This window comes from Salmo salar, chromosome 15 (assembly GCF_965601325.2).
Source record: "Salmo salar chromosome 15, fSalSal1, whole genome shotgun sequence".
Lineage (NCBI taxonomy): Eukaryota > Metazoa > Chordata > Actinopteri > Salmoniformes > Salmonidae > Salmo > Salmo salar.
In genome coordinates, this window is record NC_138305.1 from 75847501 (window position 1) to 75901511 (window position 54011).

The 54011-nt window shown below is 45.1% G+C and overlaps 1 protein-coding gene and 1 long non-coding RNA gene across 3 annotated transcripts; both read right to left on the reverse strand.

Moving 5' to 3' along the window:
- Positions 1 to 30719: 30719 nt before the first annotated feature.
- On the reverse strand, positions 30720 to 36075 carry LOC123727133 (uncharacterized). 2 transcript variants are annotated; one of them, XM_045695247.2, is made up of 5 exons: positions 35969 to 36075; positions 34966 to 35103; positions 33829 to 33966; positions 33076 to 33212; positions 30720 to 31040 (listed from the first exon to the last, which is right to left on the reverse strand). In XM_045695247.2, exons 1-5 carry the CDS (start codon positions 36048 to 36050, stop codon positions 31038 to 31040), a joined length of 498 nt encoding a protein of 165 aa, XP_045551203.2. In that variant the 5' UTR covers positions 36051 to 36075; the 3' UTR covers positions 30720 to 31037. The 2 variants fall into 2 exon arrangements, with proteins under 2 accessions (XP_045551203.2, XP_082818188.1); XM_082962062.1 differs by having other exon boundaries at positions 34966 to 35142.
- Positions 36076 to 44244: 8169 nt separating this feature from the next.
- LOC145860906 (uncharacterized) lies at positions 44245 to 51707 on the reverse strand. The gene is made up of 3 exons (XR_014380666.1): positions 51571 to 51707; positions 50816 to 50952; positions 44245 to 44525 (listed from the first exon to the last, which is right to left on the reverse strand). It is a non-coding gene; the product is annotated as an uncharacterized LOC145860906 (long non-coding RNA).
- Between the last annotated feature and the right edge of the window lie 2304 nt (positions 51708 to 54011).

Consider the following 54011-nt stretch of genomic DNA (forward strand, 5'->3'; position numbering starts at 1 on the left):
TGCTGGGAGGAGAGCACATAAGCAAGCTCCATTCAGATGTGAAGATGACTGATAATGCAGGAACAGCAGGACCTCTTGCTGAGCTCATTGGCCCCTAAGTGCTCCTTCGCTGAATGTGTCCCTTATCTTGCCCTGACAGCACTAATAGAATATGCATAGCTCTATTAACATACAAGATAATGGCCCCCTTGAGGGGAGTGGGGGGCAGTGACATAAAACTTTAAGTAGAAATCAAAACATGGGGAAAGAAAAGAGGATAAAGGAGGAGTGTTGTCAGCCAGTGCAAACAGGGCCAGGGGCCTTGGTCTTGCACGCCCTTATATGCTCCAGGTGTCTGTGCAAGCACACACCACCAACCCTTCCACACACACACGGTCATGCACACAGTATGGAAACACATTATGTGCACACACACACACACTGCACACCCATCATCATCTTCCATACCCCAAAGGCATGAGAGAAAATGAAAGGGGATAGGATGCAGTAAATGCCATCGTGTCCCTCGAAAGGAGTGGGAATAACATTGTCTTTACGACAACAGAAACGCATTTGCAGACATTGTAAATGATTGTCTCGAGCAGAATGGCATGCGGTAGAAATGATGAGGAAGGTTGTAGAGGATTTGAATTCGTCACGTGTTCTATTTGTTCTGGCTTTTCTGTACAATACTGTAAATTCCTCTGAAGGTGCATCACTTGGGCTGAGGCACTAGATCAACTACTGAGCAGCAAGGTAAAAATATGCTTCACTTTTCAGTGTCATATACAGCTAAAGGAAGATTGGTCAACTTCAGAGCTGGACAACTGGTCGCAGACTCCAGTTGCAATTTGTCAATATTGCCTGGGAGACAATTCCATGGCAGCCATGTTTTTGACATCTGATGCCGATGGTCTGAGATCAACAGAATTATTCTTGGTTGAAACTCCCAAACGGCTCAACTCTGTCTATTGTTCAGGGGCAGTCCAAACTGGCCAAATGAGGCTAATTGGGACTTTAAAGAGGATTGAAGTGGTAAAAATCTACCTCAGGCTGGCATAAACACACACACGCCAACTCCCTGGGCAGGCAGGAGAGGTACTGTGTGTGTCCAACAACAGAACAGCTCTCTGTATAAATCTGGAGGGTTGCACAAGCTTCATTTGACAGAGCGGTTTCGACCAGCCCTCTCGGCTTTGCTACATTTCCAAGCAAACCCAAATCAGATAAGTAACAGAAGGCCGTCCAGAAACGCACACAGCACATAAGAAAGCAATTTAAACCCAAACGACACACACAAAATAATACGAAGCGGAGCGAAAAACAAAAAAGGGGGGCGGCGAATGTCCAATTTAGTCACGTCCGAGAGCCCCGGACCGGGCCGATTACTCCGAGGTCGACGGACAGATTTAGCCCGCTGCATTTCCACTTATTAACTTTTATTAAAGATATGTTAACCTTGGGGACGAGCCTGAGGAAGCCGTGTCGGAGGAGGTTAAGAATTAACGCCTGGAGGGCCAATGGTTTAAGGATGAAATTGCTCCCTTAGTTTTCTTTCTTGTGTGTGTCTTTTATAAGCCAGCTATAATAAGTGTGCAAAACAAAATCAACACTAATAAGGCAATAATAATAATAATTGCATCCTCCATTATAATTATGGTGATTATGGAGACCTCCTTGATATGCATTTCTGTCGATATGAGCCATATGTGAACACAAGCAATTATGCTAATCATTCCACGGCCAAGCGTGTAACGCTAAAGTGGAATAAAGTTCAGCTGCCTGAATAGGAAATACCATTGACATATGGATGGGGCAAGCTGGACCATTGGAGTCGGGAGATACTAAAAAAGGAACCAATCATTTGTATAAGTCTTGGGAATGAGACGTTTTAGAGATGCTGACCATTGATTGACTGGATTAGCTCTTTAGCGCTGAAACTAAACATATTGATATCGCCTGCTGATGCGAGAAATTACTAATTCCCAATCACAAATATCTATACTGAACAAAAATATAAAAACGCAACATGTAAAGTGTTGGTCCCATGTTTCATGAGCTGAAATAAAAGATCCCAGAAAGGTTCCATATGCAGAAATAGCTTCATCTGACAGGCATATCAAGAAGCTGATTAAACAGCATGATGATTACACAGGTGCACCTTGTGCGGGGACAATAAAAAGGCCACCCTAAAATGTGCAGTTTTGTCACATGACAATGCCACAGATGTCTCAAGTTTTGAGGAAGCATGCAATTGGCATACTGACTGCAGGAATGTCCACCAGAGATGTTGCCAAATAATTTAATGTTAATTTCTCTACCATAAGCCGCCTCCAAAGTTGTTTTAGAGAATTTGCAGCACGTCCAACTGGCCTCACAACCGCAAACCACGTGTAACCACACCCGTCCAGGACCTTCACATCCAGCTTCTTCACCTGCAGGATCGCCTGAGACCAGCCACCAGGACAGCTGATGAAACTGTGGGTTTGCTCAACCGAACAATTTCTGCATAAACTGTCAGAAACCCTCTCAGGGAAACTCATCTGCGTGCTCGTTGTTCTCGCCAAGGTCTTGACCTGACTGCAGTTTGGCATCGTAACTGACTTCAGTGGGAAGATGCTCTCCATCGATGGCCACCGGCACACTGGAGAAGTGTGCTCTTCACGGATTAACCCCTGTTTCAACTGTACTGGGCAGACGGCAGATGGCGTCGTGTGGACAGAGTGCCCCATGGTCAACGTTGTGAACAGAGTGCACCATGGTGGCTGTGAGGTTACGTTATGGGCAGGTATAAGCTACGGACAATGAACACAGAATTGTATTGATGGCAATTTGAATGCACAGAGATTCCGTGACGAGATCTTGAGGCCCATTGTCGTGCCATTCATCCCCCACCATCACCTCATGTTTCAGCATGATAATGCACTGCCCCATGTCGCAAGGATCTGTACACAATTCCTGGAAGCGGAAATGTCCCAGTTATTTTATGGCCTGCATACTCACCAGACATGCCACCCATTGAGCATGTTCGGGATGCTCTGGATGAACTTATACGACAGTGTGTTCCAGTTCCCTCTAATATCCACTTCCACAACCATTGAAACGGAGGGAAACAACACTCTATGCAAAGGAGAGGTCGCGCTGCATGATGCAAATGGTGGTCACATCAGATACTGACTGGTTTTCTGATCCACACCGCTAACTTTTTTTTAAAGGTATCTGTGACCAACAGATGCATATCTGTATTCCCAGTCATGTGAGATCCATAGATTAGGGCCTAATGAATTAATTTCAATTGACTGATTTCCTTATATGAACTGTACCACAGTCAAATCTTTGAAATTGTTGCATGTTGCGTTTATAATTTGTGTTCAGTGTGATATTACAAGGCTGACACAAAAATCCGGTTTGGCACAACTTTTATGGGCTATTTTGGACCTTTAACAGCTCTGTGGTCTGACTCAAACAGACTAATAAAATATTGCCTGCATTGTAACCAAGGCAGACACTATTAAGAGCTATCAACTTCATCTCTAGCTGGGCGTCATTACTGCAAAAAAAAAGTAAACTGGTGGAGCAAAGGCTTGCTATTGAAATGTGGTTTATTTACTGTGTTTATTACATGGTGGCCAGTTTAACAGGCTGCCCCTGGACCATGTCTAGTCACGTACCAAATGGGATCGTTCCAGCACAGTCCAAGGCGCAGAATGACTAGGCTATAATTAAGCCATTAACAACTGCTCAAGATGGCTGAAATGACGAACTGCTTCGTGGATTTCAGCGATGATGACATAGAAGACACCGACCAGTAAAAAGTCCAGGTTTTGAACCTGAGCAATTGAGAGACTATTGAGTACCGCCTCCACAACATTAGCGTAAAATGGATTGGAATTGTATGGCTGCACTGTAAAAACGTCTCGAGGTTCCCTCTGGTCCATACACATGGTTTGGCAGGGTGACAAAACAAACTGGGCCCGGTACCAAACTCCAACGTCTATTTCATGGTGGCTTAGCACTTGCTCTTTCACCAGATTACAGTTGCAGTGCTTTAAGGGCCTTGTCCTTCATACTGACTTACCAAGTCAATGTCCAATCCGTTTGGCCAGATATCAATGGGTTAGAATATGAGAGAACGCGGGAATCAACGTCATTATCGTCACCGTGGAAGCAGGTGGCTCAGTCAGCCAGATACTTTTTTTATTTAACGCGACTGCAATTCATTTGGAAGGTGTGGCGTTAATGCAGAGAATGATCTGATGATTAGAACCATAAGTGTGACACGAGTGCGAGTTTGACTCTGGGAGCGTCGACTACGAAATGTGATATACATTGTGTGTGACTGTGCAAGTGTGTGTAGGCTTTCCTAGAGACCTGGGCTGCAGCTCGCTCACGCACACATGCACACTCAACACACACTAGGACCTGAGCCCAGGATTTCCTGGATTTCTCTCCGAGCCCCTCTCTCTCCCCCACACACTAGCACACGTACTCAGCACGGGGACAGGCAGAGGGATGAGGTGATACTCTGACTGGTCTATTTCCTGTACTGCACCACAGAGAAGAGTGGCCTCGCGCCAGTTTCTCACTGACAAGCACAGTATGTGTATAACCGGAATTTAAATCAACCCTGAGAAACTTACACTTGAGAAAAAAAAATCATTATCGAACAAAAGCATGTTGTTTCAGCAGCAAGTGGCAGTGGGATTGCGTGAATCCTTACTGTGGATTTAATGCGGTGTGGGATTGATTGAATTCGACCCCATGTCTGGCTCTCTTTTCTCCCCTACAATAAGGTGTCCAAGGGGGACTCTGTCCTAGTTCCCCGCCGTGGCTCACTTAACCATGAGATTGAGAGGAGGGGTGTACACAGAAGGAACCGTTGTTGATTACTCATTACTTAACCTGTAATGTGTTCGGCCCCTTTGTCTGCATGTCCTGCTCCCCCCCTCTCCCTTTTCTCCCCACTCTTCTAAATAAATGGAAAAATATTCACTGCCCTGGGCTACTGGTGAACTTCTCACTCTCTGCATCCAATTTGGAGCAGCACCCCGTGATGTAAGCAGACCGTCCAGAACCAAAAGGAAGAATGGGGGCCGGGAAAGACAGAAAGAAAGAGAGGGGAAAGGAGAGCGAGAGGGGAAAAGAGGTTTGGGTATGGAGGTGGAGAAAATGGTAACCTTGAGACCTCCAAGGTCACAGTTCTTAACCCCGGTATTTAAAATCCAATAACACTTTATGAATGTTTTAGTTAGGAGTCATTAATGCAGCCAAGCATCCGTTTCCAAAAGAATACAAAATGAGATGCTGTTCCCTGCTCCTTTCCTCCCACTCTCTCTCGCGCTCTGCCGCCAGGCATCCATTTCCTGGTGTGTTGCGAGAGCTGTGGCCCCCAGGACTCAGGGCCGCAGTGCTAAGCCTCATCAATCTCCACTGACCATCTGAACCGAGGCATATAGATGCAGAGGTGGTGGACACCACTCGGGCTCAAGTCTGGTCCTTCAAGCATTGCACTTATGATGAGCTCCTACTGACTTGAAGTTTAAAAAAAATCACAGGAACTGGTACGTTGTGCGTGCTCATCTTAACAGCCGTTCTGAAAATGTCAGAGGTCTGTCATTGCATTATGATTAATCAATGAACATGAATCAAGAAAAGCACAGCGACACAAACTGAAACTGTCAAGGTCAGCTGATCAATTCAGCCGTAGAAAAAATTCCCGCCGGGCTTGAGTGCCATAGGCAAAGGTCTACATACTGCACAACTCAAGAGTGGATTAACAGGTATGGTTTTCAGATTGGGCAGCTTCTCAAGCATGACTCAATACAAAACCCGACACAGTCCACGAGCTGCATTCTCTGTTGAATTGGCCGAAATGAATCCGCTACAATGCAGCAAGAAGAAGAGAGGGAGAGTGAAAGAGAGGGCCAATGCACTGCTTAAATAACAAAACAGGGTTTCATACTCTCCCATTTGACCAACGATGGGAGCCGGTCACCGGAGAGAAAGGGGCCACGGGTGGAATGGGAAATAGAGGAGTCGTGGCGGTGATGATGATGGAGTGACTGCAAATATGACTCAAAACAGGTCATTTTTGGAGATGGCGAGCTCAGTAAAGGCTGGCCTGTTAACTCGTGACCTTTTGAGCGTGACCCGTAGGGGCGGGGCTCCACCGTCGAGGACGGAGAGAGAGGGCTGTGCAGTGTCAGGTCCATTATGACCCGATAAAAACTCTTGCTGCTCTCTGGCGAGGGGCCATCCATCATCTGGGCGCCTCTAATCAGCATGTTTGTCACTGTAACTAAACAGTGGGCTGAGCCACGCCGCCACACTATTGGCTGTGACAGGGAGAAATAAATCTGCCGCTGGCCAATGGGCTGCGGGCAGCAGAGCGTGACAGGAAAGGTGACAGCCCTCTCCAGGTTCTTGACTAGCGGAGAGATTAGGGGAACTAGTGCAGACTTCGGGGCCAAGGAAGCATTTGAACAGTTTTACTGTTCTTCAGGCGGTAGTTGAGAGTAGAGCTAGGGCGGCCGCGGCGTGTAGGTGTGAAAGTGAGAACGCTTTGTCCCCCCCCCTGCACAAACAGGTTCATTTGTTCAGTTAAGAGTTAAGGGAACACATATGGGTTCTGTTCACTTTCCCACCGACATCTTACACTGACAATCCTCTCAGTGGACACAGGCCTCAGTTATGATTATCCATTTTTTTTATATTAAATAATACAGTTATAACTACGACTACAAATTATTCATTCCTTTTAAAAGAAGAGGATAAAAAAAAATCTTACTTCTATCTTAAGTTCTTACTAACATTTACAGTATTTCAAGTTCTCTCCATTATTCTTCAACTAAAATGTACTGTAACTCCAAGTCTTGTCCTAAAGAGAAAAGTCATTTGGGATAGAAATAAGCGTTGTATGGGGGATTGGGTCTGCTGGTTTGGTTCTTGGGCTTGGTGGTGTTTTGTTTGCTTAAATCTCTGTGGGCTGCCTGGAGGCCAGGCGGTGAACAGAAGCTCAGAGCTGGAGCTGTTTGACCACTTGGCTGGGGAGCTTTTTCCACACAGGCTTCGGCAGCAGCTGTAGGCCGAACGACGACAATATTTCTGCAGAGGCACTGTACATACACTCATATTCAGCGCCGAATACTCCCAGCACTTTCTCCTCTGCACAAGGAGAGAGAAAAAAAATCCCTGCTAAATTTCAGGAAATCTCAACTGGCACTGTTATTTTGAAGGTTTGATGACCTACATCATAACAGTGGACCTCCTCTCCTTTGGTCTTTGGCTGGGGGGGAGGCTCGACTGTCCTGGATCACTCCCAAGCAGTCCCTCTGCTTGCGGCCTTTCCTTTACAACCCAGAACAGTAACACACATCAGCCCTTTTCACAATCTGTCAAAGCCTTGTAGTTCTTAGCTTTTCAGCTCTGCTCCCCTACACACCACATGGAGAGGCAGAGGATGAATGCTAGAAGAGAAAAAACAAAACAAGGAAGAGCTGAGGAGAATCTAATTTGGAGTTTCAATAGGCTATAGATTACAATTAAAACATTTATTTCAATTGACTCAATTTTTTACTTCTGTTATGTTTATCTACTCGGAGAATTAAGTTGAGTTAAAAATGTTTAACTAGTTAGATTAGACAATTCAAAAACTTAAAATGCTAAGTCAGCGACGTAACAGTGTGGGTGTAAATGGTTTTCTGACTTCCCCTAACTGACAACAAATACCACATCTCTCCGGTGTTAACATACATCCTGTGCTAGTAAGAGTCTTGGAGACACTACACACAACGTACAGAGAACGGGCAGGACACATCCTTCACCTCTGCTCTATGTAAAAGCATACAAGACATGAGAGCACTCCAGCTGTCTTATCAGCGTGGCAACATGTTCACCGAGACGGGGGACGGGGGACCGGGGGACCAGGGGCACTTATGGTTTAAGACCACATACTCCAGACCTCCACAACCTCAAGTAGATAATGGTTTAATAAGAAGTCTGTTTTTTTTTATTTCAAACCCTGGTAGCAACCCTGGTAGCAACCCTGGTAGTAACCCTGGTAGCAACCCTGGTAGCAACCCTGGTAGTAACCCTGGTAGCAACCCTGGTAGGAACCCTGGTAGGAACCCTGGTAGCAACCCTGGTAGTAACCCTGGTAGCAACCCTGGTAGTAACCCTGGTAGCAACCCTGGTAGCAACCCTGGTAGTAACCCTGGTAGTAACCCTGGTAGTAACCCTGGTAGCAACCCTGGTAGCAACCTTGGTAGTAACCCTGGTAGTAACCCTGGTAGTAACCCTGGTAGCAACCCTGGTAGTAACCCTGGTAGTAACCCTGGTAGTAACCCTGGTAGTAACCCTGGTAGTAACCCTGCATCGTATTTCACACTCCGTGGGTCAGGGTGGAGGGGGAGAGGGATACATGCACTCATTTCTACAATGTAAAATGACACTATATCAAATCAAGCATTTCCATGTGTTGGCTGCTGCTGCACTGGGTTGTCCAACAGGCGAACAACAGTCACCGTTTGGGGCAAGGAGAGGGCATTCAGTGGGCTCTGGAGCCTCCTATTGAGACAAAAGGGTAAGTGCCTCAGTCCTGACTATCTGGAAGAGGGTACTGCATGGAGGTCTCAGGCAGGGTCAGAAATCTTTAAACAACAACTCCAGCAAGAGCTACATACATAGTATGACTAATTATTGTCTTGATCCAGAACATTGTATTACTGTATTACAGTCACCACTTGTGTACATTGTACATAAGTGGTGACTGTGGCTCTACAGGGCCAGCTAACCCCTCCCAGCCTCAACCCTCTGCTCTCACCAGCACTGGGGCGGCCACAGTTAATAAGGTATCTCAGCTAAGCTTCTGCAGACCCAGGGAGCAAGGGGGACTGTGGTGTGTGAGACCGACTAACTCTCTGCTGCTGAACTTTGACAGTTTAATGACTTCGACTTCACCATTATGCATGTGAATTCTTCACATAAATCTATAAGGGCACCGAGAGCTTGTCTGGGGGCCAGCTCTGATAATTGCACAGTGCACCGCAGTGTCAGGCTTTATGACATAAGAGGATGTTCCACTATACAACGGAGCCACATTTTGGTCTGCCGTCAGGGATTATCATTATTATAAAAAGGTCAAAAACGACCAAACTGCAGCCCTCGAAAGTTCAACAGCTTCTGAAAAACATCCCCAAAAACATTTTGAAAATCCCAATTTCTCCAAGATGGCACAGCACAGTAGAGAGTTCTGCAGTAATGCAAACAGCACTGCTTCCTCAGTCATCTAAAATAAATCAAATTAGCCACTCTCCCCCGCAGGATGGGTCAGTGGCTCAGGCAGTGGCCTTTACTGGAAGCTCCCCTTTGCCAAACGTGTCTTTACAGACATAAATTAGCCCGGGAGTTCTTGGCTAAAACATGTCAGGGCTAAACGAAGATTGAGCGATGAGGTCGAACAGGGGAGAATCGGGACCAGGGGGACTGGCGGGAGTGAAAACCTCTCGTTTAAATCCCAACCCCCTCCTCTGAACCCCCCCCCCCCCCCCCCCCCCCCAAAAAAAAAATGTAAGGGGAAAAACCTCCAGTACATGAGTTGGCCCCAGCTAGGAGTCAGGAAGTCCAGGAGACGCCTCTGCCTGCTCTAAGAGTGAAACCCAAAACCAGTGACATAGCCAATACATGTCATATTCTCCCAGTCATGAACAGTTTATTTTTCAAGGAGGAATTTCAACCTAAAACCTGCTCTTCATAATTATCCTGATTTGTTTGAAAAAACAAGGTGGATAGTCCTGGTCCAATCACCAACAAGAGAGCACTGTTGTCTGGGGAAAAAAAGATATATATACACACATACACACACACACAAAAAAACAAAAAAAAGTGTTCAGCAAGACTTCTTCACGTTCATAAAACAATGACGAAAAACATATCTAGTCCATCTTCGGCACCGAGCATGCCATAAAAGCAGACCCAGTCACATACAGTATATTCAGTCTTTGTGCCTAAGGGTGCTTGGAGAAGCTCCAGGTGCAGTTCTTTATCTAAAAAAAACAGTCATTGGAAAAGGCTTCAGTGAGTCCAAGTGCTCCCTGCTTTAGGCAGGTTTTTTTTTATAAAAGGAACAACAAGAAACTCTCCGTCTTAAAACTGGACAATCTCCCAGAGCTGTGTTGAAACAGATTGTAGGAAACATGTTTAAACTGGTACAACTGAAAGGTTTAAATTGTCTATAAAATCTGATTCCTCCCTTTATTTTGATTTTTTTTAAACACACAAGCAAAAGTGGCCTTTTTTCTGCCAAAGAATCACTGATACTTTGTCAAGCTGCCAATAATTACCTGCTTCGTATGGTGTAAATGGAATGCATAAGTAAGTAAAAGTAATTCCCAGACCAGCTTGATTCAAATTTTTCACATAGATTGTGGAGCCCATTGTAAACTCAATACCTAAAACAGTGCAACAGGGAGTAGGCCTACACCTACATATGGCTTTTCATTAAAAAAAAAAAATCCTTTTTTTTTGTTGCATAATCTTTTCGATTAATTAATTAGTGGAGCGGGTCAGCTGTTTGTTCACCAGCACCCGCTCGTAATTGCTAATATCACATCCACAACCGCCTGACTATATGGGATAAAGTGAAAATGAGGCCCGAACCAGACCCTAACCCGCTAATATAGAAAATGCACTGTTGTCAGAGACAACGAAAACAAATTGACAGGGGGTGGAGGATTTGTTTTGGCCTCATTTAGATATGTTTCTGTTGATCATTTCAGACATTTTGATAGGCTATTTGTTAGTCAACATGTCTATAAGGAAATAGAAAGCTGTGAAAACGACCCAACGTGTTTCCTGTAAAATGTCACCTTGGCTCGGATGCGTATTGCACGTGGTTGAAATACTATCAGCTTTTATGATGTTGATGAAGATAGCACCTCTACAGACGGTACCTAACTGCCATTTGTATTCTCTTAAGATGCTGGAAGAAAGCAATCATATTTCTCCACTACAGTTCCCGAGTAAAAAGGTAGCCTACAATTGGTGTATCATTTTACTGCAAGAAATGCTTCATTCTGCAGGAGTTAATATTAAGGCTATGTGAGACGTTATAGACCTACAGTCAGTGTCCAGATTTCAGTTTCCATTTAAGCTTTCTGAACAGTAGGCTACAGTTCCCTTGACGTGCCATAGGCCTATTTGAAGTCCCCGTCTTGTGACTGTTGAATTTGGATAGCATTCTCACCATCACACATAACATAGCCAGCACTGCTATAATCCTATTTTACCACTTCATGAACTCTTTCCCAAACATAACTTCTCTTTAATTTTCAACTCTACATTTCACAGCTTTTCTCTTATTGAATTAAAATCCGACATTGTTGTTTTTTCTTCTGTGGATCGACATTAACTTTTTCTGCCCGTTCCCAAAAGCATTTGGCGATTGGCTTGTAGGCTATTTGGCACGCGTACAGTTAGACCCTAAAGCTTAGGCTTACGCACTAATGCCAGATAGCCTAAAACAATGAAAGAAAAAACTCAATTAGACTATAGATATAAATTGCACTAGAATTATACATTTTTAAAGCTATCATTTTCTCTTTAGTCAACCCACCCGCCAACACCACACCCTTCATCCACACAATATTTAATGACCCTAAACCCGTCTGCCCCATAGATATAACCGGGAGGACTGCAGGTTATGAATAACCTGCACATCACTAGAATGAATGGTTAGGTTTTTTGTCCCCCCCATTTCTGTAATCCCCTAATAAAAAATACAAAAAACATATGGTCTAACAGTGCAGTGGGTCTGACAAGAGTTTTAAACCAGATCTCAATCTGGTGTTGGCCTATTTCAAGAACTAATGGAAATTGGAAAAGAAGGTAGTGGTATAGGGTCAAATTATGCAAAGGAGGGGGATTGAGGGTCACAGATTGAAATGATGCAATGCACTTAATCGTTGTCACTGCTGTTAGATGTAAAAATGCTTTAACTTTACAGTGAACCCTCACAGAAAGGCAATATTTCTACAGAAACATTCTTTACTTTGTTTATGTTAAATATTAAGTATAATTAGCCATTTTCTTCCATTATTATTTAAAAAAATTTACACTGCAAAAGCATTAAACCATAATATGTTATTTTTTAAAAAAGGTACAAAACTGTAACATTCAGTTTAGCCGTAATTGAGCAACCTCATCCCATGTTTAATTGTCTGAAGTGTGAAAGTAAACAACTATGTCCATATACAGTGCCTTAAGAAAATATTCCTACCCCTCAACTTACTCCACATTTTGTTGTGTTATAGCCTGAATTCAAAATAGATTAAATAGATGTATTTTCTCTCACCCATCTACACACACACCCATAATGACAAAGTGAAAACATGTTTTATGTTTTATGCAAATTTACCAGTGGCATGTATTCATAGATGCCAAGGGAAGTCAGACCCCCCCCCCCCCCCAGAAAAAAAACTACAATTATCTTTGTGTTTTATCATTTTCCTTCAAGTCGCAAGAGGCTGAATGTATCTCACCAGAGAAAGCATCCGAGCGAGCGAAACAGCGCTCCTCTTTCTCTGTATGTTTAGGTCATCTATCTGATGCTGTTTGGTCAAAAAGAGTATGACACTATTGACGCCCGTAGCATTGAATGCAAGGGAAGCCAGCGAGCACTCGGTTTCCTTTGATAAAAAAATAAAAAAATAATAGTTTAGCTCAATGCTGATTGGCTGAGTAAGCTCAACTGTGAATGGTCCTGGCGTACCAACAAAAAAAAAGACAAGGTTGGGTTTTGGCTTCACACCAATCACAAGTCAAATGTCATTTACAGAAAGAAACACACCGGTCTATATAAGGTCCCACAGTTGACAGTGCATGTCAGAGCAGAAACTATAGCATTAAGTCTGTAGATCTCTGAGAATTGTGATATCTGGGGAAGGGTATATAACAATTTCTTGAGTGTTGAAAGTTTCCAAGAGCACAGTGTTATCCATCATTGGGAAATGAAAAAAATATGGAACTACCCAGACTCGGCCTAGATCTGGCAGTCCGACCAAACTGAGCAACCGGGCAAGAAGGACCTTAGTCAGGGAGGTGACCAAGAACCCAATGACCACTGACAGAACTACAGAGTTTCTTGGCTGAGATGGGAGAACCTGCCAGAAGGACAACAGTCTCTAGAGTACTTCACCAATCTGGGCTTTATGGGAGAGTGGCCAGACACAGCCACTCCCAAGAAAAAGACACGACAGCACGCCTGGAGTTGGCAAAAAGGCATGTGAAACACAGAGCATAGGGCAAAAGATTCTGTGGTCTGATGAGACAAAAAAAGTACTCTTTGGCCTGAATGCAAAGCGCTATATCTGGAGAAAACCAGGCAAAGCTCATCACCCATCTAACACCATCCCTACTATGAAGCATGTGAAGCATGGAGGTCGCAGCATCATGCTATGGGGATGCTTTTCAAAGGCAGGGACTGGGAGACTGGTAAGGATAGAGTGAACAATGGATGGAGCCAAATGCTTGATGAGAACCTGTTTCAGAGTACAAACGACCTTAGACTGGGCCGGAGAGTTATGTTCCAAAAGGACAATGACCCTAAACATACATCCAAAGCAACACTGGAGTGACTTCAGAACAAGAATGTGGAAGTCCTTGAGTGGCCCAGACAAAGCCCAGACTTGAATCCCATTGAAAATCTGAGGAAAGACTTGAAGATTGCTGTTCACCGCCGCTCCCCATCCAACTTAACAGAGCTGCAAGGAAGAATGGGACAAAATCCCCCCAATCCAGATGTGCAAAGCTGATACAGACGTACCAAAGACAACTCAAAGCTGTAATCGCCACCAAAAGTGTTCTGCAAAAGTTGACTCAGGGGTGTGAATACTTATGTAAATGAGATATCATAATTTAATTCTCAATACATTTGGAAAAATGTCTAAAAACATGTTCTCACTTTGTCATTATTGTGTATTGTGTGTAGATGGTTGAGAAACAAATATAAAATGTAATACATTTGGAACAAGTCAAGGAGTATGAATACTTTCTGAAGGCACCATACAAATGCACAACAAAAAACAAAAAAATAAAAGGGGATTGTGCTTAAATTCTCAATTCATGGTACACACCAACTTGGTGATGCTTAGAGAAAAAAAACCTTTCTCCGTGTTTGCTCTGTGTGCAAAAACCCTGAGGTATTAGGGTGCACTAATCTTTAAAAGGTTAATTTATTCATAGAGATTTTGACAGAGATGTATGGCCAAGCCAACATCTCAGGCAGCTCTTCCCAGAGGGAGACGGCTGGTGCGAAGAACAGAAGGGGGAAAGGGAGGAGGGAGATGGGGAGTGGTAAGAGGGAGGGAGGGAGAGATGGAGTGCAAGAAAGAGAGAGAAAGTATAGGGAGTCAACATTCTATAAACACAAAGACATAATTACCTCATAGGGGTTGGCAATGACTCTGCCCTTTCACCCAGTGCACTTACAACACCATACTTCTTATTTTAGCTCGGGGAGAGTAGGGGGTGACTTGAACATACATACAGTAAATTACATTTGGTAAAGATAATTGTAGCGTAAAAATGCAAATACAGTGTCAATATGACAGATGTCAGTGTGTTGCAGAGTGTAATATCGTACATGCCTTTACTTTGATCTAACAACAAAAAAAACTGAGGGCCGAGCATGCCCCCATTCTCATCGACGGGGCTGTAGTGGAGCAGGTTGAGAGCTTCAAGTTCCTTGGTGTCCACATCACCAACAAACTATCATGGTCCAAACACACCAAGGCAGTCGTGAAGAGGGCACAACAAAGCCTATTCACCCTCAGGAGACTGAAAAGATTTGGCATGGGTCCTCAGATCCTCAAAAGGTTCTACAGCTGCACCATCGAGAGCATCCTGACTGGGTGCATCACCGCCTGGTATGGCAACTGCTCGGCCTCCGAACGCAAGGCACTATAGAGGGTAGTGTGTACGGCCAAGTACATCACTGGGGCCAAGCTTCCTGCCATCCAGGACCTCTATACCATGCGGTGTCAGAGGAAGGCCCTAAAAATTGTCAGACTCCAGACTATTTGCATTGTCCCCCTTTTTATGCAGCTGCTACTCTGTTTATTATCTATGCATAGTCACTTTAACCCTACCTGCATTTAACCTCAACTAACCTGTGCCCCCACACATTGACTATACCCCTTGTATATAGCCTTACTACTGTTATTTTACTACTGCTCTTTAATTCTTTTTTTACTTATCTATTTTTTACTTAGCACTTATATTTCTTAAAACTGCATTGTTGGATAAGGGCTTGTAAGTAAGCATTTCACTGTAAGGTCCAAACCTGTTGTATTCGGCGCATGTGACTAATCAAATTTGATGATAATATTCTGTTCAATGGCTCTTTCCAGGTGATGATAGATACCCATTGATTCTTGAAGAACGTAACTTATAAACATACATTTAAGTTATTTAGCAGACGTTCTTGTACAGAGCAGCTTACATTAAGGCAGTGCATTCACGGTTGTTTCACAACACAATCATTGCTTAATACATTAACTATTATGTAGTGCATAGACTGTCATATTTGTCCAAGTTTGAGAGTGGTTACATTTCCCCAGCCCCATCCCTCAGCTAACCAAACAAAGTGGCAGGGTCAGGCTGTTGAATTGACAGATTGTGCCTTTAATAACATGTCATCTACGTTTCAAAAAAATTGGTTTAGGGCAAATATGACCATTAAATATGGGCTTTTAAATAGCCAAACCCATATTTAGAGAATGGGCTTTTGTAAGTTTATGACCTTTAGAAAATGAGGTAATACACAAAATGCCTACCTGTGTCAGTTTATAAACTCGGGGTCCACTACAGGAATTAAGCCACATGCATACAATAACCCCACGGTTTAAGCTAAATGACGCTGAAAGCATAACAGTGACATTTCTCTATTTTTAATGGATAGGTTTTCTAAAAAATGTAAAAATAAAACAGCGAAGTCTAAACAATTAGGGCTTTTGCTTCGCTGACCAACAAGAACCTAAACACCGGAGGGGTCCGCGTAGTGGCATGTACAAAAGGTCCCCCGCTGGATATGTCGGGGCAGAATGAAGTGATTCTTTGTGAAGCTGGGTTTACGCCATCCGTAGGAGGGTTCCATACATATCAATCATCCATGTCAGACGCTATAACCGATGATCTGTTGCTGCGACTGACTCGCTTAGGTAACACATGATTTAATGTGTCCCATGTTTTTTTTCGTGTGTAAAAAAAAAAAAGGCCACGCATCACTTCCCATAGCCACATTCAACATTCAAATGTTTACCCAGGGCCTGCATTCTCTGGCTACGTTGTTCCAACTGCTTTGGTTTAAAGCAGGGTGGGGCCATCATCATACCCAATTCTTTTACTTTTTGAATGAATGACCCGTCTTGTACAACTACTACAGTAAATGGTTATGTTCCATTATGTTCCAGAAGTTAATGAGGAACGTAAACTATTGTGGTACAAACGTCAACGTAAAAGGTGTCTTCCGGCAGTCACCTAAAGTGTGAACATACGACAGATGTACAGGACATTCTGATCTTTTGGAGTCTCCCTAGCGCTAGAGGTAGAGATTGTACATTGGTCAGCTTGCCTGTAACATGCCTAAGTAACATTAGTGAAATGTTCCATTGCCTCCAACCCACGTTCGTTCTATTCTTGGTTTTCAGATTGAAAACGGCATCATAAGGCTGGCCTGGAAACTCAGCACAAATGTGAATGTGCCATCACTGATTATGTTGAAGTGGGCCATGTGAAGCCACACTGACACAAGCTAGTATCCATTAGTCCTAGCCTCCCCCTCCACCTGCTCCAAACGCATACAGAGCCTTTTATAAAGGCACGTTGTTTAAATGGATATGTTTTTGGCCTCACAACTTCCTTCCACTCACTTGCCATCAGTCTGGTGCGGCGGTTGTCGGGGGGGGGGGGGGGGGGGGGGGGGGGCGACATGCCCTCCCTCTTTCACCTCTCACTCCTCTCTCCAATCTTTGGCCAGGTTTCCCCTTCTCCAAAAACCTCCCTTGCCCTGGGCGCATCTAATTGAAAGCCATCTCTGGGCTGAGAGAGTTCCGTTTCTTCTTTAATCCTTCCACTGGGGGAGGCTCACATGGTCTCAATTACCACAGCACACTGGTTCTCCTCCGCAGTACCCTCTCCCTCTCTCCCCTCCTGCTCCAGCCTGCTCCTCTGCCAGCTAGCGCACCGGCCTGGGCCCTTTTTCAGCAGTTTATGTTATTAACCGCACGCTGCCTAGTTCCTGTCCGTCACGGGGGCCTGGAGATGTTATCGCCAGCGTATACAGTTACCTCCAAAATATTCCATAAATTAGATTGGGATTGGCAATTCGGAATATGGAAGTGGGGTTTGGGGGCAGCGGGTGTGGAGGGGGGCTGGTGTTGAGGAGGGAGGCTGCAGTGCGGTGTAAGTAATAGCAGGAGAGGATCTCTCGTGTTTAGGTTGGACGGAGAACCGGCTGGGAGGTATGTCACTGGCAAAATGAAGGAGAAACACACGGAGGGAGAAAGCGCTTAAGGGCTTTGGGACGAGAGGGAGAAGAGACCCAAATCCATTTTCTATTTGGATAGAGATTCCTTCTGGTGGGGATTTGAATATCTGGATTCCAAAGACGGAGCGGGCAGGGGTCGGACATCGGGATATATCAGCGGTGATAGCCGTGCATTCCCCTTGTAATGAAACAAGGCTGTGACTTTTCAACCCCCAGCCAACCCCTGTCAATCCCCAGAGCATGGCTAAAGGTCCTGAGCTGAGACAGGCATCTGAGATTGGATTAGTAGGAACCTGTGAGGTCTCCAAACAATGGGCTCTCAGATGATCTGAACGACACAAACAGACTGACAGACAAAGACAATCCCAGCCTTAGTCAAAGCGTTTCAAAATGCACAGTGATAACCAAACATTCATTAGGGATGGAGAGTATTCTGTCAGACTAGATCACAGATAACACACACACACACCTACCTTTGACTGAATTTCAACTAGTCTGTTCCTAGACCTAGCCTCGTCCCATACTGTTTCACCTCATTTCTACCAGCATGTCACACGTGTAACCAGAGGGGGAAAAAAACACAAAAAATGTAAAAAATAAACTCTAGACCAGCTTCACTCCACACACAGAGATGGATACAAAGCTCTCCCTCGCCCTCAATTTGGCAAATCTGACCATAATTTTATCCTCCTAATTTAGATGACACAGATGCTATGCTACAGGACTGTTTTGCTAGCACAGACTGGAATATTTTTCCGGGATTCATCCAATGGCATTGAGGAGTATACCACCTCAGTCACCGGCTTCATCAATAAGTGCATTGACGACGTCGTCCCGACAGTGACCGTATGTACATATTGAAACCAGAAGCCATGGATGAGAGGAAACATCCGCACCGAGCTAAAGGCTAGAGCTGCCGCTTTCAAGGAGCAGGACACTAATCTGGAAGTTTATAAGAAATCCCGCTATGCCCTTAGACGAACCATCAAACAGGCAAAGTGTCAATACCGGACTAAGATTGAATCCTACTACAGCGGCTCTGACGCTCGTCGGATGTGGCAGGGCTTGCAATCTATTACGGAGCTGCGAGCTGCCCAGTGACGCGAGCCTACCAGACGGGCTAAATGGCCTTTTTTTTATTATTATTTAACCTTTATTTAACTATTCAAGTCAGTTAAGAACAAATTCTTATTTACAATGACGGCCTATCAAAAGGCAAAAGGCCTCCTGCGGGGACGAGGGCTGGGATAAACAAAAAAGAATAAAGGACAAAACACACATCATGACAAGAGACAACATAACACTATATAAAAGAGACCTAAGACAACAGCATAGCAAGGCAGCAGCAAATGATAACAGAGCACGGTAGCAACACAACATGACAACATGGTAGCAACACAACATGGCAGCAGCCAAACATGGTAGCACCAAACATGGTACAAACATAATTGGGCACAAACAATAGCACAAAGGGAAAGAAGCTGTAGACAACAATACATCACACAAAGCAGCCACAACTGTCAGTAATAGTGTCCATGATTGAGTCTTTGAATGAAGAGACTGAGATAAAACTGTCCAGTTTGAGTGTTTGTAGTGTTTGTGTGCTTTGGGGACCTTTAACAGACTTTTATGCTCACTTCGAGGCAAGCAATACTGAAGCATGCACGAGAGCACCAGCTGTTCCGGATGACTGTGTGATTACGCTCTCCATTGTCAATGTGAGCAAGATCTTTAAAACAGGTCAACATTCACAAAGCCACAGGGCCAGACGGATTACCAGGACGTGTACTCAAAGCATGCGCAGACCAAATGGCAAGTGTCTTTACTGACATTTTCAACCTCTCCCTGACCGAGTCTGTAATACCTACATGTTTCAAACAGACCACCATAGTCCCTGTGCCCATGAAGGTAACCTGCCTAAATGATTACCGCCCCATAGCACTCACGTCAGTAGCCATGAAGTGCTTTGAAAGGCTGGTTATGGCTCTCATCAACACCATCATGCCGAAAACCCTAGACCCACTCCAATTCGCATACTGCCCCATCAGATCCACAGATGACACACTTTCCCACCTGGACAAAAGGAACACCTATGTGAGAATGCTATTCATTGACTACAGCCCAGCGTTCAACACCATAGTATGCACAAAGCTCATCACTAAGCTAAGGACCCTGGGACTAAACACCTCCCTCTGCAACTGGATCCTGGACTTCCTGTCGGGCCGCCTCCAGGTGGTTATGGGTAGGCAACAACACATCTGCCACACTGATCCTCAACACTGGGGCCCCTCAGGGGTGCGTGCTTAGTCCCCTCCTGTAATCCCTGTTCACCCACAACTGCATGGCCAAGCACGACTCCAACACCATCATTAAGTTTGCTGACAACAGTGGTAGGCCTTATCACCGACAGCGATGAGACAGCCTATAGGGAGGTCAGACTGCCAGGACAACAACCTCTCCCTCAATGTGAGCATGACAAAGGAGCTGATCATGGACTATAGGAAAAGGAGGGCTGAACAGGCCCCCATTAACATAGACGGGGCTGAAGTGGAGTGGGTTGAGAGTTTCAAGTTCCTTGGTGTCTAAATGTACATCATTTAGCAGACGCTCTTATCCAGAGCGTCTACATCACTAACAAACTGTTATGGTCCAAACACACCAAGACAGTTGTGAAGAGGGCACGACAACACAAAAAGATTTGTCATGGGTCCCCAGATCCTCAAAAAGTTATACAGCTGCACCATTCAGAGCATCCTGACCGGTTGCATCACCGCCTGGTATGGCAACTGCTCGGCATCTGACCGTAAGGCTCTACAGAGTGTAGTACGTACGGCCCAGTACATTACTGGGGCCAAGTTTCCTGACATCCAGGACCTATATACTAGGCGGTGTCAGAGGAAGACTCCAGTCACGCAAGTCATAGACTGTTCTCTCTGTTACTGCATGGCAAGCGGTACTGGAGCGCCAAGTCTAGGACCCCCAAGCCATAAGACTGTTGAACAATTAATCAAATGGCCACCCGGACTATTTACATTGACAAACCCTCTCCCCTTTTTGTTTTTACACTGCTGCTAGTCACTGTTTATTATCTATGCATAGTCACTTTACAAATGACCTCGACTAACCTGTACCCCCCACACATTGACTCGGTACCCCCTGTAAATAGCCTAGTTATTGTTATGTAATTCTCCTGTTACTTTTTGATTATTATATATATATATATTTTTATTTAGTTTATTTAGTAAATATTTTCTTAACTATTTCTTGAACTGCATTGTTGGTTAAGGGCTTGTAAGTGAGCAGTTCACGGTAATACAACACCTGTTGTATTCGCGCATGTGACGAATACAATTTGATTGGATTTTTGAATTGGCTCATGCACATATAGTATAGGACTAGTGGACCTGCATGTACTTCCTAGATGGATATCAGTGATGAGGATATCACACAACTCAAGCCAACGTTTCCAAGAGTGTTTATTTGGAGGTTGATTCCAGTATCGGATTTTTCTAAACATGGACCAGACCTGTAGAACTATCGTTCAGATCACACAAGATAAAGAAATGTTTGCTGCACACACATCTACCGTACATATCAAGGTCATCTTCTGTCAAAACACTGCTGAACTCCATAACACAAGTTCAAATTAAACCTGAATTTTCATTGTCATTCCCAGACCCTAAAGGGTCACAGAATTGGTTTAGGGCTGGAATTAGATTGTTATCAAAGCTGGAGTACAGACACCTGCACTACTGCAAGTAGTCCCCAGGGATTGGTGCAGGTGTTAATTGGTGCGGGGGGGGCGGGGGGGCGGGGGGGGGGGGGGGGGGGTGGGGGGGGTCAACAATCCTGTAACTTTCCAGTATCCACAAGCAAATAATCGGACATCCAAACAAAAATACCTGTCGACACTCCCTCTCTCCCCATAACACTGTGTATACATGCACTGGAATACCTATCCTTGTCTTCCCTCCTCCTCGGAGGTGCACTGCCATGTCAAAGAAGAGGAAGCTCAGTGATTTCTGTCATCGTTATTTTGCAGGCAGGCCTGTTGGGGTGGAGGTGCCCTCTGAGAACAGATAGAGCTCAGAGAGCCTGTTTCACTGTGGAGAGAGAGAGGGGGAGGGAGGGAGGGAGAACGAGGAAATGAGAAACTGTTTAGTCCCCTGCTCAAGCGAAAGCAGGCAGGCAGGCAGCTCAACTAAGGTAAACACAAGTGGGCCGCAAAAAGGGGGTCAGGGGTTCAGCCGCCGCCCGGGGCCAGACTGATCTAAATTCTGTTACCTGCTTGACTGTAACTCCATGCATGACTAATGTGTCGCGCTGTCCCTTTAATTAGGGCTGACCTCCTGTAGAATCACTGGCGTTTTACAGCCGGGCATCTTGAGAACGGGGACCGCTTCGAATTTACCCAACACTTGGATTTAAGTTGTTCATCTGCGTATTGTGCATGTACCTAGCCAGGCAACCCTCTGTGAGGGGAATCATTGTAAAAAACCTTTATTTGACTGAGCGCATCATGGAACAGCAGCTAACCATTCGCTTTTAGGGATTTCTCAGCACGTCAGTTTTACGAGGAAAAAGAGCACAAGCAGAAATTGTGCTGGTTGTTAAGACAGCGGCCGTTAAGCACAAGCAGCAGCTCTGCTATTAATCCTAAATTCTGGTGACTTGGTAATGGCACAGGTTACGAGACAGGGAGAGAGGAGATCGGGATCACTCTTCAGGCCAAGACAGCCTACAACACCTAAGATGATATGACCCCTGAGAAACTTTGAGAGGAAGGGAGGAATAGCTGTACTAAATGAAGGACATTTAAAATGAACTTACATTAAGATTCTGATCAATAAATTCCAGTTTAATCTACAAACATCCAACATTATTGAATAGGTCAAATATTCAGGCCTCCATCAATTGCCTACATATACTTTATGTGAACAGTAAGAAGACAGAAAATAAAAGAGGTAGGAATTTAAAATCAGAACATTTGCATTTAGGCTAATTGCCTCTGACCTCAGATCTAAACAGGGGAAGTGAGCGGGAACAGAGGATGTCAAGCAGTGAGGTTCGTGCTTCAACAGAAACTGCAGGCTTGTTCCCAGAGGACAGGTGACTACCTCTACATAATATACCTTGCCCCGTTGATCCCAAGCATTTAGGAATTTTGTCTCGTCTCAAACCAGGCCATTTAAAACAGTTACAAGTGATGGGTGATGCCCTATATACACTTTTGTTGTGTTAACTTTGACTTTAAAAACGGCTAACTGATGCATGATCTTCTCTGCATTGGTCAAATCAATATGCCAGCTGACATTGACGATTTGCTTAAAAAGTAGTACATTGAAGCCAAATTATCTTGAACACTTCAATTCTTTCTGTTGGTCAAATGGACTGTTGTCGAATAGTATTTTGGTGAATTATAGGAAGTGTTTTGATTTGGCTTGAGCTGGGAAGTGCATCAGGGAATACAAAAGGTCACAAGGTCAAGACGTAATGTGGCATTGAGAGCGTCACTTGTAAATCGACACGATTTGATTTGCAACATTTGTCCAGACCAAGGGGCATGGCCTTGCTGTGTGTGCATGTAAAAAGTTTACATGCATCATTAAATTGGTTTCACTGGAAATAACATTATGTGTTCATGCAAAAGTCACGCATCTGCAGCACCAGAAACACTTGCAATGACGCTTAAAGCCTCAGAAAATATGACAGTCTAGGAAGTGTTCCATTCTGTTAATAATCCAAACTCATCGTGGTAAAAATGCCAGGCTTCTGTTCAAAATAATATATATTTTACAACGTCAAAACATTCAGCGTTAAACTACATATTCAACTGTGGTTCAAATGTGTTGAGCCAAATGTGCTTTTTGTCTGCACATCATTGATGGTGAGACAATCGGGTCTTCATTTTGGTTTCCTGATCCACATGAAATGCACAACGTCTAACAAGAATGTGGCACTGGAGTCAGAGAGCCCCACAGTCCCAGACAGGACAACAGCTCCCCTCTGCTCTGTGGAGCATACTGCAGGTGCCTGCCTGCCTGCCTGCCTGCCTGCCTGCCTGCCTGCCTGCCTGCCTGCCTGCCTGCCTGCCTGCCTGCCTGCCTGCCTGCCTGCCTGCCTGCCTCCCTGCCTGCCTGCCTCCCTGCCTGCCTGCGTCCTCCACTCTGGAACATGTGGTTTTGGTTACAGAATGTTTTACTGCTGAACAATGTGTCTGCCTTGGAGCTCGGCACACCGCATAAAGGGCACTTTGTCCCTGGTGCCCACACGGGAAGAAGTCCGCCCCCTCACACACACACTGGGCCATGATGACATCAGCAGCCCGTGCTGGCGAGGCCCACGACGATAAAGCCTTTTTCACCCGCCTATCAGAGTGAGTGTGTTAGTGCCGTGCCCCTCATATTCCCATAATTCCTCCCCTTTTTCCTTTGTCTGACTGACGTCTGTGTGCTGATGTGTCCATTTCCAGTGAGGTGATGTTAAGGGAAGTGTGTCTGCTGCTGCCCCTGCTGCACCAGGTCCTGCTTGTAAAAAGGACTGAGCACAAGCTACCAAACCCCTGCTCTATGACAGATGGATCATTGGATCAAAGTGAGAACAGCAGAATGCTGCAGAGAGCCAAGTGCTCCGGACTGAAACGAATAAAGATCAGACGTACTGAGCGGTAGGGTCGTATAAAAAAATAATGAAACAAGAACTAAAAAAAAATTGAATTACATAGGCGCATGTAAAAGCCAAATAAAACTACAAAGGGAATTACAAATTACCAAATTATAACAATGGGATCGTAACAGCCAATATACTGCGAGAAAAACGGCACAACTTCAAGAGACAAGTATTCAATGTGACGAGCAAAACATGACCAATGTGGTTCCATTCATTCAAAAAGGTGTAAAGTGAATGAGATGATGATGATGAGAGCAGGTGACTAGCACACCCAGGGGTGCAGGGGGCCAGGTGTGCAGGGGGCCAGGGGTGCAGGGGTGCAGGGGGCCAGGCCTGGCATGATGTCACTCCTGTCATGTTTCTCAGCACCTCTCCATGGCTCAAAAAGAATCATTCACATGCATTGACACAGCTGCTGTATGTAATGGCTAGTGATGCACGGGTTGACTCGTAACCCACAGTCCACCCGGTTATATCCGCGGGGAGGGCAGGTTTAGGGCCATGAAATATTGTGTGGATGAAGGGCGGGTGGGTGGCGGGCAGGTTGAATGCAGAGAAACATTTATGTATTTTTTTTTTAAAGGTAAAGTTATCATTCTAGTGCAATTTATATCTATAGTCTAATTGAGGTTTTTCTTTCATTATTTTAGGCTATCTGGCATTAGTGTGTAAGCCTAAGCTTTAGGGTCTAACAGCTGATTCAAATAATCAAAGCTGGGTGATTAGTTGATTATTTGAATCAGCTGTGTGGTGTTAGGGCGATAACCATAACGTGCCCCCCTTGAGGTCCCCAGGACCGAGTTTGGGGAAACCCTGGCCTAACTGTAGTCTACGCTCGCCAAATTGCCTACACGCCAATCGCCAAATGCTTTTGGGAACGGGCAGAAGAAGTTTACATTGATCCACGGAGGCAAAAAGGGCAACATCAGAGTTTAATTCAATAAGAGAAAAGCTGTGAAATGTAGAGTTGAAAATTAAAGAGAAGGGAGGGCAGGAAAAGTACTGTTTGGGAAAGATTTGGTGAAGTGGTAAAATAGGATTATACAGTGCCTTGCGAAAGTATTCGGCCCCCTTGAACTTTTCGACCTTTTGCCACATTTCAGGCTTCAAACATAAAGATATAAAACTGTAATTTTTTGTGAATAATCAACAACAAGTGGGACACAATTATGTAGTGGAACGAAATTTATTGGATATTTCAAACTTTTTTAACAAATAAAAAACTGAAAAATTGGCCGTGCAAAATTATTCAGCCCCTTTACTTTCAGTGCAGCAAACTCTCTCCAGAAGTTCAGTGAGGATCTCTGAATGATCCAATGTTGACCTAAATGACTAATGATGATAAATAGAATCCACCTGTGTGTAATCAAGTCTCCGTATAAATGCACCTGCTCTGTGATAGTCTCAGAGGTCCGTTTAAAGCGCAGAGAGCATCATGAAGAACAAGGAACACACCAGGCAGGTCCGAGATACTGTTGTGGAGAAGTTTAAAGGCGGATTTGGATACAAAAATATTTCCCAAGCTTTAAACATCTCAAGGAGCACTGTGCAAGCGATAATATTGAAATAAAAGGAGTATCAGACCACTGCAAATCTACGAAGACCCGGCCGTCCCTCTAAACTTTCAGCTCATACAAGGAGAAGACTGATCAGAGATGCAGCCAAGAGGCCCATGATCACTCTGGATGAACTGCAGAGATCTACAGCTGAGGTGGGAGACTCTGTCCATAGGACAACAATCAGTCGTATACTGCACAAATCTGGCCTTTATGGAAGAGTGGCAAGAAGAAAGCCATTTCTTAAAGATATCCATAAAAAGTCTCGTTTAAAGTTTGCCACTAGCCACCTGGGAGACACACCAAACATGTGGAAGAAGGTGCTCTGGTCAGATGAAACCAAAATCGAACTTTTTGGCAACAATGCAAAACGTTACAAAACGGCAACAACACAGCTCATCACCCTGAACACACCATCCCCACTGTCAAACATGATGGTGGCAGCATCATGGTTTGGGCCTGCTTTTCTTCAGCAGGGGCAGGGAAGATGGTTAAAATTGATGGGAAGATGGATGGAGCCAAATACAGGACCATTCTGGAAGAAAACCTGATGGAGTCTGCAAAAGACCTGAGACTGGGACGGAGATTTGTCTTCCAACAAGACAATGATCCAAAACATAAAGCAAAATCTACAATGGAATGGTTCACAAATAAACATATCCAGGTGTTAGAATGGCCAAGTCAAAGTCCAGACCTGAATCCAATCGAGAATCTGTGGAAAGAACTGAAAACTGCTGTTCACAAACGCTCTCCATCCAACCTCACTGAGCTCGAGCTGTTTTGCAAGGAGGAATGGGCAAAAATGTCAGTCTCTCGATGTGCAAAACTGATAGAGACATACCCCAAGCGACTTACAGCTGTAATCGCAGCAAAAGGTGGCGCTACAAAGTATTAACTTAAGGGGGCTGAATAATTTTGCACGCCCAATTTTTCAGTTTTTTATTTGTTAAAAAAGTTTGAAATATCCAATAAATTTCCTTTCACTTCATGATTGTGTCCCACTTGTTGTTGATTCTTCACAAAAAATTACAGTTTTATATCTTTATGTTTGAAGCCTGAAATGTGGCAAAAGGTCGAAAAGTTCAAGGGGGCCGAATACTTTCGCAAGGCACTGGTAGCTCAACTGGAAGGCTCGTGTCACTGGGCAGATCGCGGCTGTGCTTCCCTTTGTAGTCTGTAATAGTTTGTAGGCCCTGCCACATCTGACGAGCGTCGGAGTCGGTGTAGTACGATTTAATGTTAGTCCTGTATTGGCACTTTGCCTGTTTGATGGTTCGTCGGAGGGCATAGCGGGATTTCTTATAAGATCTCTGGCGCTCTAGGTCGACAGGTTCCCACTCCTTAGCAGAGGTGACCGGTCCGCTCCTGATCCCTGGGCTCGTCATCTTGGTTGCGGCTGGAGCCGTGCGTCAGGGAGGGGGTACTGTCACTTGTGCTCCCTCTCCGGCCTCTAGGTCACCAGGCTGCTCGTTATGGCGCACACCTGTCACCATTGTTATGGTCATCAGCACGTTATGACACTCACATGGACTCCATCACCTCCTTGATTACCTGCCCTATATATGTCACTCGCTTTGGTTCCTTCCTCAGGCGTCATTGTTTCTGTTTCAGTTTTGTCTGTGCGGTGTTTGTGTTTCTTGTTTTCTATTATGTTTCCTTTATTGATTAAATCACTCACTCCCTGAACTTGCTTCCCAACTCTCAGCGCACATCGTTACACAAATATTTATAAGACCGTTACATAAGATATGTAATATAGGTCTTTATAAACTCCTTTACTAATCATCAGTTAAGTCTTTTTGCGTGGTCTCATCTAAAGTGTGGGCTACTTATACTTAAATACTAAATACTTTCTAAACAATAAGCACACAGTATTCCAAAACGTTCACGCAGTTGTAATACTGTGATGTTTAACTTCAGACAACCTCTGTTGAGTAACATAATGTTTTTAGTCCACAAATGCTTTTCTTAATTACATAAATGCTTCAAAATTCCCAAAAAGTGACATTAGCAGATGAAGATTATCTCATAGAACAAAACGTATAAGATCTCCTAACCTGTCTTCACCACAAAACTTATTTTCCGCGTTTATCCAAAAACCCGACAAAACTCCATACATTTTCCCATAGGCTTTGTTCAAAGAACCATGGCGGAGTTAGTCCCTACAAGGAGACATCCTTACTATTGCTCTCTTTACATGTTAGCAATTGGGAGTGTCCAACCCTTGCAAATGTAACCTCAAAGCCCAATCCCCCCACCCCCCCTTCGCTAATTTCACCACCAGCAAACCATTAAAAAAGAATCTCACCCATCTACACACAATATCTCATAATGACAGTGAAAACATGATTTTAGAAATGTTTGCAAATTCATTGAAAGTGAAATACAGAAATATCTCATTTAATTTAAAAAAATATATATTTCACCTTTATTTAACCAGGCAGGCAAGTTGAGAAGAAGTTCTCATTTACAATTGCGACCTGGCCAAGATAAAGCAAAGCAGTTCGACACATACAATAACACAGAGTTAAACATGGAGTAAAACAAACATACAGTCAATAATACAGTAGAAAAATAAGTCTATATACAATGTGAGCAAATGAGGTGAGATAAGGGAGGTAAAGGCAAAAAAAGGCCATACAATATAGCAAGTAAAACACTGGAATGGTAGATTTGCAGTGGAAGAAAGTGCAAAGTAGAAATAGAAATAATGGGGTGCAAAGGAGCAAAATAAATAAATAAATAAATACAGTATGGGCTGAGGTAGTTGTTTGGGCTAAATTATAGATGGGCTATGTACAGGTGCAGTAATCTGTGAGCTGCTCTGACAGCTGGTGCTTAAAGCTAGTCATGGAGATAAGTGTTTCCATACATACAGGACCAGTCAAACGTTTGGACACACCTACTCATTCCATACATCAAAACTATGAAATAACACATATGGAATCATGTAGTAACCAAGAATGTGTTAAACAATTGAAAATATATTTTAAATTCTTCTTAGTAGCCACACTTTGCCTTGATGACAGCTTTGTACACTTTTGGCATTCTCTCAACCAGCTTCCCCTGGAATGCTTTTCCAGCAGTCTTGAAGGAGTTCCCCACATATGCTGAGCACTTGTTGGCCCTTCCTCCCCAATTAAGGTGCCACCAACCTCCTGTGCTAGACAGCCATTTTCAAAAGGGGTCTCTTTGCTGTTATACAGATTAAAACCATCCATTTCTGGTGGATTAACAATGGAATTCTGTTTAAAGTATCATTTTTAAATGAAGCCAAACACTATTTAAATGTTATCCTCCAGAAGAGGCAGAACATAGGCAGAACATAGGCTATATTACAGCAAATAATATGTCTAATCTCAAAAGTACTGATAGAGGAAAAAACATTTTCTTGTAGAGAATGTATAAGGAAGGTATCATGTTAATGAATGACAGTATAAACAACAAAGGTAAAATTATGTTACACAAGCAATTAATCATGGTGTAAGGATATGTATGCTCAATACAAAATTATAACCAGTTCATCGCAGCTCTGCTACAAAAATGAAATGGCTTAAAATGACCAATATAAATCGTAACATGTATCAGTTTCACTTATGGTCAAGAGGGTTGACAACTATACCGCGTTAAATTCAACATAGTTGGGAACAGATTTTCGATATCCCAATACCATGGCATCAGATTTATGAAGTAATATACAAAGTAACAATTGAAGCATCAATCCTTTCTTTTCAATTTAAACTATTAAATTCCCGCTACATAAAGAATGCTCAGTATATGGGGCATTGAACAGAATCAATAGAGTATCTATTTTGGTACTGTCCATCGGTGGCTTGTTTTTAGAGTCAGGTTCAGGAATGGTTGTTGCCATGGGTACCACTGGGCGCACATTTGGGGGTTTTGCCCTAGCACTACACTGCTGATTCAAATAACCAACTCATCATCAAGCTTTGATTATTTTCATCAGCTGTGTAGCACTAGAGCAAAAAACAAAACGTGCACCCAGGAGGAGCCCCAGGACCGAGTTTGGGAAACCATGCCCTATAGTACTGCCCAGGGACAAGGTTATTTAATGCAAAGTGTTGGATTGTGGGCATGCGCCTGCCACGGAGGAACATCCAAATCTTCCACTGTTTGATGTCAGAGTAGCTCCCCATTGTCCCAGGGAGCATTCGGACTACCTCCAAATCAGCTCGCATCTGACGCATCAGAGCTGTCCCCTTTGTGTGTCCCAAGTTGTTTCCACCGAGATGGATGACTGTATTCACGGTCACAACTCGTCTCAGCGAGAGAGAATATTTCAGAACCCTTCCACTGAGAACTGCTCGGCCATATTTCTGGCTTGTGTAGTCATCTATCTAGCCAGCAACATTGTGTAATCGCATAGTAAATATTTGCTTCAGTCTTTGTTTCCTTGCTCTCGGCAATTTTCAATGAGCAATGATCAGTAGGATTATGATCAGGGATCTTATCAATAAATAAAACGTACAACATTGTGAAGATTCACAAGGAGGGCATGTTAAACTGTATTATAAAGTGGGTGGTTCGTGCCCCGAATGCTGATAGGCTGACAGCCATGGTGTATCAGAACGTATACCACTGGTATGACAAATCATTTATTTTTACTCCTTTAATTACGTTGGTAACCTATTTATAATAGCAATAAGGCTCCTCGGGGGTTTGTGGTGTATGGCCAATATACCACGGCTAAGGGCTGTATATCCAGGCACTCCGTTTTGCATCGTGCTAAAAACAGTCCTTAGCATGGTATATTGGCCATATACCACACATCCTCGTGCCTTATTGCTTAATTATAATGTTGTATAATAAGGTTGCATGATCACCTTCCGGTGTAAAACACTTGGAAATTAAAAACAAAAAACTGTTTTAAGTGAAAATAGGCACTGGCCTGAAGCCGGAAAATTAAGGATATTCACATGAGTCTCAAATAAACCCCTAAAAAACAAAGCACAGGTGTTCAAAATCTGGTTTTATTCAAATTCAGCAATCCACGTGAGTTTGTCCAGATTCCATAAAAGCTATGATTATTTTTCATATTAATTATTGCATAAAATCATCAGTTTTCATAGACATAATTGTACATGTAATAATTTGAATTTTCTAGTTATTTCTTATAACTAATAAGAATTTCCAATAAAGCTTCAATGGCTCACTGCAGGCGTAGAATCAACATATCCGGAAACACTTCTGTTCCTCGGGGCACTGGCCATCTTTGTAACAGTACTCGGCACACATGTAGGTCCCCTTGGGCAGGACACAGCGACCGGGCTTCACTATGGTAACAGAGAAAAAGTAGTCAGTTATACAGTAGAAACATAGGTGTTATAGGAATTTCCAGGTTAATAATCGAGAAAAGCAGTCGCAGGTAAAGTCAATCAAATCTATCAATAACAAATCTATCCATATAAAATGTATATGTAAAATATATATATATGTATATGCAGCAGGAAAGCTGTAAAACCCTCAAAATATTTGTGTCTTCCAAAGAGGTGGATGGGTTAATAGTAATTATTTTTTATTTAGAAAAAAATTCTATCCAGTTTATTACAAGTTGCAACAGGTAAACACTCCCAGCACAGAAGCAGAGAAAATGTCTAACTGGCATCTTGGAGACATGCCCTTTCTATTCTAATCAGACAGCACCAAATGTTCTGTAAACACCAGCTCTAGAGGCTTGTAGGAAGTCAAAACAAACAGGCAGTGACTTTGTCAGCTGCTACAGAATCACACAATGTTGACAGAATGTCATCAATACAATATAACAGTGAATAATCAGTGTGTCCTCGACCCTTGTACCTCAAGTCTGGCGTCAATCTCTATCAACAGATATGAGAACAATCCATAACATTCAGCATCAAGTCCAGTGACCATCAACTCACACCTTGAGTGTCACAAGTAGAACACTGGAAATCATCTGTACACTGATTCTTTCTATTAAGGTATTACTATTACAATGAGTTGGAATTCTGTTGGTGGCCCTTGACAAATTGTCAGCTTAATTTTCTGTGAATTGCTGTATCGTAAGAAACGTATGTTGCTACTCCTCTGAAGTCTCAGCCTAATATTCCCAAAATCCTTTTCCCTGAAATATGCATTTGTATCACTTTATCAACAACAGCAGATTTTACACTGACTGAACAAAACATTATGAACACCTGCTCATTCCATGACAGAGACTGACCAGGTGAATCCAGGTGAAAGCTATGATCCCATATTGATGTATCTTGTTAAATCCACTTCAATCAGTGTAGATGAAGGGGAGGAGACAGGTTAAAGAAGGATAAAGGATTTTTAAGCATTGAGACAATAGACACATGGATTATGTATGTGTGCCATTCAGGAGGGTGAATGGGCAAGACAACAGATGTAAATGCATTTGAACAGGGTAGTGTAGTAGGTGCCAGGCGCACCAGTTTGACTGTGTCAAGAACTGCAACACTGCTGGGATTTTCATTCTCAACAATTTCCTGTGTGTATCAAAGATTTTTTACATTTTTTATTTATTTTACTTTTTTTTTAGCTAGGCAAGTCAGTTAATAAGAACAAATTCTTATTTTCAATGACGGCCTAGGAACAGTGGGTTAACTGCCTTGTTCTTAACGACAGATTTTTACCTTGTCAGCTCGGGGATTTGCTCTTGCAACCTTTTGATTACTAGTCCAACGCTCTAACTACTAGCCTTCCCTGTAGCTCAGTTGGTAGAGCATGGTGTTTGCAACGCCAGGGTTGTGGGTTCGATTCCCACAGGGGGCCAGCACAAAAAAAAAAAAAAAAAAAAAAAAAAAATGTATGAAGTGAAATGTATGCATTCACTACTGTAAGTCGCTCTGGATAAGAGCGTCTGCTAAATGACTAAAATGTAAAAATGTACTAGGCTACCCTGCCACCAACAGTCCACCAACCAAAAGACATCCAGCCAACATGACACAACTGTGAGAAGCATTGGAGTCAACATGGGCCAGCATCCCTATGGACTGCTTTCAACACCTTGCAGAGTCCATGCCCTGATCCATTGAGGCTTTTCTGAGGGCAAAAGGGGTGCAACTCAAAAAAAGGGAAGTGTTCCTAATGTTTGGTATACTCAGAGTGTATAGATGTTGCACAACATTGGTATATACTCTAAAGGCCTGCATGGATCTTGGAAATCTTATTAATTTAGTGCCTCAGCTCTAAAGAGAGTATGTGAAAAATATATATCTATGTGTATGAAATGTACATTACAAGCTCCATCTTTCTTGTTTCCAGAGTAATGCAGTAATAATGAATGCAATAGATGGGTGTATCTGTCACTCTGGGACCATATCCTACCTGTGTAGGTGCAATGCAGTCACGCCCACATCCATTGTGGCAGCATTTTTCATCATTGGGGCAGTCACTGTCCTTGGAACATAACTCTGCACATATCCCTATGCCCCATCGTCTACGAGGGCACATTCCAGGCTTGTCTTTGGGAACACAATTTGAGCAGATGTCAGGGAACCCAACTTACCACAAAGAGACATGAACATGGACACAATTAGACTGACCCATTTTCTGAAAATCTGTCATATTTGTGTGGAGATGCTTACGATAAATGTTAGCTGCTACAGAATCAAACAGTGGTCACAGAATGTCATCAGTACAATACAACAGTGAATAATCAGTGTGTCCTCGGTCCTTGTACTTGGACATCCAGTCTGGCGTCAGTCACTTTCAACAGATATGAGAACAATCCATAACATTCAGCATCAAGTCTAGTGACCGTCAACCCACACCTTGAGTGTCACAACTAGGATACTGGAAATATTGTGTATTACATAAACTGTATACACTAAATGTTTTGTTGATCACTCTAAACTAAATATGATCTTTAGCGATCTTACATTTCCCCATTACAAAAAGGTTCATGGTAGCAACTTGTCAGCCTACACTGACTCTTCCCATTGAAGTCTTACTATTATGTGACTTCTTAATTGAGTGTCTTAGCTCTAAAGAGAGCTCCAGCATTCTTGTTTCCAGAGTAATGCAGCAGTAATGAATGCAATAGATGGGTGTATCTGTCACTCTGGGACCATATCCTACCTGTGTAAGGTGCAATGCAGACATGCCCACATCCATTGTAGCAGCATTTTTCATCATTGGGGCAGTCACTGTCATTGGAACATAACTCTATACATATCCCCATGCCCCATCGTCTACGAGGGCACACTCCAGGCTTGTCTTTGGGAACACAATTTGAGCAGATGTCAGGGAACCCAACTTACCACAAAGAGACATGAACATGGACACAATTAGACTGAACTATTTTCTGAAAATCTGTCATATTTGTGTGGAGATGCTTACGATAAATGTTAGCTGCTACAGAATCAAACAGTGTTCACAGAATGTCATCAGTACAATACAACAGTGAATAATCAGTGTGTCCTCGGTCCTTGTACTTGGACATCCAGTCTGGTGTCAATCACTTTCAACAGATATGAGAACAATCCATAACATTCAGCATCAAGTCTAGTGACCGTCAACCCACACCTTGAGTGTCACAACTAGGATCCTGGAAATATTGTGTATTACATAAACTGTATACACTAAATGTTTTGTTAATCACTCTAAACTAAATATGATCTTTAGCGATCTTACATTTCCCCATTACAAATAGGTTTATGGTAGCAACTTGTCATCCTACTGTCACGCCTTGACCTGAGAGAGCCTTTTTATGTCTCTATTTAGGTTTGGTCAGGGAGTGATTTGGGTGGGCATTCTATGTCCGTGTTTCTATGTTTGGGATTTCTTTGTTTCGGCAGGGTGTGACTCTCAATCAGGAACAGCTGTATATCGTTTTTGCTGATTGGGAGTCATACTTAGGCAGCCTGTTTTTCCTTTGGGGTTTGTGGGTAGATATTTTCTGTTTAGTGTTTTGCACCTGCCGGAACTGTTCGGTTGTTCTTTTGTTTTGCTTGTTGCTTTAGTGTTCAGTTGTACATTAAAATGACGAACACTTACCACGCTGCATTTTGGTCTGATTTCTCTTCCCCTTCATCCGAGGACGACGAAGACTGTTACACCTACACTGACACTTCCCATTGAAGTCTTTCTATTATGTGACTTCTTAATTGAGTGTCTTAGCTCTAAAGAGAGCTCCAGCATTCTTGTTTCCAGAGTAATGCAGCAGTAATGAATGCAATAGATGGGTGTATCTGTCACTCTGGGACCATATCCTACCTGTGTAAGGTGCAATGCAGACATGCCCACATCCATTGTAGCAGCATTTTTCATCATTGGGGCAGTCACTGTCATTGGAACATAACTCTACACATATCCCCATGCCCCATCGTCTACGAGGGCACACTCCAGGCTTGTCTTTGGGAACACAATTTGAGCAGATGTCAGGGAACCCAACTTACCACAAAGAGACATGAACATGGACACAATTAGACTGAACCAATTTATGAAAATCTATCATGTTTGTGTCGAGATGGATTTGACAAATAGGAATTTGCATCTCTGGAAAGTTTGTAGGCCATGCTCCAAGTAATTTAGTGTCTAATTAATAGTTTTGGAGACATTTGTCCCCAATCATCAATGTTTCCCCCATAACACCCATGAAAATGCATGACAGCCTTCTGAACACTCACAATCTATTGGTTCAAATATGTAGGTTGAAAACATTGTATGTTAACTAAAAAGGCTGTGCAACTGGTTACACACAGACACACAAATAGTGCTTTTATGATGCCCAAATAAAAATGTTGAGTTAAATGAACATATGACACAAGTTGACAAACACATCATTATATGTTGACTTAATTTTTGCATATGTTTTGTCAAGTTGGAGCTAAGTTTGGGCCAACTAAAAATGTTGAGTTCAGGTCACACTTTTATCTAGAAGTTGAATAAACTGAAAAAGGCTTTGGAACCACTTACTTCATAATAATTAGTTGAAACAACTAGAATTGTTTTTACAGTGTATGCGTAAAATGGCCAAGGGTAGGCTGGATTGTTTCAAAGTCATAATGACTGGCTTGTATTTTTAGTAAGGTAGCAACAAATTAGTTTTCAAAGGGGCTATGCACAATTATAGGCTATTGTTTATAACCACTTAGGTAGGCTATAACACCTAAGTCAAGTGTAGCAGGCTTCTTCAAAAAACTTATCAAATTGTCAAAGTTTGTTTCATGACAAATAATGACAAATAATGCAAAGTAGGCAAATTAGAAGAACTCACCTGTAGCAGAGACTATTTTCAAATGTACAAATGCCAACAGAAAAAGAACCAAAGCACAACGCGCTGACAAATTCATGTCCATGCTGACTTCAAGACTGTTACAGCAAATGCAGTCCAAATCAATTTCATAGAAGAGGAGGAGACCATAATATGTATTAACCTTAGATGACTGACAGGGGGCGCTGCTAAGAAGCCACCGCACAGCCATTTTGGTACTCCTCCTTCATTGTAAAAAAAAGCTATAGAAATGCATTTATTAATATCTACATTTGTTTTTTGACAAATATATTCTATTACAGACACCTTAATGTATACATGAAAAGGATATTAATTGAACTGAACATGAACATTTTATATTTTGAGAGTGTTAATGTTACTGCCCCACCACAACAAAGAATGACTTAAATACATGAAATTGTGTCCTTGAAACATTTTATTGAAATATTGTAGAATTCCATTCATTCCTATGGAGTTCTGCTCATTCTGGGGTGTGCCAATGTGGCGGCCTGTGGCTTCAAAGCCTCTTTGGCCGTTACAAAGCATCAGCAATCCAGGGTTAATACACATCATTGAGGAGAGACCATAGAAAAGATGAATGCACAAAAAACAATGCACCTGCAGGGTCCCTATGCCCATCAATTTACATTCCGAGTTCGGATCCAAACACTTGCTTAGGTCACATGCAATCAGAATAATTAAAGACGATATATGGAACTTGTGCCTCTGGGGGTGCTCTTGATCCAAAAGTGGTCCCCCAAACGGAGAGTAATATTGACCAGATATTAAGCCAAAATTTGATGTAAACAATTAACAACTAATCTCATTCTTCAACTAAGTTTATAGTTCAATGACTGAATGCATTTCTGTTAAACTGCAGGTGAAAATCCACAATGAATAATGATTCATAACAAAATGTTTCAAAGTACAGTATGTGGAGAGCTATAACACTGTTGATGGGTTGATTTTTCGACAACGGTTGGGCTCGCTCTGTTTACATGGTATATGATATTTACTTGTAATTCATCTTAAGAAATAGGCCTATACATGTCCCAAAATAACTTTTTTAATTTCTATCAAAGCTTTTCTCTCTCATCTGTCAAGTTCATGATGGGCAGACCGATACGCGTTTATCATTTTACTACGCTGATATCTTGTGGCGGACTAAATAAATGCTCAACATTGGATTTTCTTACATTATTCTCTCACAATAACTTTGAGGGACTATACACATTACATTCTATATGACTGACTGTTAACCTGTCTCCTACCCTTCATCTACACTGATTAAAGTGGTTTTAATAGGTGAAATTAATAAGGGATCGCAGCTTTCACCTGGTCAGTCTATATCAGTCTATGTTCATAATGTTTTGTACAGTCAGTCTACAACACGTTGTGGTTGACAAAGTGATTAGCCATTTGATTCGCTGTTCAGAAGTCTTATGGCTTGGGGAAGAAGCTATTTAGGAGCCTCTTGGACCTAGACTTGGCGCTCCGGTACTGCTTGCCGTGCGGTAGCAGAGAGAACAGTTTATGACTAGGGTGGCTGGAGTCTTTGACAATTTTTAGGGCCTTCCTCTGACACCGCCTGGTATAGAGGTCCTGGATGGCAGGAAGCTTGGCCCCGGTGATTTACTGGGCTGTACGCCGTACGCACTACCCTCTGTAGTGCCTTGCGGTCAGAGGCCAAGCAGTTGCCATACCAGGCAGTGAACCAACCCGTCAGGATGCTCTCGATGGTGCAGCTGTAAAACCTTTGAGGATCTGAGGACCCATGCCAAATCTTTTCGGTCTACTGAGGGGGAATAGGTTTTGTCGTGCCCTCTTCACAACTGTCTTGGTGTGCTTGGACCATGTTAGTTTGTTGGTTGAAGCTCTCATCCTGCTCCACTACAGCCCCGTCAATGAGAACGGGGGCGTGCTCGGTCCTCCTTTTCCTGCAGTCCACAATCTCCTCCCTATAGGCTGTCTCATCGTTGTCGGTGATCAGGCCTACCACTGTTGTGTCAACAGAAAACTTAATGATGGTGTTGAAGTCCAGGATCCAGTTACAGAGGGAGGTGTTTAGTCCTAGGGTCCTTAGCTTAGTGATGAGCTTTGAGGGCACTATGGTGTTGAACACTGAGCTGTAGTCAATTTATAGCATTCTCACATAGGTGTTCCTTTTGTCCAGGTGTGGACCTTTTGGTGTGGTATGCAAATTGGAGTGGAACTAGGGTTTCTGGGATAATGGTGTTGATGTGAGCCATGACCAGCCTTTCAAAGCGTTTCATGGCCACAGACGTGAGTGCTACGGGTCGGTAGTCATTTAGGCAGGTTATCTTAGTTTTTCTTGGGCACAGGGACTATGGTGGTCTGTTTGAAACATGTTGGTGTTACAGACTCAGACAGGGAGAGGTTGAAAATGTCAGTGAAGACACTTGCCAGTTGGTCAGCGCATGCTCGGAGTACACGTCCTGGTAATCCGTCTGGCCCTGCGGCCTTGTGAATGTTGACCTGTTCGAAGGTCTTACTCACATCGGCTGCGGACAGCGTGATCACACAGTCGTCCGGAACAGCTGAGGCTCTCATGCATGTTTCAGTGTTACCTGCCTCGAAGCGAGCATAGAAGTTATTTAGCTCGTCTGGAAGGCTCGTGTCACTGGGCAGCTCGCTGCTGTGCTTCCCTTTGTAGACTGTAATAGTTTGCAAGCCCTGCCACATCTGACGTGCGTCGGAGCCGGTGTAGTACGATTTAATGTTTGTCCTGTATTGGCACTTTGCCTGTTTAATGGTTCGTCGGAGGGCACAGCGGGATTTCTTATAAGATCTCTGGCGCTCTAGGTCGACAGGTTCCCGCTCCTTAGCAGAGGTGACCGGTCCGCTCCTGATCCCTGGGCTCGTCATCTTGGTTGCGGCTGGAGCCGGGCGTCAGGGAGGGGGTACTGTCACTTGTGCTCCCTCTCCGGCCTCTAGGTCTCCACGCTGCTCGTTATGGCACACACCTGTCACCATCGTTCTTTACATCGGTCTTTCCAAGATGGCGTAGCAGTTCAGACGTCCTTTGTTCTCCTCTTGTCGTGTCCCGTGTATATATATATTTACATATTTTCTTCGCATATCTTTTTACATATTTTTTTCAAAAAACTGAACCTCAAAACACTCTCCTGCAATCCGCCTCACCAATTGAAAAAAAACCCTATTATTTACCTCAAATCTGAAATCCACAACAGAAGCTAGCCAGAGGTTAGCCATTTCACTGGCTAACGTTGGAGTTCAGCTAGCCACGGTTAGCGGTCCTCAGCTATCCATTTTTTTTCGAAAAGCTATTGCCAGTTTTTGTACAGCGCGACTCAGACCAGAGCATACCGGACCTATTCTCTCTCCATATCCCCAGATTTCTACCTCAGGCTCTGGACTTTTACACCTGGATCTTGCAGCGAGCTAGCTGCTACCTGAGTGACTATTGGCAAACGTCGGTCCTGGAGCTAACATAAATTATTCCAGAGCTAGCCAGCTGAAGCGTTCCATCAGCCACTCCTGGGGTATTCCGGAGCTAGCCAGCTGAAAACTTCCTTCAGCCACTCCTGGGCTACAATCACCTATCCGGACCTGTTTTTCACTGCCGATGCGGAGCCCCATCGGGCCTTCACGACTAGACCACCGACGTTATCTGCCCAAGGGAGTTATCCAACTGGCCCCTCCGTCGCGACGTAACCTGAACGCCCATCTGCGGCCCGCTAATCGTTAGCTATCTTATCGGCTGCTATCTGAATAGGTCTATCGGACAACTTTTTTGGGCCACTATAACTATAACTATTTTGCCAATTGGACTGGTCCCCCCTACCACACGGAACCCCACTAATCTGCAGACGGAAACGCACGAGGTGGCTAAAAACAGACCTCCCTCCATCTTCTACCAGCTTGCTACCTATGGCTCGGCTAGCTATCTAATTCTCACTGGACCCTTTGATCACTCGGCTAAGCATGCCTCTCCTTAATGTCAATATGCCTTGTCCATTGCTGTTCTGGTTAGTGTTTATTGGCTTATTTCACTGTAGAGCCTCTAGCCCTGCTCATTATACTTTATCCAACCTCTCAGTTACTCCACCCACACATGCTATGACATCTTCTGGTTTCAATGATCTTTCTAGAGACAATATCTCTCTCATCATCACTAAATGCCTAGGTTTACCTCTGTATTCACATCCTACCATACCTTTGTCTGTACATTATACCTTGAAGCTATTATATCGCCCCCAGAAACCTGCTCCTTTTTCTCTCTATTCTGGATGTCACAGACGACCAATTCTTATAGATTTTAGCCGTACCCTTATCCTCATCCTTCTCTGTTTCTCTGGTGATGTTGAGGTGAATCCAGGCCCTGCAGTGCCTAGCTCCACTCCTACTCCCCAGGTGCTCTCTTTTGATGACTTCTGTAACCGTAATAGCCTTGGTTTCATGCATGTTAACATTAGAAGCCTCCTCCCTAAGTTTATTTTATTCACTGCTTTAGCACACTCTGTCAACCCGGATGTCCTAGCCATGTCTGAATCCTGGCTTAGGAAGTCCACCAAAAACTCTGAAATCTTCATCCCTAACTACGTTTTCAGACAAGATAGAACGGCCAAAGGGGGCGGTGTTGCAATCTACTGCAGAGATAGCCTGCAGAGTTCTGTCCTACTATCCAGGTCTGTACCCAAACAATTTGAACTTCTACTTTTAAAAATCCATCTCTCTAAAAACAAGTCTCTTACCCTCGGCCCCCAGCTGTGCTCTGGACACCATATGTGAACTGATTGCCCCCCATCTATCTTCAGAGCTCGTGCTACTAGGTGACCTAAACTGGGACATGCTTAACACCCCAGCCATCCTACAATCCAAGCTTGATGCCCTCAATCTCACACAAATTATTAATGAACCCACCAGGTACCACCCCAAAGCCGTAAACACTGGCACCCTCATAGATATCATCATAACAAACTTGCCCTCTAAATACACCGCTGCTGTTTTCAACCAAGATCTCAGTGATCACTGTCTCATTGCCTGCATCCGTAATGTATCAGCGGTCAAACGACCTACACTCATCACTGTCAAACGCTCCCTGAAACATTTCAGCGAGCAAGCCTTTCTAATCAACCTGGCCCTGGTATCCTGGAAGGATATTGACCTCATCCCGTCAGTAGAGGATGCCTGGTTATTTTTTTTAAATGCCTTCCTCACCATCTTAAATAAGCATGCCCCATTCAAGAAATTTAGAACCAGGAACAGATATAGCCCTTGGTTCTCCGCAGACCTGACTGCCCTTAACCAATACAAAAACATCCTGTGGCGTTCTGCATTAGCATCGAACAGCCCCCGTGATATGCAACTTTTCAGGGAAGTTAGAAACCAATATACACAGACAGTTAGAAAAGCCAAGGCTAGCATTTTCAAACTGAAATTTGCTTCCTGCAACACAAATTCAAAAAGGTTCTGGGACATTGTAAAGTCCATGGAGTATAAGAACACCTCCTCCCAACTGCCCACTGCACTGAGGATAGGAAACTCTGTCACCACCGATAAACCCACTGTAATTGAGAATTTCAATATGCATTTTTCTACGGCTGGCCATGCTTTCCACCTGGCTACCCCTACTGCAGTCAACAGCACTGCACCCCCCACAGCTACTCGCCCAAGCCTTCCCCATTTCTCCTTCTCACAAATCCATTCAGCTGATGTTCTGAAAGAGCTGCAAAATCTGGACCCCTACAAATCAGCCGGGCTAGACAATCTGGACCCTTTCTTTCTAAAATTATCTGCCGAAATTATTGCAACCCCTATTACTAGCCTGTTCAACCTCTCTTTCATGTCGTCTGAGATTCCCATAGATTGGAAAGCAGCTGCTGTCGACCCCCTCTTCAAAGGAGGGGACACTCTTGACCCAAATTGCTACAGACCTATATCCATCCTACCCTGCCTTTCTAAGGTCTTCGAAAGCCAAGTCAACAAACAGATTACCGACCATTTCGAATCCCACCGCACCTTCTCCGCTATGCAATCTGGTTTCAGAGCTGGTCATGGGTGCACCTTAGCCACGCTCAAGGTCCTAAACGATATCGTAACCGCCATCGATAAGAAACAATACTGTGCTGCCGTATTCATTGACCCGGCCAAAGCTTTCGACTCTGTCAATCACCACATCCTCATCGGCAGACTCAATAGCCTTGGTTTCTCAAATGATTGCATCGCCTGGTTCACCAACTACTTCTCTGATAGAGTTCAGTGTGTCAAATCGGAGGGCCTGTTGTCCAGACCTCTGGCAGTCTCTATGGGGGTGCCACAGGGTTCAATTCTCGGGCCATCTCTTTTCTCTGTATACATCAATGATGTCGCTCTTGCTGCTGGTGAGTCTCTGATCCACCTCTACGCAGACGACACCATTCTGTATACTTCTGGCCCTTCTTTGGACACCGTGTTAATTAACAACCCTCCAGACGAGCTTCAATGCCATACAACTCTCCTTCCATGGCCTCCAACTGCTCCTAAACACAAGTAAAACTAAATGCATGCTCTTCAACCGATCGCTGCCTGCACCTGCCCGCCTGTCCAGCATCACTACTCTGGACGGTTCTGACTTAGAATATGTGGACAACTACAAATACCTAGGTGTCTGGTTAGACTGTAAACTCTCCTTCCAGACTCACATCAAACATCTCCAAACCAAAGTTAAATCTAGAATTGGCTTCCTATTTCGTAACAAAGCATCCTTCACACATGCTGCCAAACACACCCTTGTAAAACTGACCATCCTACCGATCCTCGACTTCGGCGATGTCATTTACAAAATAGCCTCCAATACCCTACTCAACAAACTGCAGTCTATCACAGTGCCATCCGTTTTGTCACCAAAGCCCCATATACTATCCACCACTGCGACCTGTACGCTCTCGTTGGCTGGCCTTCGCTTCATAATCATCGCCAAACCCACTGGCTTCAGGTCATCGACAAGACCCTGCTAGGTAAAGTCCCCCCTTATCTCCGCTCACTGGTCACCATAGCAGCACACACCTGTAGCACGCACTCCAGCAGGTATATCTCTCTGGTCACCCCCAAAGCCGATTCCTCCTTTGGCCGTCTCTCATTCCAGTTCTGTGCTGCCAATGACTGGAACGAACTACAAAAATCTCTGAAACTGGAAACACTTATCTCCCTCACTAGCTTTAAGCACCAGCTGTCAGCGCAGCTCACAGATCACTGCACCTGTACATAGCCCCATCTATAATTTAGCCCAAACAACTACCTCTTCCCCTACTGTATTTATTTATTTTATTTTATTTTGCTCCTTTGTACCCCATTATTTATTTCTACTTTGCACTTTCTTCTACTACAAATCTACCATTCCAGTGTTTTACTTGCTATATTGTATTTACTTTGCCACCATGGCCTTTTTTTGCCTTTACCTCCCTTATCTCACCTCATTTGCTCACATTGTATATAGATTTATTTTTCTACTGTATTATTGACTGTATGTTTGTTTTACTCCATGTGTAACTCTGTGTTGTTGTATGTTGTCGAACTGCTTTGCTTTATCTTGGCCAGGTGACCGGTCCGCTCCTGATCCCTGGGATCTTCATCTTGGTTGCGGCTGGAGCCGTGCGTCAGGGAGGGGGTACTGTCACTTGTGCTCCCTCTCCGGCCTCTAGGTCACCAGGCTGCTCGTTATGGCGCACACCTGTCACCATCGTTACGGTCATCAGCACGTTATGACACTCACCTGGACTCCATCACCTCCTTGATTACCTGCCCTATATATGTCACTCGCTTTGGTTCCTTCCTCAGGCGTCATTGTTTCTGTTTCAGTTTTGTCTGTGCGGTGTTTGTGTTTCTTGTTTTCTATTATGTTTCCTTTATTGATTAAATCACTCACTCCCTGAACTTGCTTCCCAACTCTCAGCGCACATCGTTCCACAAATATTTATAAGACCGTTACATAGTATATGTAATATAGGTCTGTATAAACTACTTTACTAATCATCAGTTAAGTCTTTTTGCGTGGCCTCATCTAAAGTGTGGGCTACTTATACTTAAATACTAAATACTTTCTAAACAATATGTGTAAAACACATGGAAATTAAAAACAACAAAAAAATGTTTTAAGTGAAAATAGGCACTGGTCTGAAGCCGGAATATTAAGGATATTCACCTGAGCACCACATGAGTCTCAAACAAACCCCTAAAAAACCAAGCACAGGTGTTCAAAATCTGGTTTTATTCAAATTCAGCAATCCACGTGAGTTTGTCAATTCACAGAACGTCCATGAAGTTTGTCCAGTTTCCATAAAAGCTATGATTATTTTTCATATTTATTATTGCATAAAGTCATCAGTTTTCATAGACATAATTGTACATGTAATAATTTGAATTTTCTAGTTATTTCTTATAACTAATAAGAATTTCCAATAAAGCTTCAATGGCTCACTGCAGGCGTAGAATCAACATATCCGGAAACACTTCTGTTCCTCGGGGCACTGGCCATCTTTGTAACAGTACTCGGCACACATGTAGGTCCCCTTGAGCAGGACACAGCGACCGGGCTTCACTATGGTAACAGAGAAAAAGCGGTCAGTTATACAGTAGAAACATAGGTGTTATAGGAATTTCCAGGTTAACAATCGAGAAAAGCAGTCGCAGGTAAAGTCAATCAAATCTATCCATAACAAATCTATCCATATAAAATGCATATGTAAAATGTATATATGTATTTGCAGCAGAAAAGCTGTAAAACCCCCAAAATGTTTGTGTCCTCCAAAGAGGTGGATGGGTTAATAGTAATTATTTTTTATTTAGAAAAAAATTCTATCCAGTTTATTACAAGTTGCAATAGGGAAACACTCCCAGCACAGAAGCAGAGAAAATGTCTAACTGGCATCTTGGAGACATGCCCTTTCTATTCTAATCAGACAGCACCAAATGTTCTGTAAACACCAGCTCTAGAGGCTTGTAGGAAGTCAAAACAAACAGGCAGTGACATTGTCAGCTGCTACAGAATCACACAGTGTTCACAGAATGTCATCAATACAATATAACAGTGAATAATCAGTGTGTCCTCGACCCTTGTACCTCAAGTCTGGCGTCAATCTCTATCAACAGATATGAGAACAATCCATAACATTCAGCATCAAGTCCAGTGACCATCAACTCACACCTTGAGTGTCACAAGTAGAACACTGGAAATCATCTGTACACTGATTCTTTCCATTAAGGTATTACTATTACAATGAGTTGGAATTCTGTTGGTGGCCCTTGACAAATTGTCAGCTTAATTTTCTGTGAATTGCTGTATCATAAGAAACGTATGTTGCTACTCCTCTGAAGTCTCAGCCTAATATTCCCAAAATCCTTTTCCCTGAAATATGCATTTGTGTCACTTTATCAACAACAGCAGATTTTACACTGACTGAACAAAACATTATGAACACCTGCTCATTCCATGACAGAGACTGACCAGGTGAATCCAGGTGAAAGCTATGATCCCATATTGATGTAACTTGTTAAATCCACTTCAATCAGTGTAGATGAAGGGGAGGAGACAGGTTAAAGAAGGATAAAGGATTTTTAAGCATTGAGACAATAGACACATGGATTATGTATGTGTGTCATTCAGGAGGGTGAATGGGCAAGACAACACATGTAAATGCATTTGAACAGGGTAGTGTAGTAGGTGCCAGGCGCACCAGTTTGACTGTGTCAAGAACTGCAACGTTCCTGGGTTTTTCATTCTCAACAATTTCCTGTGTGTATCAAAGATTTTTTACATTTTTTATTTATTTTACTTTTTTTTAGCTAGGCAAGTCAGTTAATAAGAATAAATTCTTATTTTCAATGACGGCCTAGGAACAGTGGGTTAACTGCCTTGTTCTTAACGACAGATTTTTAACATGTCAGCTCAGGGATTTGCTCTTGCAACCTTTCGGTTACTAGTCCAACGCTCTAACTACTAGGCTACCCTGCCACCAACAGTCCACCAACCAAAAGACATCCAGCCAACATGACACAACTGTGAGAAGCATTGGAGTCAACATGGGCCAGAATCCCTATGGACTGCTTTCAACACCTTGTAGAGTCCATGCCCTGATGCATTGAGGCTTTTCTGAGGGCATGTAACGTCTTGTCTGTAGTGTGGCGGAAAGAAGCGCAGGAAGCAGCGAACACTGTGTGGTAATTTTAATGGAACCACCTGTACAAAATAAAAGGTCTCCCAACAACAGGGAAAAATACAATAGACAAGCACAGTCGAACAAACGCAGTCGACACACAGAAAAACAATCCCGCACAATAGGGTGCGGGCCAGCTGAACTAAATAGCCCTCTTAATTGCCTAACTCAGGGCAGGTGAGAAAACATAAAAAAAGGGAAAAACAAAAAGGGAATCGGTGGTAGCTAATAGGCCGGTGACGACGACCGCCGAGCGCCACCCGAGCAGGAGGGGGCGCCACCGTCGGTAGGAATCGTGACAGTACCCCCCTCCTGACGCGCGGCCCCTGCAGCGCGCCGACACCGGCCTCGAGGCCGACCCGGAGGACTAGGCGCAGGGCGATCCGGACGGAGGCGGTGGAACTCCTTCAACATGGATGGGTCCAAGACGTCCTCCGCCGGCACCCAGCACCTCTCCTCCGGACCGTACCCCTCCCAGTCCACAAGGTACTGCAGGCCCCCCGCCCGGCGTCTCGAGTCCAGAATGGCCCTTACGCTGTACGCCGGGGACCCCCCGATGTCCAGGGGGGGTGGAGGAACCTCCGGCACCTCATCTTCTTGTAGGGGACCAGCCACCACCGGCCTGAGGAGAGACACATGAAACGAGGGGTTAATACGGTAATAGGAAGGGAGTTGCAACCGATAACACACCTCGTTTATCCTCCTCAGGACTTTGAAGGGCCCCACACACTGCGGCCCCAGCTTCCGGCAGGGCACGCGGAGAGACAGGTTCCGAGTCGAGAGCCAGACCCTGTCACCCGGTGCGAACACCGGCGCCTCACTGCGGTGGCGGTCAGCACTCCTTTTCTGCCTAGCACTGGCCTCCTTCAGTGAGTCCTGTACTGCTTTCCAGGTCTCCTTGGAGTGCTGAACCCAGTCCTCCACCGCAGGAGCCTCGGTCTGGCTCTGGTGCCATGGGGCCAGGACCGGCTGGTACCCTAGCACACACTGGAAGGGTGACATGTTAGTAGAGGAGTGGCGAAGTGAGTTCTGGGCTAATCTGGTGCTGACTCACCTGAGGTGACCGAGAAGTGTTCTGCCTGCCTTCTCGACTCCCAGACTGGCTCCTCCAGCACCGGTCGGCCGTGTGTCCTCTCCGACCACAGCTGGTGCAGGAGGAGCCACCTCCTCCGGTGCCCCTTGGCACAGCCCCCCCTACCTCCATAGGGGTAGGGGCGGGGGTGCACGGGGGTGGAACGGGCAGGACCCTCTCCGAACGCCCGCGGGCAGCCAGCAAATTGTCCAACCGTATGGACATGTCAATGAGTTCGTCCAGGGATAGATTGGTGTCCCTACAGGCCAGCTCCCTGCGGACGTCCGCCCGGAGACTACACCGGTAGTGGTCTATGAGGGCCCTGTCATTCCACCCCGCTCCAGCAGCCAAGGTCCTAAACTCCAGCGCGAAGTCTTGAGCGCTCCACGTCTCCTGCCTGAGGTGGAACAGCCGTTCACCCGCCGCTCTACCTTCGGGGGGGTGGTCGAAAACAGCCCGAAAGCGACGGGTGAACTCTGGGTAGTGGTCCCTCGCCGAGTCTGGAGCGTTCCAGACCGCATTAGCCCACTCCAGACCTCGGCCCGTCAGGCAGGAAACGAGGGCACTTACGCTCTCCTCTCCTGTAGGAGCAGGTCTGACGGTGGCCAGGTACAACTCTAGCTGGAGAAGAAACCCCTTGCACCCAGCCGCCGTCCCATCGTACTCCCTCGGGAGTGCCAGGCGAAGCGCGCCAGAGCCAGACGTCGTAGGAGGAGGAGATGGTTGTATCGGGGGGGGTGTAGGTGGAGAGAGGATACCACTCCTCTCCCATCGGTCCATCCTCTCCATCATCTGGTCCATGGCGGATCCGATGCGATGCAGGACCGATGTATTGTGCTGGACACGTTCCTCCATTGAGGGTAGTGGAGTGCCCGCTGCTCCCGCTGATTCCATGCTCCTTCTGGTGGTGCGGGATTCTGTAACGTCTTGTCTGTAGTGTGGCGGAAAGAAGCGCAGGAAGCAGCGAACACTGTGTGGTAATTTTAATGGAACCACCTGTACAAAATAAAAGGTCTCCCAACAACAGTGAAAAATACAATAGACAAGCACAGTCGAACAAACGCAGTCGACACACAGAAAAACAATCCCGCACAATAGGGAGCGGGCCAGCTGAACTAAATAGCCCTCTTAATTGCCTAACTCAGGGCAGGTGAGAAAACATAAAAAAAGGGAAAAACAAAAAGGGAATCGGTGGTAGCTAATAGGCCGGTGACGACGACCGCCGAGCGCCACCCGAGCAGGAGGGGGCGCCACCGTCGGTAGGAATCGTGACAGTACCCCCCTCCTGACGCGCGGCCCCTGCAGCGCGCCGACACCGGCCTCGAGGCCGACCCGGAGGACGAGGCGCAGGGCGATCCGGACGGAGGCGGTGGAACTCCTTCAACATGGATGGGTCCAAGACGTCCTCCGCCGGCACCCAGCACCTCTCCTCCGGACCGTACCCCTCCCAGTCCACAAGGTACTGCAGGCCCCCCGCCCGGCGTCTCGAGTCCAGAATGGCCCTTACGCTGTACGCCGGGGACCCCCCCGATGTCCAGGGGGGGTGGAGGGACCTCCGGCACCTCATCTTCTTGTAGGGGACCAGCCACCACCGGCCTGAGGAGAGACACATGAAACGAGGGGTTAATACGGTAATAGGAAGGGAGTTGCAACCGATAACACACCTCGTTTATCCTCCTCAGGACTTTGAAGGGCCCCACACACTGCGGCCCCAGCTTCCGGCAGGGCACGCGGAGAGACAGGTTCCGGGTCGAGAGCCAGACCCTGTCACCCGGTGCGAACACCGGCGCCTCACTGCGGTGGCGGTCAGCACTCCTTTTCTGCCTAGCACTGGCCTCCTTCAGTGAGTCCTGTACTGCTTTCCAGGTCTCCTTGGAGTGCTGAACCCAGTCCTCCACCGCAGGAGCCTCGGTCTGGCTCTGGTGCCATGGGGCCAGGACCGGCTGGTACCCTAGCACACACTGGAAGGGTGACATGTTAGTAGAGGAGTGGCGAAGTGAGTTCTGGGCTAATCTGGTGCTGACTCACCTGAGGTGACCGAGAAGTGTTCTGCCTGCCTTCTCGACTCCCAGACTGGCTCCTCCAGCACCGGTCGGCCGTGTGTCCTCTCCGACCACAGCTGGTGCAGGAGGAGCCACCTCCTCCGGTGCCCCTTGGCATGGCCCCCCCTACCTCCATAGGGGTAGGGGCGGGGGTGCACGGGGGTGGAACGGGCAGGACCCTCTCCGAACGCCCGCGGGCAGCCAGCAAATTGTCCAACCGTATGGACATGTCAATGAGTTCGTCCAGGGATAGATTGGTGTCCCTACAGGCCAGCTCCCTGCGGACGTCCGCCCGGAGACTACACCGGTAGTGGTCTATGAGGGCCCTGTCATTCCACCCCGCTCCAGCAGCCAAGGTCCTAAACTCCAGCGCGAAGTCTTGAGCGCTCCTCGTCTCCTGCCTGAGGTGGAACAGCCGTTCACCCGCCGCTCTACCTTCGGGGGGGTGGTCGAAAACAGCCCGAAAGCGACGGGTGAACTCTGGGTAGTGGTCCCTCGCCGAGTCTGGAGCGTTCCAGACCGCATTAGCCCACTCCAGAGCTTGGCCCGTCAGGCAGGAAACGAGGGCACTTACGCTCTCCTCTCCTGTAGGAGCAGGTCTGACGGTGGCCAGGTACAACTCTAGCTGGAGAAGAAACCCCTTGCACCCAGCCGCCGTCCCATCGTACTCCCTCGGGAGTGCCAGGCGAAGCGCGCCAGAGCCAGACGTCGTAGGAGGAGGAGATGGTTGTATCGGGGGGGGTGTAGGTGGAGAGAGGATACCACTCCTCTCCCATCGGTCCATCCTCTCCATCATCTGGTCCATGGCGGATCCGATGCGATGCAGGACCGATGTATTGTGCTGGACACGTTCCTCCATTGAGGGTAGTGGAGTGCCCGCTGCTCCCGCTGATTCCATGCTCCTTCTGGTGGTGCGGGATTCTGTAACGTCTTGTCTGTAGGGTGGCGGAAAGAAGCGCAGGAAGCAGCGAACACTGTGTGGTAATTTTAATGGAACCACCTGTACAAAATAAAAGGTCTCCCAACAACAGGGAAAAATACAATAGACAAGCACAGTCGAACAAACGCAGTCGACACACAGAAAAACAATCCCGCACAATAGGGTGCGGGCCAGCTGAACTAAATAGCCCTCTTAATTGCCTAACTCAGGGCAGGTGAGAAAACATAAAAAAAGGGAAAAACAAAAAGGGAATCGGTGGTAGCTAATAGGCCGGTGACGACGACCGCCGAGCGCCACCCGAGCAGGAGGGGGCGCCACCGTCGGTAGGAATCGTGACAGGGCAAAAGGGGTGCAACTCAAAAAAAGGGAAGTGTTCCTAATGTTTGGTATACTCAGAGTGTATAGATGTTGCACAACATTGGGATATACTCTAAAGGCCTGCATGGATCTTGGAAATCTTATTAATTTAGTGTCTCAGCTCTAAAGAGAGTGTATGTGAAAACTATATATCTATGTGTATGAAATGTACATTACAAGCTCCATCTTTCTTGTTTCCAGAGTAATGCAGTAATAATGAATGCAATAGATGGGTGTATCTGTCACTCTGGGACCATATCCTACCTGTGTAGGTGCAATGCAGACATGCCCACATCCATTGTGGCAGCATTTTTCATCATTGGGGCAGTCACTGTCATTGGAACATAACTCTACACATATCCCTATGCCCCATCGTCTACGAGGGCACATTCCAGGCTTGTCTTTGGGAACACAATTTGAGCAGATGTCAGGGAACCCAACTTACCACAAAGAGACATGAACATGGACACAATTAGACTGACCCATTTTCTGAAAATCTGTCATATTTGTGTGGAGATGCTTACGATAAATGTTAGCTGCTACAGAATCAAACAGTGGTCACAGAATGTCATCAGTACAATACAACAGTGAATAATCAGTGTGTCCTCGGTCCTTGTACTTGGACATCCAGTCTGGCGTCAATCTCTTTCAACAGATATGAGAACAATCCATAACATTCAGCATCAAGTCTAGTGACCGTCAACCCACACCTTGAGTGTGACAACTAGGATACTGGTAATATTGTGTATTACATAAACTGTATACACGAAATGTTTTGTTGATCACTCTCAACTAAATATGATCTTTAGCGATCTTACATTTCCCCATTACAAATAGGTTCATGGTAGCAACTTGTCAGCCTACACACTGACTCTTCCCATTGAAGTCTTACTATTATGTGACTTCTTAATTGAGTGTCTTAGCTCTAAAGAGAGCTCCAGCTTTCTTGTTTCCAGAGTAATGCAGCAGTAATGAATGCAATAGATGGTTGTATCTGTCACTCTGGGACCCTATCCTACCTGTGTAAGGTGCAATGCAGACATGCCCACATCCATTGTGGCAGAATTTTTCATCATTGGGGCAGTCACTGTCATTGGAACATAACTCTACACATATCCCCATGCCCCATCGTCTACGAGGGCACACTCCAGGCTTGTCTTTGGGAACAGATGTCAGGGAACCCAACTTACCACAAAGAGACATGAACATGGACACAATTAGACTGAACCAATTTCTGAAAATCTATCATGTTTGTGTCGAGATGGATTTGACAAATATGCATTTGCATCTCTGGAAAGTTTGTAGGCCATGCTCCAAGTAATTTAGTGTCTAATTAATAGTTTTAGAGACATTTGTCCCCAATCATCAATGTTTCCCCCTTAACACCCATGAAAATGCATGACAGCCTTCTGAACACTCACAATCTATTGGTTCAAATATGTAGGTTGAAAACATTGTATGTTAACTAAAAAGGCTGTGCAACTGGTTACACACAGACACACAAACAGTGCTTTTATGATGCCCAAATAATAATTTCTAGTTAAATGAACGTATGAGACAAGTTGACAAACACATCATTATATGTTGACTGAATTTTTGCATATGTTTTGTCAAGTTGGAGCTAAGTTTGGGCCAACTAAAAATGTTAAGTTCAGGTCACACTTTTGGATCATCACTGGAGGCTTCGTGCCATGGATCATCCCTACAGGCTCCGGGCCATGGATCATCACTGGAGGCTTCGTGCCATGGATTATTGCTGGAGGCTTCGGACCATTGAGCATCACTGGAGGCTTCCTACGGAGGCTTCCTACGGGGAGCTGGAACCGGTCTCACCAGACTGGGGAGACGCACTGAGGACCGTGTGCTCAAAGCAGGCACCGGCTGTACTGGGCTATGGAGGCATACTGGAGGAAGAGTGCGAGAAGCAGGCAAAGGACGTACTGGGCTATGGTGGAGCACTGGAGGGAGAGTGCGCGGAGCAGGCACAGGACGTACTGGGCTATGGTGGCGCACTGGAGGGAGAGTGCGTGGAGCAGGAACAGGAACAGGACGTACTGGGCTATGGTGGCGCACTGGAGGGAGATTGCGCGGAGCAGGAACAGGACGTACTGGGCTATGGTGGCGCACTGGAGGGAGATTGCGCGGAGCAGGAACAGGACGTACTGGGCTATGGTGGCGCACTGGAGGGAGATTGCGCGGAGCAGGAACAGGACGTACTGGGCTATGGTGGCGCACTGGAGGGAGATTGCGCGGAGCAGGAACAGGACGTACTGGGCTATGGTGGCGCACTGGAGGGAGATTGCGCGGAGCAGGAACAGGACGTACTGGGCTATGGTGGCGCACTGGAGGGAGAGTGCGCGGAACAGGCACAGGGTACACTGGGTCTTGGAGGCGCACTGGAGGTCTGGCGCTTAGGGCTGGCACACCCCGTCCTGGCTGGATGGTCACTGTAGCCCAGCAAGGGCAGGGCGCTGGTACAGGACGAACTGTGCTGCGCTGGTGAACGGGGGGTACCGTGTGTAGAGCAGGCGCAGGATTACCTGGGCCGTAGAGACGCACTGGAGACCAGATACGCTGAGCCGGCGCACTTCTTCCTGGCTGACGGCCCACTCTAGCACGGCAACGGTGAGGAGCTTGCACCGAGCGCACCGGGCGACACCGTGCGCACCACCGCATAACACAGTGCTTCTACCGTCATTCGCTCCCCACGGTAAGCACGGGAAGGTGGCTCAGGTCTTCTGCCCGTGTGTTCCCCCCCAATCTGCCCGTGTGTCCCCCCCCAAAAAAAATGTGGGGCCGCTGCCTCTCAGCCTCTTCTTGCCTGCCTAGCCGTTCCTCCCGGTAATCGTCGTTCCGCCTTCGCTGCCTCTATCTCCCACTGCGGACGGCGATACTCCCCAGGGCTTGTCCAGGGTCCTGTCCCATCTAAGATCTCCTCCCAGGTCCACTCCTCTGGACCATACTGCTTGGTTCTGCTCTTCTTCCTCAAGAATGCACGCTGCTTGGTCCGTTGGTGGTGGGTAGTTCTGTCACAGGGGTCGTAAAATGGAGACCAATGCGCAGCGTGTAGAGTGCTCATTCTTACTTTATTTTATGAGAACACTTAAACAAAGTAACAAAACGACAGCCAACAGTTCCGTAAGGTACTCAGACAAAATGGAAAACAACTACCCACAAACCCCAAAGGAAAACAGGCTGCCTAAGCATGGCTTCCAATCAGAGACGACGAAAGACACCTGCCTCTGATTGGAAACCATACCCGGCCAAAACATGGAAAACAAAACATAGAAATAGAATACTAGAAAAACCCACATAGAAACAGAAAACCCAAAATACATACAAAACCCCCCTGCCACGACCTGACCATACTACTATGGCAAATGACCTCTTTCACTGGTCAGGACGTGACAATTACAAAGCATCAGCAATCCAGGGTTTATACACATCATTGGGGAGAGAC

Excerpts from the sequence above, each read along its gene's own strand:
- LOC123727133 (XM_082962062.1), bottom strand. The coding sequence starts at position 36,050 with ATGGACATGAATTTGTCAGCGCGTTGTGCTTTGGTTCTTTTTCTGTTG. Across the intron at positions 33,967-34,965 it reads CTGCATTGCACCTTACACAG|ACAAGCCTGGAGTGTGCCCT; the intron begins GTAGGATATGGT and ends GTGTTCCCAAAG. Across the intron at positions 33,213-33,828 it reads CTGCATTGCACCTTACACAG|ACAAGCCTGGAATGTGCCCT; the intron begins GTAGGATATGGT and ends GTGTTCCCAAAG.